Raw genomic sequence first — 52193 nt, 5'->3', positions numbered from 1 at the left:
TTCTTTTACCAGGGAAATTTCTCAAGGTTGGTTTTTGTATTTGGTAACCTTAAGAGATGAGGCATGTTTTCTCCTCCTTGCATACCCACACTAGCTCCAGGACAAAAAAAGCAAGCTTACTGCTTGCTATAAAATTGGTGGGTTACCCAAGTTCAGTGTTCCTCAGCTATGAAGCAAATTCACTACATGTACAGGCATCCTCTGGGACCACCTGTGCTTCTATGGTACCTGAGGGCAAGGGAGAGCAATACATATATGCTGATGGTTGTGCTGCTTAATACATGATTGGTAAAAATAAGTCCTATGTGTCTCCTCTAAATGTCTCATGTATTCTGCCTATCTCCATAAAATAATGACAGGCTAATTTATTAGGTTGTAGGCAGGATCAAATAAAACCCCAGATAAAACTTATATCATTTTATCTGTTCATATTTCAGTATATGAAATATACTTAAAAAATAAGAAGTCTACTTTAAAACATTACAGTAGTATTATCACATATTTAAAAATAACAATAATTCTTTACTATCATTGGATATTCCTAATGTGCTAAAATTTTTTCCAAATTTTTTATTATTTTCTTATAATAAATAAATTTTTATAGTCATATTAAGTGACTTGATTTAAAGCTTTTTTACAGTAGTAAAATACATATTACACAAAATTTATAATTACAGCCATTTATAAGTATGTAACAGTGGTATAAATTGTATTTACAATGTTTGCAACCAACACCACTGTTTTCCAAATTTTTACATCTGAATGTTTTGAATCTTAAAAATTTTTTGTTTCTGTTTGTTTGGTTTTGAAATGGGACTCTAGGTTGATGGCTTCAAATCCCTGAACTCAAGTGACTCTCCTGCCTCAAGCTCTTGAATGGCTGAGACAACAGGCATGTGCCACTGTGCCTGACTAAGAATCATAAAAAATATGTTTTCTCTGTTTTTCCTTGCAATTTATTCATTGCAGGAGATAGGATCATTTTTACTACGTGGTTCCCCTCAATTTTTTTTTTTTTGTGTGTGTGTGTGGTACTGGGGATTTAACCCAGATATGCCCTACAAATAAGTTACATTTCTAGCCCTTTTTATTTTTCATTTGTGACAGAGTCTCACTAAGTTGCCCAGTCTGTCCTTGAACTTGAAATTTCCTTCTGCCTCAGCCTCTTGAGTTGCTGTAATTACAGGTGTGTGCCACTGTTGCCCAGCTCCCACAATCTTGATTTTGTTATTTTTACAACTGTGGTAATGTTTAATAATAATTAATACTTTCTTCTCTATTCTGTATTTCCTATAAATTGTTTTTGGGGTCAAATTAGATTGGGCTCAAAAAAATTTTTTTTTAAAGACTACTTCACATTGGAGTTTTGTGGACTTCCATCAGGAGCGACATAATATCCAGTTGTTTATCTTTGAAGTATTTATGATCATTGTCTAAGTCTTTTATGTTTTAGGGACACAATAGGAGAATATTTAAATTCTATTACTTCCTTTTAGTAGTTTTAACACTTCCATTAGGGAAAGAGTTGCATAGCACTCTATTGTGTGAATGTTCTATCAGTCTAGATAGAGTTATTTCCTGTCACAATAGTTTATTTTTCAAATGACTTTATTGTAACTAGTTTTTAACCAAAAGAAAGGGTTTTTGAAAAATGTATCTTCCACTTTATTTTCATAGAGTAATGTTTAAGACTGAAGTAACATTTGAGGAAAAGTTAAAAATTATTTCAATATGATAACGTAAGGATAAATTTTACTCTCCAAAATCATCTGTATTGCCAAAGTGTCCCTTTTGTTAAAAGGTACCTAGTAGAATTTTTTTTTTTTTGTATTGGGGATTGAACTTAGGGGCACTCAACCACTGAGCCACCTCCCAAGTCCTATTTTGTATTTTATTTAGAGACAGGGTCTCCCTGAGTTGCGTAGTGCCTTGCTTTTTGCAAGACTAGCTTTGAACTTAATGATACTCTTGTTTCAGTCTCCCAAGCTGCTTGGATTATGGGCATGTGCCTGGCACCTGGGAGTCTTTAACATGGAAAGAAAGCAGTACTGATATTGCTAGGGGACAGACAGATGTGAATGGTGGGGACATGAGGTTAAGAGAATAATTCTATAAAATGGGCCCTCTGTGATGACTCCCACATGCTTTCTTTTCCAAGAGCAATTTACCTGCAGCACTGCCTGGTTTAAGTAGCAAGCTATGTTATATTCCTCAGCAAACTACTTCTTATCTGCAGGAGAAATGCAGGCCTGAAGTAATGTATGTAAGAGGAACCTAAGTTATCTTGAAGGGGAGACTTTTGTGACCCTCTTCATAGATCAGATTCCCAAACTCAGGGAGATAAGGATAATTTCTCCTAACCATACAATCTGTGAGAATCTATGGTTAAGAATCTAATTAGAACCCATCAGCATGAGCCAAGGTGACACAGAGTTCTCAAGGCAGTGGGAACTTGAAAGTCTGATGTCATTCTGCTGTACCCCAAAATCAAGAGGTAGACCTGGTGGGATTCTCTGAAAACTTCTTTGGTATTCCTAATAAAACTGGAGTGTAGAAGAGGCACTCTGTCCCTCTCTTCTCCAAGAGAACCTTCTATTTCTTGAGAGTGTTCCTTTTCTCTTTTCTATCTCTTCAATAAACTCATGCTTGTTACTCTGAGTGACATGTCTAAAATCTTTCTGACTTGATTGCGAGAATTGGGGTTTGAAAGGGGACACAGTCTTCATGCTGCCTCAACTTCCCAAGAGGCCCCTGCTCTGTAACAGTATGGACAAGTAATTTAAGTTTCTTCTTACAGTGAAATGTCCTGAGAGCTTGGGAGAGCCTTCTTAATATATCTTTTCTAGTCCTTTTTTATGCATTGATCTAAAATTAAGCACAGTGCTTTTTTTGGTGATAGTGCATGCCAGGATGACATATCAGAACAGTTCATCAGTGCAAAATTGAGACACATCTGTTCAAATCAATCAGTTACCAACTTGATTGACTAATTTAGCAGGAATGAAAATTTAAAAATCATCATATGGATTGAACCATACAATTCCTTTATCACTACAATATTAAACTTTTCTTTTTATCTCTCACCATAGCATCTGCTAACTTACACCAGGCATTTTGTGAAACTTGTCAATGCTGGAGATTATAACAAGTAAAAGGTCATATGACAAAACAGTTGTTCAGCACACTAAATACTGAATGACTACAAAGAGGGAATGAGAGAGTCAGGTATTTTTCAAGTTTTTTTAAAATTTATTTTTTAGTAAACTTCTTAAAAATTTTATTTGTTCTTTTTAGATATATATAACAGCAGAGTATATTTTGACATACATACATGGAGTATAACTTATTCTAATTAGGATCCCATTTTTGATGTGGAGTTTCATTGGTGATATATTCATATATGAACATAGGAAACTAATGTCTGATTCATTCAACTGTATTTTCTATTCCCATCCCCTTCCCTTCCCTTCCCTTCATTCCCCTTTGTCTAATCCAGTGAACTTTTATTCTTTCCTGCACAACCCCCTTATCATCTGCAGAGAACATTCAGCCTTTGGTTTTTGGGATTGGCTTAATTCATATTTAGCATGATACTCTCCAGTTCCATCCATTTATTGGCAAATGTCATATTTAATTTTCCTTTATAGTTGAGTAATACTCCATTGTGTGTCTGTGTGTATCTCACATTTTCGTCATCCATTGATCCATTGGATGGCACCTAGTTTGCTTCCATAGCTTAACTATTGTGAATTGTGCTGCTATAAACATTGATGGGGCTGAGTCACTATAGTTTGCTGATTTTAAATCTTTTGGATATATATGGAGTAATGGGATAACTGAGTCAAATGGTGGTTCCATCCCAAGTTTTCTGAGGAATCTCCATATTGCTTTTCAGAGTGGTTGCACCAATTGCAGTATGTATGAGTGTACCTTTCCCCCTCATCCTTGCCAACATTTATTGTTGCTTGTATTCTTGATAATTGCCATTCTGACTATAGTGAGACAGCATCTCAATGTAGTTTTAATTTGCATTTCTCTAATTGCTAGAGAAGTTGAACATTTTTTTTATATATTTGTTGACAATTCATGTATCTTCTTTTGTGAAGTGTCTGTTCAGTTCCTTTGCCCATTTATCGATCATATTATTTGGGTGTTTTTTTTTTTTTTGATGTTAAGTTTTTTGAGTTCTTTATATATCCTGGAGATTAAAACTCTATCTGAGTTACAGGTAGCAAAGTTTTTCCCTCATTCTGTAGGCTCTCTCTTCACGTTCTTGTTTGTTTCCTTTGCTGTGAAGATGCTTTTTAGTTTTACACCATACCATTTATTGATTCTTGATTTTACTTCTTGTGCTTTAGGAGTTTTGTTGAGGAATTTGGTTCCTAAGCTGACATGTTGGGCCTACATTGTATTCTAGTAGCGGCAGGATCTCTGGTCTAATGTCCAGGTCCTTGATCCACTTTGAGTTGAATTTTGCACAGGATGAGAGATAGGGATTCAATTTCATTCTGCTACATATGGATTTCCAATTTCCCCAGCACCATTTGTTGAAGAAGCTATCTTTTATTTTTAGTAAAATTCCTGACCCTTGTTATTCATCTATGCTTATTTAATCATAAGTATCTAACACAAAATAAAATTTTGAAATTTTAGGGGATGACTTTTTTCCTGTCCCTCAGCAAAGGAACCAAGAGAGTAAACAAGCAATTCACAAGTATCTTTGATGGTATAATATAGTTGTATATCAGAAAACAAAACAGAACAAAACAAAACAATTACCTTCATTGTAAAAGTGAAGGCAAGCACAATTCAACTAAATCAGCATGGTTGTTGGGGAAAAAGAAAGCCCGCCTTCCAAGTCAAAGAGTGAGGTATGCTTTTTGTGTTATGAAATGTAACGTGTTTGTTTTGGTCCTCCATTGCCATGCGACAGATTACAATTAGTGGCTGAAGATGACACACATTCTTCATCTCAGTCTCAGTAGCTCAGGAATCTGGGTGTGGCTTAGCTGGGAGCCTCTGGCTCTGGGCCTCTCAGGAGCTGCTGTCAAGCTGTAGGCTGGAGCTAGAGCACCTCACTACCTGAACAGTATGTGGCCATTGGCAAGTTTCAGAAGATCCTTTGCCAAGTTTGACCACATAGGGCTTTCCACTGGGGGCTGTCTGGAGACATGGAAGTTGGTTACCCCAAGAGTGTGATTCAAAGAGAGTTCCAGAGAGTACTGAGGCCACAGAAGTGACCTGCATCACACTTTCTGTATTCTGTTGATGAGAAAAAATCAGTCAGTCCAGCCCACCCGCAAGAGGAGTAAATCACCAGGAAGAGAGATTGCTGGGGCCTAATTTGGAGGCTGCCTGCAACAGTCTGTTATTTTAAATGTAATTTTTTGTTGTTTTTTGCTATAATGGGGACCAAACCCAGGAACTCTCTCATGCTAGGCAAGAGTTCTACACACTGAGCTATATTCCCAGCCTTTAAATGTAAGTTTTTAAAATAGAAAATACATTCTCATGGTTAATATTTAAAAATGTTCAAGAGGATACAGAGGAAGAAGTTTTCCTCACGCCCCTATCTTCCAGTCCCCTCCTTGAGCAAATTGTTATCATTTTCCTATGTAACCTTTCTGAGACCTTCTGCCAAACCCGATGTTGGGAGAGAGAAACTCCACAGATAGGAGCAGAAAGCCGCTTTAATCTTCCCCTCTCTCTTGCCAGTTTAAACCTGCTTTGTAGAGATAACTCTTTCCTCCTTCTTGGATAAAATCTGAAGTGAATACTATGACTTTTCATCTTCTTGTCAGATAATGAGTTCTCCAATCATTTTCAGAATTAAAATATCTAGTCCTGAGCAATACCAAGTCAGGCTTGGAACTTTTGTGTAGAATGCCTCCCCTTGCAGCCAGGCCTGAAAGAAGAAGGAGGGGGTCTTGTGGTCAGCTCCTCCACTACCATGAGCCTTTCCCTTCCTCTTCTACCTCCTTTCTCAGTCTGTCTTTATCAGGGCTCAAGGATGGGAAATGGGGAGCTCTCTTTTTCATTTCTGCTCTTTTGGATTATTCAGGGATTTTCTCACAGAAACAACCAACTGTGGCTTTCTTCATGTTTGCGAATTCTCTCCTTCATTAGGAGACAATTAGAATTGTTCTTTTCTTCCAAGGATAATTCTCCAACCCCTTAAAGGTAGTATCACTTCAGTCCTGGCAAAACCTCCTGAGACAGCTCGGTGAGAAGCTCCCTCTCTCTCATCCTCTGTCTGGTCCTGGGAAGCTCTCACACACCCTTGGTGAATCTTAGATTCTTTGGAAAACTGGTTCAGACTGCCCTTTGCTCTTTGAGGGTTTTTAATTTCTTGAACTGTCTTGCTCAATTCTTTTAGGAATCCTTATATCCTGGGGACAAGGAATGTTCATCAAATCACTCCAGGAATTAAAATCCAAAAGAGCAGATGTATCTGCTGGTTGATCAAATGCTTGTCTTGTATGGGTAGGAAGTGAAAGAGTTTTCTTGTAGAACATTTTTCCCACATGTTGAGATACCTTTGAAGACAAAATAATTATAGTAATTAAGTCTGTGAATTCATTCAATAACCCAACACTAACCACGGAGGGAGGCTGAGGTAATTTAAGTCATGTAACCTATATGTAGTTTGCAGGGTCACAGTGCTAGGTTATGGTGAGCTTTTTCTTTCTCTTAGAAGCATACAGTGTTTTCAGCCATAAAGCTTTGTGTCAGCCTGGCTCTAATTTCCCAGTTCCCCTTCCTGGTTCTAATATGGTTCAAGGGCACTGACCATGACTTTACTTCAAGTGTACCCCACCTTGACGTTCCCCAGTGGTCCCATGTCCACTACCACCACCACCTACACCAGCTCTAGCCAGTCCTTCTCCTGGCTGGTTACTGGTGAGACAAATGAAGCTGCTCAGAGACTTAGTGCCCTGTTGCTAACTGGGACCCTACATGAGGCTTCAGCTGATCTTGCTATAAGCTTGACCCTGGATGGAACCCAGGTCACACTGTCTCAGCTTAGATCCAAAACTGCCTTCATTATAATAATACATCTGTTGCAAGTTTCTGTAACTTTTTTCTTCCATCCATCCTTTTCCTTGTATGGCCAGTTCAGATCCGCCTTCTTGGTTTTGTGCTGATGGTGGTGGTGGTGGGGACGTTTCTTCTTGGTGGTGGTGCTGGCTATCATGGGGCTTTCCTTCAGTCTCCAGTTTGGGATGTTGAGACCTGATTATCTTATCCAGTGATGAACTCTTGGCTGTTCACCTTCTGGATCTTCCACATGTTACTTAGAGTCTTCCAGTTCTGCCACTTCAGTTCCCAATCTCAACTGTCAATCAACTTGGCCTTCCCCCCAGGTTCTGAGGGAACCTTGTTTGTTATGCTGGCAGATGGTGCCTGGGATGTAGTAGCTCAGTTGTGTTTCATGGAAGTATGTATACTAACAAAAATTAATGATAAGTTGAAGCCAAAGACTATTTGATTCGAGGAAAAAAAATCATGAAGTCATTGTAAGTATGCTGAGGGATATAAGATCCTTACTAAAGAAAAGTAAATAATCTAAAAACAAATGTCATATTGCATCAATGTTAATTTCTTAGTTTTGACAGATGTACCTTGTGGTATAAGATGTTAAAATTGGGGAAAACTAGATAAGCTGTACAATCTTTACAACTTTACTGTCTCTAAAATTATTCCGAAATGTTGGAAAAAATAATATCAAGGAAATATTGAAGTATTTATATTAAGAAAAAAATAATTTCCTTACCTTAAAAACTTTAGACAAATAAAAATGGTTTTCAAAGGACAATCTGAAATTTTAGTTTCTGGCATAAACGTTTATGCTGACTAGGAATGCTCCTGAACGAATCCTGGAACAAATTCTGGAACAAATTAGTTATTGCTTTTTGGCATACCTTTTAGGAAGCTTAATCTTTTGAAAGTTAGCTGTTGACCTATTTATGAATGTTGCATATTCTAAAGTTACATGAGTCCACAAAGCAGACAAGTCCTTTCAAATGGTGGCAAAGGAAGTCAACAATAAGCAATGAATATAACAAATAAATAGATCACATTTATGGTTGAAGGTGATAAGTGTTATGAGTGGAAAGGACAGCAGGAAGATGATATCAGGAGCATGCATGGGACCTGAGCAGTGTGACATTTTAAATAGGGTAATCAGAGCAAGTCTCAATGAGAAGGTATGCTTGAATAAAGATGAATGTAGGGGTTAAAGAATGAAGGCATCAGGGGCAGAGCATCTTGGGCAGAGGGAACAGCTGTTGGGAAAGCCCTGGCATGGAATATGCCTATAGCAGTTAAGGAACAACTGCTGGCAGGTAAGCAAGAGCAACAGCACTGAAGAGGGGATGTGGAGGGTGAGATCTGCAAGGTTGTGGTGGGTGGGACAGTGCAACTGATATGGGACCTTGGCTTTGACTCTGAAGGAAGTAGGGAGCTCTTGCACAGTTTTGAATAGAAGAGAGACATGATCTGTCTTATGTATAAAAAGGACCACTTTTTACTGTTTGGTGAGTGGACTTGAGTAGGTAAAGGCAGAATCAGGGAGAACAGAAGAAGGCTAAGGCAGTAATTGGTACTTTAGAAAAAGACAATGGTGCTTTAGATACGAATGGAGCAGGGAGGTGGCAAAAAGTGGTGGCTGCAGCCAGTTTGTTCCTACTCACCACAGCCACTTACTAAACTTGTAGGAAGTTTGTGAGCCAGTTGTTAAACATTCCATTATTAAAACTTATATTAAAAACTTAAAATCAAGCTAGGTAAGCTGGGCATGTTATTATTTATCATTGTCTGTGTACTTAGGGTTATTTATATCTATTATATCTGAGATATAATATGTCAATTGTATCTGATGAAAATAAAGTGTGGTGCTGCCTCGGTCTCTTTGCAATTCTATATTCAGTGTCATTATGATATTGTTGACTATGGTGAGAGTGATTTATGTGCTAGAGATTGGCAAATGCTACAAATCAATAGATTTGTTTTGTTTTTAAGAAGTTCTAATTGTCAAACATTTACCACACACCACTTCTTATTGCCTTCTCAGTTATACCTAGGAGTGTGTTACCACTCCTCCAACCTAATGTTTTCAGGTTCCTTCACATCTAACATGTCCCCACTACAGACAGGAAAGCTCAATAAAGAGGTTAAATATTCTGTATATTACAACAGAATAAAGGTAAAAAAAAATTCTCCCAAGCATCACCCCATTAATAAATATTTAATTATATGAAATCATCATACCTGTGATTGAATTTTTAGTGCTGGCCCTAGCTTCAATCCCAGGGTACCTCGAAGATGCTCCTCTGTGAGTAATGGCAAAGTTTCTCCATCAATTGCATGATCTTTAAATACCTTATTAAACAAAAAGGCATCAGCTTTATTCAAATGTCTTTAAAAAATAATGTTCTTGCTCTGTATACAGATATTTTAGTTTTGGTAGAAACATTGAGACTATTTGGGACTGACACAAAATTTTATAAAATAACTTTCTCTCTTCTTTCCTTTTTTTTTTTTTCTTTCTTTGCTGGGGATTGGACCCAGGGCACATGCTGGGCAAGTGCTATACTACTGTCCTACACTCCCAGCTCCCAACTTATTTCTAGTTGCTCTCTTTCCTATGTCCCAGTAGCACATTAATAACCCTTGGAATAGATTATAATTCTCTGTTTATAGAACTTATTTCCAACCTAAAACACTTATTATTTGAGGACAAGGCCGATGTTCTATGTATCAATGTACCCCTAATGCAGGGTGGTTTATGGTAGAAGATGTGCAATAAACACTGTAGGATGAATCAACAAATGGGCAAGTACCCTGAGTAAAGGGATGCGGGTAGAGCTCAAACTGCCCCGGTTTGCAGATGCAGTGTCCTTTGCCCACTATTTAATGTTTGAAAATGCAGGTGAGAGCAGTTACCCTGGGCCTTTCTATTTTTTTTCTTTTTTTTTATTGGTTGTTCACAACATTACAAAGCTCTTGACATATCATATTTCATACATTAGATTCAAGTGGGTTATGAACTCCCAATTTTTACCCCAAATGCAGATTGCAGAATCACGTTGGTTACACATCCACAATTTTACATAATGCCCTATTAGTAACTGTTGTATTCTGATACCTTTCCTATCCTCTACTATCCCCCCTCCCCTTCTCTCCCATCTTCTCTCTTTACCCCATCTACTGTAATTCATTTCTCTCCTTGTTTATTTTCCCATTCCCCTCACAACCTCTTATATGTAATTTTGTATAGCAATGAGGGTCTCCCTTCATTTCCATGCAATTTCCCTTTACTTTCCCTTTTCCTCCCATTGCATGTCTCTGTTTAATGTTAATCTTTTCTTCCTGCTCTTCCTCCCTGCTCTGTTCATAGTTGCTCTCATTATATGAAAGAAGACATTTGGTATTTGTTTTTTAGGGATTGGCTAGCTTCACTAAGCATAATCTGCTCTAGTGCCATCCATTTCCCTGCAAATTCCATGATTTTGTCATTTTTTAGTGCTGCGTAATACTCCATGGTGTATACATGCCACATTTTTTTAATCCATTCATCTATTGAAGGGCATCTGGGTTGGTTCCACAGTCTAGCTATTGTGAATTGTGCTGCTATGAACATCGATGTGGCAGTATCCCTGTAGTACGCTCTTTTAAGGTCTTCAGGGAATAGTCCGAGAAGGGCAATAGCTGGGTCAAATGGTGGTTCCATTCCCAGCTTTCACCCTGGGCCTTTCTAGCAAGGCCTGTTCATTTTAACTCTTTAGTGGATGTTTCCATGCCTTTCTTTCTTCCAGAAGCTAGGAAAGCTACTGGTGGACAAAGTTTCCAGGCAAATAAAGACATGGGTCTGGATCAGTTATTGGGACCATAATTTCATGATTTCCAACTTCAACCTGCCTGGCAATCCTTGTGTTCATTCATGAGCTTTCTCTCTTCTCTTTGAAGGCTTCTCCATCCTCCTTAAACTTTAGACCCTACAGAGTCCTCCATTGTTTTCAGCAGATCATATACCTTCCTAATTTAAAAAGAAAGAAAGAAAGAAGAAAAGAAAGAAAGGCCGGGCATCATCGCTCTGGAGGCTGAGGGGGTGGGATTGTGAGTTCAAAGCCAGCCTCAGTAACTTAGTAAGACCCATGCCTAAACAGAATATATAAAGGGCTGAGGATGTGGCTCAGTGATTAACCATCCCTGGGTTCAATCCCCAGTACCAAAAATGAAAGAAAAAACAATAAAAAAAATAAATAAGAATTTCCACTAAATCTGTATAATGAAACTAACAACTGATGTTTCTCCCACTATCCTACTTAATGGAAAACAAGTCTGTTTTAGTGAGTTTGTGGTTGGTGTGACAAAAATGCCTGACAAGAACAACTTAGAGGAGGAAAAGTTTATTTTGGCTCCTGGTTTTAGAGGTTCAGACTACGGCTGGCTGACTCCGTAGCACTGGGCCCAGGCATGGCAGAGGAAAATGTACAGGACATGGCAACCAGGAAACAGAGAGAGCTCCCTTCCCCAGGGAAAAAATGTGAACCCTAAAGGCACACCCTCCAGTGACCTACTTCCTCTAGCCACACCTTACCTGCCTACAGGTACCACCCATTTAATCCATTCAAGTGGATTAATCCACAGATTTGTTTACAGCTGTCATAATCTAATTTTCTCTTCTGAACGTTTTTCTGCATTGTCTCACACAGGAGCTTTTTTTGAGCACCACATATCCTAACCACAATAAGGTCGCTCTACTACTTAAAGACTATTTCTCCACATTTGCTGTGGATCTTCACCTCTTCCACTTTGGGGCCTCACATGAATAGAAAATTCCCTCTTTTGTCTTCAACTTTTCCTCTTCTGCTAGCTCTTTCCCATTAGCTAAGCAAGTTTCCACCATTGATAAGTGAACAATAATGACAACACACACACTCCATTTCTAGGTCTGCCCCACATCTCTCTTTCCCTTCATAGCTGCATTTCTCAAAAGGGGTTCAGTGATCTTCCCTGCATTCCTGTCATTCTTTAGTCTCATAGGTTCTGAGTTCTTTCCCTTCCATACCATTAATCCTTCTCTTTTCAGGCTCCCTAGTGCATCTAAGGTACCAAACACTTGGACATTTTCTAGTTTCATTTCTTGTATTTGCTAAATTCCTGGATGCTTTTGACATTGATGACTACTCCTTTGTGAACATGACCATCTCTATATGCCAAAGGCTCTCTAACATCTGTGTTTAACTTAGATGCTCAATCCTGCCAATTCTGCCTCTTAGATAGTGTTTTTATCTGCCCACCCACATTGCTCCTACCCTGGCTTAACCTCCTTATAGCTCATGTGAGGCATCTTGCCCTGTGGTCTTGCTCCCTTCAATCTATTTTCACAAAAATCAACTTGAGTGACATTTCTGAGGAATAAAGTGAATCATGTCTCTCCTGCTTAAAACCTCCACTGCTTCTAGGATAAACTCAAAGTCCTTCCCGGGGTCTTCAAGGCTCCTTGTGACCTGGCCCCTTCTTTCTCTTTAGGATCCTGTCTTGCTGTTCTCATTTCTTCCACGTTGGCCTTGGCCCTTTATGCTACTGTGAACTATTCTCAAAATCCAAGTATGTTAAGTTCTCTCTGGCTCTGGCCCTCACTGGGAAGCTCCTTATTCCCTCCCTTCTGCCTCCCCTCCCTTCTGACCTTCTCATCTCACTTCAGAGGCCACTTCCTTTAGGGGGCCATGATTTCCTCCTGTGTGCTCCTACTCCACTTCATATCCCCTCTTGTAGCACATTTCTGTTGATGTGGGATCCCTGACTGGTGTCCTCTTCTGGACTTTGAGCTCCATCAGAAGAGGAATCACATGTGCATGTTTCCTTATGTGGTCCCAGGCCTTGAAAGGCATGCCTTGGGACCAGCTGGAAAATAGAAATTTCTTGGAAAGCTAAGTCCAGGATCTTGTGTTTCAGTTGAGTCATTTACAAAGTGTATTAAGTAATTAGTTCTTTTCCTATTTCAATTAAGCAAATAACAAATAGGCTAATATGAATTAATTTAATTTGAGCCAAATTAAAAATGTTGGCAGTCTAGATTAGTCTGTGTAGCCTTATATTGGAGGAATTATAATTTTCTTAGAAATATCTCTTTGAAATATCAAAAGCAATATGCCTCTTTTGCCACCCTGGAGACTTTCTAGGAGACCAGAGATCCTTGGTTGGAAGCTCAATAACCTTATTGTAAGTAGTAAAGTAAGGTTATTATAACCTTACTCAATAACCTTACTGTAATGCAGGTTATAATAGAAAGGGACAGATTTGTAGTCACATATGTATTTTCCAATTTAGTCAACTTGATGCTTAGTTTTACTCAGCTGCAAAATAAAGGTAATATCTTTGGGGGGGGCAGAATTATGATATAAAATTTTATTTAAAAGAGGATGTAAGTTATGTGTCTATCACAGTGAATATCACACTAGGCATTATTATCATTGTTAGTTTTTTTTTTTTATAAACAAAGAATCCATGTAGAAATGGTTAAGTTATTCAACATACACAGTAAGAAAACTTGTTTAGTTACATATTGTTCATGATTCTTTTTTTTTTAATATTTATTATTTAGTAATCGGCGGGTACAGCATCTTTGTTTGTATGTGGTGCTGAGGATCGAACCCGGGCCGCACGCATGCCAGGTGAGCGCGCTACCGCTTGAGCCACATCCACAGCCCCTATTGTTCATGATTCTGATCCAGGGTTTCCCCTGCTGGATCTCACTGCCATGCAGAAGATGGAGTGCAGATGAAAATACTTGATTCTATTTATGGTGAAAATTTCATCTCATTTCTACTTCCTTTGTAGTGATTCCATGAGTGTTGAAGTGGGTGTTTGTGAACATCCAAAGAAGGAGAAAACACATGAATACCCTTTCAAAGGGAGGGAGGTTGGCAGCCAGGGACTGGCAGGTGAGGATGGACCTAACCCTCAGCCATGGTGGGTTTACATGGGGCCTGGGCAAGATATAGATCACATCTCTGTCACTTGGATATGTACCCTTTGTCCTTACCAGAGCATTTTGGGCCATGTGTATGATGTAAATGTGCCTCAATTTTCAGTAATTTCAGTTAGTTTTGGGGATAAAATCTTTTATCTGTTGAATTCTTTGAATTAGACATTTATTTAGAATAACAAAATGGGTTACAGGTTCTCCTGTGTGTCCCTAAATAGCTGAGCCACCAACCCTCTAGAGACATCTCTTTAAAATAGCTCATTTGCACAAGGGTTTGGGTTTTATTTGTGATCTTTTTTTCCCCCTCAATTTCTTGCTTTAGTAGAAGGAAGTGGGTGTTTGGAAGTTGCTTAATGGACACCTAAGGCAGAGGTGAGGACAGAGGGGAGTACAGTGGGTACAGCTCTGATTAGCCTAGGGGCATGGTCCAACTCATATAAAGAGATGGGCTGGCACCTATAATCCCAGCAACTCGGGAGACAAGGAGGGAGGATTGTGAGTTCAAAGTTAGCCTCAGCAAAAATGAAGCACTAAGCAACTAAGTGAGACGCTGTCTCTAAATAAAATACAAAATAGGCCTGAGGATGTGGCTCAGTGTTCGAGTGCCTCTGAGTTCTATTCCTGGTACCCCACCCACTAAAAAAGGAGATGGGCTGGAGTAAAAGTTGACAGGACATTTTTGACAAGGAAGCTATGTACAAGCGGTGCTGCATCAAGGCTGTTGCATCCAAAATGCACTAAGCTGAATCAGGGAGGTTTCCCCATTTCTGTGCAGAGGAATTTCCCTGAGCATAACAAGAAAAGCACACCACAGAGCAGCCAAGTCTTTTGGTTGATGTCATCTACAGTAGCTTGGAGGGGAAGACATTAAAATGTGTTTTCACCCCTAAGACATTTGAGAAGCATTTAGAAATAATTGATATCATTTCTTCTTGAAGGCACTGACATCCTATTTCTGAAAGATAGTGAGTCAGCAATGTTTGGGGTACTCATGTTTTGGTGACTTCTGTGTATTACCCACAAAGGGACACTTGGGATTATTATTGCAAGAGTAGTTTATTATACTCTTTATAATAAACTTTAATAACTATGGATAGCTGACTGATTAAGAATAATCAAAGTTCTACAAATTTTTAATCCACCAAAATCAGCAATCACATGCTTATTATATACAAAGGATTGTTTATTTCTGGCTGCTATCAGAATTTAATAAGTTCATTGTGCCTGTGGTTGTTGTGGCACTTGATAAATGGTAGATATAAATCTTAAAAGTGATTTACCTGTGATTAGTGACTAATAATAAAATAAAGTTATACCCAATGAGCAGGAGGATATAGGGAAAAAAATTTAATGTGTTATGCAACTGATGAAATTAGCATTTATCAAGTACTCAAAAGGTACAAGGTGCTCTTTAATGTTCATAGCAATCCTTTGGAAATGTCGTTTTACTATTATCCTCATTTTGTAGGTGCAAGGCACAGAGAAAAGAGGAAACTTGTTTTAAGTCACACATTCAAAAAATAGAAAAGCCAGAATTTGAATTTGTACTTTCTGGCTTCAGGAGCCTTACTCTTAATTACTATGGCTTTTCTATAAGTCCTATGAACAGAATTTTTTTTTAGGCATTATATTTACCTATTTAAAAAAATTTTTAATATTCATTTATTTATTTTTTTATTCTCGGCGGACACAACATCTTTGTTTGTATGTGGTGCTGAGGATCGAACCCAGGCCGCTCGCATGCCAGACGAGCACGCTACCACTTGAGCCACATCCCTAGCCCAAACAGAATTTTTAAAAAAAGGAAAAGAAAAAGAATTAACAGCATTACACTGTGGAAAACATTTCACAAAACAGAGTTTTAAAAAATTTTTTCTAGCATCAGTTGATTATGAAATTGTTAACCTTTAATCTTCTTTTCTTGCCTTCTTTAAATTTTTTTTAATTTGTTCTAGTTACACATGTTAGTAGCATGCACTTTGATATGTCATATATAATGAAGTAAAATTTCTCGTTATATACATGAGGTAGAATCCCTCTGGTAGAATAGTTACATATGTACATAGGGTAATAGTCTGATTCATTCTACTATCCTTCCTACCCCCAAATCCCCTTCTTGCCTTATTTTTAAAATATGTAAACCAAAGATAATGATATCAGATTTAGTAGATACTTTGTTGCTTATAATTGTTATTAAATCACTCAAAAAATAAACTATATGCATAAAAAGTAGCAGTGATATAAATTTCAAAACTGACAACCCATGATTTTTGTCACCAATTTTCCCACAAAAATGAGGCTAATTTTCTTTCCATTTGTCTTGACAGTTCATTATAATTTTAAAAATAGCATTTATCTACCAGATGGAATTATGCGTGTGCATTTTTACATATTATGCCAGTATAAATGTAGAATTTAAAAATAGTTAAGGATCTGGGTATGTCACTCAAAGATAGAGTGCTTGTCTAGTATGTAGGAGGCCCTGGGTTTAATCCCACTAAATAAATAGATAGATAGATCCAGTTTCTACTTTTCAGATCTATTGCTTCCTTGTCCTTTTCAGAATGAAGTATAGCTTTCTTTTATTTAGGATCAGTAGCCTAAAACTTATTTATTTATTTACTTATTTTTTAGTTGTTGATTGGGGCCTTTATTTATTTATCCATATGTGGTGCTGAGAAATGAACCCAGTGCCTCACACATGCTAAGCAAGTGCTCTACCACTGAGCTAAAGCCCCAGCCCCACCCTAAAACTTTTGATATAGAAGCATGTACTCCAAAAATATTTGCTATATGCATGAGCAAGGAATTTAGCATACATTTCCCATTGCTTTTGAATGTTTAGTCTCTGAATCTCCTTCTAGTTTTGGGAGTATTTCCATTTCTCAGGAGTCTTTCTGGGACCTATGCTGAAGCCTCCCTTGGCGTTGGGTGTGGCATGTGAACCACATACACCCATCAGAAACACCTGTCCCAGAAAAGACAACCACATAAAAAAGTCAAGTGCCCTTGAGTTCAATCCCTAGTACTCTACCTCCTGCCAAAAAAAAAGTGGGGGAGGGTTTATAGGAATCCTTTCTGGGGGCAAGAGGCAAATTTGACAAAACTATTATGCTGGAAATAAATTTCAAATTGTTGTAATTTTATGAAAATATTTAAATATTGAGTCACCTGAGCACAGTCTGAACAACCTGGAAGGCTTCTAATGAAGTTGTGTACATCATCCACGGTCCATTTCTGAATATCTTCATCCAAAGAAAGATTTTCCCCAACTGTAACCAGTGCATGTGTTCCTTTAAGATGGAAAGGCAATTATTTTGTGGCATGGAATTTCTAGGAAAAAGAGGAAGCTTGGAACATGGGTTTCTGTAGAGTTACAAGAATTTCTCTCAGAGTGACAGAACACGCTCTGTTTACATGAGCCAATTTCGTAATCTCTTTAAAAGATATTCAGAGTCACTGGGAAATGTTCTGTCTCTTCCTTTCTTTTCCTCCTCTGAAAGGATGCTTAGTGACAACAGTATTGTAAGCAAACAAAGATTTATTCCATCTGCTCCCAGATTCCAACAGAAAGCTCTCTCCAGATTAATGCCACCATGTTCTGTGATATTCTGATTATCATGCTCTCTGCTAAGAATTTAGCTACATCTTCATCAAAATGGCAAGCTAACACTTTGGAGAGAAGCAGTTAGTACGGTGGCTAGATTTCATACACCCCAGAATCCCTGTGTTTAAAAAAAATTTTTTTTTCTAAAAAAGTTCCAGAAACTATTCACTGCATGGTTTTGGCAATGGTGTTTATACATTCAGATTAGAAGGTATCGCAACAGTGATAGACCCTGGAAGGTTGTTTCTTTTTAACTCCCTTTTTTTTTCTACACTTAATATAGATGAGATAGAATTCATACTCTAAAGCAAAAAGCCTGTCTGCTTTGTGTTGAAGAAATTAATAGTAAGTTAAATTAAATTTTTAATTTAAAATTCTGGTAAGTTCCCTCATACTTCCTCAGACTTTGTCGAAAGTTCTCTATTTTTCAACATATAAATAAAGACTAGTGTCATTGATATGGCTTATTAGAACCAATATAATAAAGTGACTTCAAAAAGAGGTCATTCTAGCTGGGAGGGAAATGGGGAGAGAAAAGGGAGACTCATGAACTGAAATCGAATTTCATACATGTATGAGTTTGTTGGGATGAAACCAACTATTACGTATAATTATAAAGATGTAAAAAATAAAAGAAATCATACACTGGAAAAAAAAAGAAAAAGAAAAAGAAGAATATTGTATGTATATGGTATTCTAAGCAGGGTATGGGCCGTATTCCCAGACCCAGGAGATTGAGGCAAAAGGATCACAAGTTCAAGGCCAGCCTCAGCAACTTGTCGAGACTTTGTCTCAAAATAAAAAAAAGGACTGGACATGTGGCTCAATGGTAAAGAGTCCCGGAGTTTAATTCCTAGTAACCCTCCAAAAGAGGTTGTTCTAAACAGGATTAAGAAAAAGAAGGATAAAGAGAGGCATAATTGTTGCAGTTCCCTGTGTAATAAGGTCAGGACTTGACAACCTGCTTTTAGTGAGGATCTGCCCTTGGCCCCTGGACACCCACCTGGCAGAGACAGTGGAGGAACTGGAGGGCAAATTCTGTTTGTTTCACCATCACAGGCTTCAACACCTGGCTCTGAAGCCCTCTGCTTCCCACCATGCCAGATCTTCACCTCCAGGGGAGCAGCATGAGCTCCTTGGGGTTTTCTATTAGTGGGCTGGAGTGCTCCACAGGGGTCGGTGACAGCTGTAGCTGGTTTGTCACTGGTTTTGCTTGACTTCTGATTGTTGCATATTTCAGTTTCTGGGTCTGTTTCATGCTCATCCTCTTCGTGTGGAATTGCATGTGTCTGGTTTAGGACTTTTTCTTCTGCTTGACTTTTGGAACTCTCAGAATCTCTGTTAAGAGGTTTCTGATTCCCTGAACCTCTCCTGAGTTGATAATATTTCTGCCCCCAGCTTTCTATAAAGTGTGGTCCAGTTGCTACCAGAATAGGGTTTCCCCGAAGGTTTCTGAGGTTACTTCTGTGAAAATGCAGGTCACTGGCTGGGAGCATGCTCTGGCCTTGGTAGATGGCTGGGCAAGGTGGGACACTGGAACCATAGAGGAATGGCATCTCTAAACCACCTAGTCCCTTTGGGTTAAATTTTTCCAATTTCCTTTGCTGGTAATTAGAATACATTTCCATTTCTGCCCTAAAAACAAAACAATATATTTTACACAATCGAAAAAACCCATTAGAAATATAATTTTGATGGCCCCTTGCCTTCCCTAAGGTAGCACCTCTGTTCTTTCTGTGCCCTTTAGCACAATCTTAGTGGGACTCAATGAGTTAATGCAAGTCTCAATAGTTATCAATCAAGGCAAGTGGATAGGGCAAGTGGGAAAGGAGGACTTGCTGTTTGGCTTACTTCACTTTCTTATTGGTGGTCACCTGGACTCCTCAGAGTTCAGTGATGAGGAAATTGACTCAACGCCTTCTCTCACCCTGTGGTCATACCCTAGATATATTGCTCTGCCTTTTTTTCTGCCTGTCACTACAGTTGAAGGCCACTATTGAGCTGATGTCAGGTTGTCTGGGCTCTGACAATGTCTGAAGTGGGGTTAGCAAACTTGGCTCCTACCCTCCAGCAAAAGTCACTTAAAGTCATTTAAGACAGAAATGCCAATATGAACTTCAGAGACATCATGGCTATGCATTAATTATGGAACATTGATAGACTATCACAATGTATAGAACTGTCAGCTTCACTATTGGTTTTTAATCTTGCATTTATTGTTAACAAAGCTGTATACGTGTTCGTATATTTTCTTTTCGTAATCTTTTCCGTAAGTCATCAGGGTGTGTGTATGTTTGTGTGAGTGTGTGTCCATTTGTCATATATATTCACTTATAAATGGATGAGTGAATGAATAGAAAATAAATACAACAACATTGTTAAGTTACCTGGCAGCATGAGGCCTTCGGATCATTTCATTTCTTCTGCTCACTGCCCTTATGGACTCAGGTGGCAAAAAGCTCCAACCTTAAAAACGAAAACCACCATTCCATTCCACAAAGGAAAAGCACACATTTGAAAGTAATAAAGTATAATGATTGAAAACAATGTCTGCAAAAAACAACCCACCAGTTGAACACAATTTAGAAATCGTATTGGATCACTGATGTTTACTATCTAAGATCATCTTTGGTGACAGCATGATAAATACAAAATAAATTTTGGTTTTTTTCTTTAATTGTTATTATAGATGACATTTTCCTGCCATATTACAAATGAAAAGAGGGTGAACTGTGAATCTTTGATCTATCTTTTCTTATTTAACTGAATATATTTAGGGGTACAATGTAATATTTTGATATTTGTATTCCTTGTAGAAATGAATTAACATAAAATCACTGTATTTGTTTATTGTATTATTATTTTGGTGAGAAGAACATTTGAAATCTTTTAGCAATTTTCAAATATATAGTACTTGTTATTAACTATACCTATCATGCTGTATAATAGATCTCCAAACTTATTTCTCCTGTCTAACTGAAACTTTGTACAATTTAACCAGAATCTCCCCCATTTACCTCACCTTGATCTCTTATTTTGAAGGAAAAATTGATAGCTTTCTTTGGTTGGCCTTTTATAAAAGAATGTTTCTTGATGTACCAAAATCCCAGGAAATAAATGCAATGAGGAGTTAAGTGGAGTTGAGCAGTAAATACATCCTATATTCAAATCAATCTTCCAAAGTACCTCAACAGCAACATCACCAGGTTTCAGGCTCCATTCCTGCCTGGCAACCTGGTTGATTTCCCCTTTCTCTGGACTAGAATGCACTTAGGAGTTTATCCTGGGGCTTTTCTGAGCCATCTATGGAAAAGAACCAGTTTTTAAATTTATTTTCTTTCTATATTTCCAACCCATCATGAACCAATACTTTATAAAAAATGCAAGAAGTTTTCTAAGAGATTGAAATGAAAACAATATGTACAAGCACCATCAAAAAAGACAAAAAGAAAGATCACTGATGACATCCACATAGTGCTAATCTAATGAGTCCTCATCTTTCTTGGGCTATGAGTGGCGTATTTGACACAGTGCTCACTCTCCACTTACAAAACTTTCTTCCCCAGTATATGCTCCTGGGTTTCCTCCTACTTTACTGTTTGCTCCTTCTGTTTCTGCCATGCTCAATCTTCCTCATCTTTGGGCTCTGTTGATGTGTCTTAGGGATCATCCTTTGAACTCCTCTATCTATGGTCCATCCATAGATGGTCTTACCTGGTCTCATATTTTCTGATGAGTTCCAAGGTTATGGCTCCTGATCTCCTCCACAAGTCCTCCCTGACTTCAGCTGCCTTTTTGACAACTCCACTTGGTGGCTATTAGGCATCCCAAATGTAATCTGAGAAAGCTGAGTCTCCGGTATCTCTTCCTCCCACAAAACTCTTTTCCTTTATTTTCCTCAAGTTCAACTCAACAAACAGCAACTTCACCTTTTGGATTATTCCCAGAACAAAATTTTTGATGTCATTTGTAAAACTTCTTTCACCTCCCACATCCAAACTGAGAAAATCCTGTTTTTACCACCCAAATAATTATAGAATCTAACCATTTCTTACTATTTCTATTCCTCCAACCCAAGACCTCACCATTAGAATCTTTTAACTGTTCTAACTGCTCCTTAATTCCTATCAGTTTATTCCCTGAACTTCCTAAGTTTGTTCCCATCTCAGCAGCCAGAATGCTCCTGGTGACCTTTAAGTCAGACCATGTCACATCGTTGCTCAAACTCCTGGAAGACTTCTCCTTTTACTCAGAATAAAAGCCATGTTGTCACTAAGATATACAAGCTCACAAGGCTTTTTGTTTGCATAGCTGGGAATCAAACCTGGGCCTGTCATGTGCTAGGCAAGCGCCCTGCTGCTGAGTTACATTCCCAACCCAGGCCACTGTTAGCTGCCCAGGCCCCATTAACTCTCAGATTCTTCTCTTCATTACGTTATCAGTTCCTCATGTGTAAGATAAAAAAGACACCACTATTGCAATTCTTCATTTTGATGCTCAGAGAATGTTAGCAACTTCATACCTGAGTAGATGCGATTAGACAACATATTTGGCATATTTGCATTGGGTAGAATAGAGGATCCAAAATGGGAAGGAACACAAAACTGCCTTGGGTCAGTTGGACCTACAGTGGGAGGCAACACATCTCTAAGGGGAAAAAAACAAAAGATATAAAATAGGTAAAATGAGAATGAAGTTGGACAAATTTCCATTGCTTAGGCAGGGAGATTTTTTTTTTTTAATTGCCACATGGAATTGTATCACCTCTTTCTAAACTGAAGTACAAAAGTCATGTGGTTTTTATTGGTTTGTGGAGAAATGCAGTAAGGATTAGAAGAAAGGACTTGACCCAGGTCAAGGAAATTCATTTCTGTAGTTCCGGAGGATTGACCCAGGGTGACAAAAAGACAGAGAAAACAAGAAGGGAAAGTTTTAGGGACATCTAGAAAAAAAATATTTTATCAAATCAATGCCACTTGTGGATTTTTTATGACCAACATTTTATGTCCATTAAATAAGAACACAAACTCTGTTCTTTTTTATTATTATTATTTTAGTTGTATGTAGACACAATACCTTTATTTTATTTATTTTTATGTGGTGCTGAGGATCAAACCCAGGGCCTCTCATGTATTAGGCAAGCGATGTACCACTGAGACACAACTCCAGCCCACAAACTCTGTTCTTATTTAATGAACATATTTTGCTTGGGATTGCCATCTGGAGTCAATGTTGAAAAATCTAGGTGAACAATTTTTTTTTCCTAAACTTCAGTTGTCTCTGGGAGTCCAACTTTATTGTTCACATTCCTTAGACAAGAATAAATAATGTGTCTTATTTTCTTTTCAGAATATCAAAAGACATTCCTGAGAAAAGAAGATAGAATATTGACAGCATGTACAACCAAAATATTTATAATTTCACTTTTGTTGAAAAGAAAGAATTGTCTTTCATAGGCATCCTATTGTTATGAATTTAATTGTTTCTCCCTAAATTCACATTTTGAAGTATTAACCTCCAGTATTACTACATTTGGAGATAAAGCCTTTAAGGAGGCAATTGAGGTTAAAGAAGCATAAGTGTGGGGCCTAATCTGATAGGACCAGTGAAGAGGAAGAGAATCCAGAATTCTCTCTGCATTTACACAGAAAATAAAGGTCATTAGATGACACAGTGTTTCTTCCTGAGTCTAAACATTAGGAAGAGGCCTCACTAGAAATCCACTGGGTAGCACCTTGATCTTGGACTTTTGGCCTCTGGAACTAGAGAAATGAATTTTCATTATTTAAGCATCCAGCCTGATATTTCATTATGACAGCCCTGGAAGACTAACACACCAATGTTTGCATCTGAATGAGGCTTGTAATTGCTGGCTAGTTATTTTGCCTGCTGAGCAATTAGGTCAAGCAGGCCTAGAAGGGCAAGTGGTGGCAGATATCCTGAGGGGAGACAAGCATCTTCACTTGAGTTATCACAGCACAGCTCACTGAGATAATAGAATGTCGCTGGCATTAACATTCTAAAGGTTAATGATGAACTCGACTATCATTTTACTGGACTATTATATTGGAGAGAAATACCTATCCACAATTGGAGGTCCAAATGGTGAGGGAACAAGTGGAATCCTCTGCTGCCCCGATGCTGTCAGTAGGGGGTTCACAGCCATCATAGGATTTGACATCAGTAGCTCTTGCCTCTGATGGAGTTCTAAAAAGAACCAAATAAGTATGTTAACAAAGAACTCTACTTTTTGTGAATTCTTCTTGAACACAGTGAAAATAATTTTTTTTTTCACAATATTTGGGAAGACTGGCTACATCAAGCTTTTGGTTACCCTTTACAGAAAGCCCTGGGAGATAACTGAAGAACCGTTTTGTAAAAATGCCTTTGGAATTTCTTGCCATCCAGGTAATGGCATAACATACTAGAAGCAATAATCAAATTAAACCAGTCTTGCAAGATTCCAGGAATACCAACTTCCTTTCTTATAACTTGTTTTGATTCTTACATTTGTAGGGGTCCAAATGAATACATTCTTCTGTATGTTCAATCTTTGGAAAAATATTCTGATAGTTGACAAAATTAAAACAGAAAATTAGTTGGAAGAATCTTCTTAATGACTAAGAATATATCTAAATAGGACAGATATTGGTTGAATATGTAAGACTAATTAGAAAAAGTGACCAAATTATAACATGCTTGTATAAACACAAATATTCTTATAATTTATCATCAGTACCTAGTGATCAGAAAAAGTATTCTTTGAATAATTTAAAGTATTAAGCAAGTACTAGTCAAACTAGTTACCTTTATTTTATTTGTCTTTATGTAGTGCTGAGGATTGAACCCAGTGCCCCACATGTGCTAGGCAAGCACTCTATCACTGAGCTACAATGCCAGCCCAGCTTCTCCATTTTTTGAGGGGGTGGGTAGTAGAGATTGAACTGAGGGGAACTCAGACATTGAGCCACATACCCAGCCCTATTTTGTATTTTATTTAGAGACAGGATCTCACTGAGTTGCTTAGCAACTTGCTTTTGCTGAGGCTGGCTTTGAACTCACATTCCTCCTGTCTCAGCCTCCAGAGCCGCTGGGATTACAGGCATGCACCACTGCACCCGGCCACCTCCTCCATTCTTAATCATCACTTAAAAACAATATGAAATATCTACAACTATATGTAAGGAAAGGAAGTCAGGAAGAAAATGTTTTCCATTGTAGTGATCTTTCTTCTCTATTTTCTTTTCTTGTGTGTCTATTTGATTTAATTTTTAATATAGCTCATTTATTCACATGGTTCCAAATCTAAAAATAACAGCATTTAAATATGCATTCCCTTCTTTAACTTCTTTTTCAGATCTAACTCTACTGTTAAAATTGAAAATTCAAGTCAATATGTCACTTAACATTGGCTCTGGCCATTATCATCATCATCATCATCATCATCATCATCATCATCATCATCATCATCATTATAGGGATTGAATCCAGGGGTGCTTTTTCACTGAGCTCTATCCCCAGACCTTTTTATTTTTATTTTGAGACAGAGTTCTCTAAATTGCTGAGGGTGGCCTTGAACTTGTGATCCTCCTGCCTCAGACTCCCAAGTCTGGGATTGCAGGCATCGGTCACTGCACATGGCTCTTTTTTAAAAAAAAATTATTTTTATCACTGAACCTCTGGGATATCAGTATGATTTTTTTCTCTGATTGTGGCCTTAGGGAGTTTAGGCATGGTATAGTCGAGATTAGAATAAAAATATCTGAGGACTGGGGTTATAGCTCTGTGGTAGAAGGTTCACCTAGCATGACGTGTGAGGCACTGGGTTTGATCCTCAGCACCAAATTAAAAATAGATAAATAGATAGATAGATAGATTAGTGAAGGTATTGCATTGATGGTCTCTGGCAGAAGTTTAAACTTATCCTTAAGTGAGATAGACTTTTTGAAGTTATAAAATGTGATTCATGAGAGCCTGGGATTGTGGCTCAGTGGTAGAGTGCTTGCCTAGCATGTGCAAGGCCCTAGGTTCAATTCTAAGCACCAAATAAAAATGAATAAAATAAAGGTATTGTGTCCAACTACAACTAAAAATTAAATATTAAAAAAATACAGTGCTCATCTTTTATTTGATGTGATGTCTGAGACAAATTGGGGGAAGAAGGAAGGAAAAGGAGAGGAGCAAGAACGGCTTAAAGGCCGACCACCCCTCTTCCTCAGCATGTCACCCTTGGGAAAATATAGGGAGTTGAATCACTAAAAGCAGAGGAGGTTGTTTTACTTTGAAATCCCCAAAGCAGGCCCCGAGACAAGGAGTTTAGTGCAGATAGTATATTTAGGAGGCAATTGGAGGAAGTTCAGGAGAGTAAGGAAGTGAGACCAGGAAGTGAAAAGTCAATAAAGGATGAGTCAGTGTGTGGGTTACCTCTGTGGGAACTGGGGTTCAACCCTACTGGGATTCTCTAAGAAAACTTTGTGGTATATACCTCAGAATTGTCCCCCAAAAGACAGAAAGGTGGCTACATATCCAGTGATTTCAGTTGGCCATTGGTTGAGGGAATATTTTTCCAACGGGACTGGATTGTGCTTAAATTAGACCCAACAAGCTCCTATGATGTGAGAAAAAACCTTCAGACTGAGAAGCAGAGAGATGCAGGGGAAATGACCTCCATGGTGGCAGATGAATTCAGAAGAGGTCCAGGGAGATGTAAGGAAGGGCAGCAAGAGTGTCTAGTATTATCGAGGGAACAGGATTACCTTGTAATGTCGTCCCACCAGGTAACCACAAATGCCTTTCTTCCACAGTGCCAAATCCATCAGGCATAGGAATATTTCTACAAGGATCTGTAGGGTCCATTGGCTGCAAGAGCACACAGGGGTTTCTTTCTTTCTTTCTTTCTTTTTTACTATAAATCACAAAGTTGGTGAAGTAAGTGGAGAACTTAACACTATCAGATCAATGGGAAAGGAAGCATCAGAGACAATTCTTAACATTTACCACTATAACTGTCCTTGGTACCACACCTGTTCTCTTTTTGTGGGAAGGCTCTGAGAAAAGCACTCTACCACTGAGCTACCTTCCCAGCCCCTTATCTATTCTTGATCCCATGGTCCTCTGGTCCAGCTTTCCTTCTTCTTCTTCTTTTTTTTTTTTTTTGCAATGCCAGAAGTGTTGAATGTAAACTATAAAAATTTTTTATGCTTCTAATGTGTTGGCTTATTGTTACTTCACTTGCCCACCTATTTTTTTTAACCTACAATGCAAACAATTCCCAATGTCTATGGAAAAGTCATTGCATCATGGAAGTCTCTGGGAAGGACAACAAGTCACTGGTTTCTGTAATACCTGCATGTTACAGTTCTGAGCTCCACTCGGCTTCCCAGTTTCTATTCATCCTTGTACTAGTGAAAAAGTAGGTATTTGCTTATCACTAGAATATCTATTGGTTTCCATATTTCTCTGAAAAAAGAAAGCATTGCCTTTCTTAATGTTATTCCTGTTATGTCCCCAATACTATATATATTATATATTTCATTTCAAGAGCAATTTTAGGTTCACAGCAAAACTGAGCAGATAGCACAGTTCTCCCCTCCTCCACACATGTACAGACTCCCCCACTATCAACACCCTTTACCAGAGCATATATTTTGTTACCACCAATGAACCTACAGGCACACATCTTTATTATCAAAAGGACAGTTTCCATTAGCTCTTACTCTTGGTGTGCATTTGAGAAAAGTATAGTGGCATATATCCACCATCATAACATTATGCAGAATAGTTACACGGCTCTAAACCAAATTATGTTTTAAAATAAATATGGCCAAAACACTTTCAAGGAAATGTTCTGAAAGTGACCAGAGTAAAAAGTACCTTCATCAGCCAGGTACATAGTTGAAATTCCAAATCTATATGATGCTCCTAAACCATCATTTTAGAGGTGTTAAATCACATGATCAACAAGTGAGTCTTTAAATATTCACTTTCACGTTCTCAGGGTATTCTCTGTTATTTTGACATGCATAGACAAATTTTATTTTACCATAGCAGATGAAATGCTCTTGAGTAAAAGTGCAGACTGGGATATAAGTTTTAAGGCAGAGCGTGTCTAGTAATCCCAAAGTAGGGGAGCACAATGGTGCTTAGGTCTGCATTCAGGTGGATTTCTCTGACCCAGAGCTCTAATCCTGGATGCTCAGCACTTTAGGAGGATAAGGACTCTTTAATCTCTGTCTTCAGACTCTTACCCTCAACAAACCCCTACAGGCAGCACACAGACGTCTTAGCTAGTGCTAATTCTGTCTCAACTAGTTAGGGCAGTAGTAGTAAGACATGAACTTCCTGAACTAAAGCCCTTGCTAAATCAGCAGATACAAATACTTGCCCATTGCATAGTAGCCAGGTACAATTTGATTCTGTTTCCCATTGGTTGAACTGTGGTCATTCATTAAAATCAGTGCAATTTGAGTTGACAAATATATGTATAGAATATTTATTGCATATATGATGCATGTATTCTGTACATTAAGATAAATTAATTTTTTAAATAACTGCTATACCTTGTCAGTTTTTATATTTGAGAAATAGACTAGTGTAATTAAATATTTCCAAAATTTTGAGAAAATTAAATATTAATTTTTAAATTGAAATTAAAGATAGATATATTTGAAGGTTTTTAAAATTAAAGCATAAAAAGTCATTATTGGCTTCACATATTTATTATTCTAGATGTCCTGTGGATTCTGAAAAGCATACTAATGCTCAAAGTAATCTTGTGTTTTCAAACTTTTAAAATAATAAATGGGAAATCTTTTAAAAGATAGAAAAGCCAATGAAGCTGCCTAAATGCATTTCATTATCACCTTTTGGGAGAAAAATTAAGCCAAGCAAATAGAAATTAGGCTAATTTCTCATAACTGTACTTAAAAGTATGAAAATATATTTTTATATCCAGTAAGAAAAAAATTTTAAAAAGTGTACAAAATAAAAACTATTGTATTAATATTCAAAATAAATTTGTTAATTGAAATAGAGTTTAAAGTAAGCCTATATAAATAAATTGGCATAGGATATTTGACTATTTATAATTGTAGAGGCACATATTTCCTGAGAAGGTTACAAGGGAATCCTAAAATTAGTCTAAGAACTTATGTTAAGCAGATGAAATTATACATTTATGGTATCTTCAACCCAAATGTGTGTCATGGTTACTTACTAAAAGGAAAATTACACTGCTTCTTAAAATACGGGTGAGGAGGTTACCTTGAGCCTCCATCTGACATCTTTTGCAGGCTTTGACCCATTCCTTAGGGCTTCATCATCATGAGCACTCTGGCTCTGTGGGGTTCTGCCCTTGTGAGGTTCCCACTCTATCTCATAGCTCACTTCTCTTAATTATGAACTTCTCTCTCCTCAACATGAATTCAGGATGCAGTCCATTTCCCTCAAAAGTCACATAAAACTACTCACACATGGCAATATGTCTGCATGGCTCACTTTGTTAAGGTCTTGGCTGATGGGGAAGGAGGCATGTCAAATAGCAGTTGAGTGTTAGACTTCTCCATTGTGAAACATTCCATTGAGCCATTTCAACAACCCAGGCTCCATCTTCTTTTAATTTTTTTTAACTTCTCTTAAGTGGGACCCCAATAACTCCAACATAATTCCTTCCACTTTTGTTTTGCAGAGGCCTCTCTAATTCCTCTCCTTAGAGCAGAGACTCTGAATACCACCTAATTGGGTTTTCTGCTCTGGGTCTCTCCATATCTTCCTCCTCTCCCCATTTCTGCCAAGGATAAAGGACAAGTGTTTTTGAAAGTTCTTTTCTACTGGTGTGAACTACACTACTATCATCCCACTTTAGAAGGCAACTAGACTTAATTTGGTTTAAGTAGCAAGAATTTTTTCTGTTATACTAGCAGAGTGTAAATTAAAATGAATTATCACTCTACTGTTAAGTAGTACTATCCACAAAAACAGTTAATACTGAAGCTCTTGGCAATGGCCCTAAAATAGATTTCACTTTTACTAAAAGCATATGCTTTAGCACTTTCTGAATCCATCTCACCTTAGCAATGGAAAGCGTTAGAGACAGATGGCTATGTGCATGCTATCCTCACTTCCCAACTACTTTTCACTCTGTAAATCTCATTGGAATTGGACAAATCCATTCCTTTTTGAAATGTCAAGTTCTAGGCACATTAGCAATTATTGTAATGAAAAAAGGTAAACTTTTAGCATAATTGAGCAAGTAGAAATTATGTAATTTACTTTCTACTTGGATTCAACATCATTTATGTGCTACTATGGTTTGTAAAAATTACCTTTTTTTTCTTCAAAAGATTGTATAGCAATATCCATTTTACATAAATTTATACATAGATTAATGCAAAATTCTAGAAGTACTTAGTAATTGAACTGAATATTAGGTATTTTAGTTAGATCATTTTAAATAATGAGTTAAGAAATATCAACCTAATTTTTTTTCATGATTATCATCAATTGTTCCTCAATGTTTTTGCTGAAATTTTCTTTTTTGATATTTCATGACAATTTTTGCTATATAGTTATCTACAATAATGGAAGTCTGTTAAGATTATAATGTATGATAAATGTGTAATAGCATACAGAGGTAGGTATTTAATTTATTTGAAGATAATAAGACACTTAACAAATTTATATACAATTTTGAATTGGCTTTATCTTAAATAAACTTCCTTTTATTTTCACATAAAACAAACAAACAAACAAACACTAAGACCAGGCAGTATTTCTTTGGCTAGAGTGGTACATCATCTTTACTGTAGTAAATTTAGTCACCCAATTAATAATGGAACAGATAAAATTTATAGATAAACCTAAGCAATTTTTTAAAGATTAAAAAAATGCTCTTTCATTGTATACATGCAACATTTTCTAAGAGTAACTAGCCTCAGTTTTGGACTAATCACTGTGTAGACTTGTAGATTGGCATACTTACATCTGCTATAAAGATTGTTTTGGGCATTGCTGATGGGAGCACCACCGGAAGACTTTCTGTCCTTCAACTGCAGAAGCTTCTCAGATGGCAGACTGAAAAACACAGCTGACACAGGTTTCTGAAACTATCTTAGTGAAGGTTAAGCTTGCTTTAAATATAAATTCAACTAAGTTGATCAGTTCTATTTCATGACAGAAACTTTGTCCTCTGATATCCTCTACAGATAGGCTAAAAGATGTTAAGCCCAAGGAAAGTGCACTGCAGTGGACGTAAACCTGTCTCAGAGTTTAGCCTTTAGCCTAATCCCTCCTTAGCCTTTAAGATGCTTTGTTGGCATTCGCTTAATACCACTGTCCAATATGACACAAAGAAAAACACTATATGAATAAGTTATATGCTTTTCTTTGATGGAACTGTAACCTATTGCATGTTGCCAACAGGTTTAGAGTGGAAAAGTTTCTCTTGCAAGTAGGAAAAAAAATCAAAGCTATTTTTCACAGAGCTGAAGATGTAACAAAAATAGCAATCTATTTAAGGAAGAAGTGTCTGGAATTGGCAACTATTTTAATTCTCATAGATGGTGGAAACTCTTCATAGTATAAAGAAGAGAAAATACGGAGTTTTGAAAATGTGACCTGTTTTATTAGTAGAGACACATTTGTAGCCATGAAAAAAAATCCATATGCATATCCAATATATATATTGACTCCTAGGAATGTCCTAGTTAAATGTACATTAGAGTAGTCATGATGGTCAATCTTATTGTCAACTTGGTTGAATTGGATATTCCTGGGAAATCAGTAAAGCACACCTTTGAGTGTGTCTATAAGGGTGCTTCTACAGACAATTCACATGTGGGACAACAAATGGACTGGGGTGGTGAGGGCCCAGATGGAACAAAAATGGAAGAAGGAAGAAGCCTGCATGTGTGTGCAAGCAAGTTGCATTCTTCTAGAGCGGGAGTGCCTGTTGCGCTGCCATCACCCCTGAACATCGGACATCAGCATCTGCAGCCTTTCAACATAGATTCATACCAGGGATCTTCCAGGCCTCTAGCTTCATACAGGGGCTGTATCATGGGTCCTCTGGTTCTGAGGCCCCAATTTCTTGGACTGGTTTATCCAGCTCCCTAGCATTCAGACATCCATTGTGGGGCTATCTAGCCTCTGATCATACAAGCCAATCTAACAAATCTCCTTTTATAATTATATCTATATTCTATTGGTTCTGTACCTCTACAGAACCCTCTACAGAACAAGTAATGCTTTAGGCTTCCAGTTAAAGGTAACACACATTTTTTATCATCAATTTTTGAGCTCCTTGTAAGAAATACCCTTTGGAACTTACTGTATCCACACTTGGGTCATTGTTCAGGAAGTAGTGTTTAATAGCCAGGACTGGCATGGCTAACAGATGCATCCAAGTCTCAGCCCCACAATTTGCCAGCTGTAGGACCTGGCCATGTTATCAAACTTCAGTGAGCCTCAGTGTCCTTATCTCAACCAAGCCTCATAGAGTTGTTTTGTTTGTTTGTTTAAGAAATGAAGGCAACATTGTGACTAAGAACTTGGATAGTTCCTTCTAAACACTAGCTATTATGTTATATAATTGATTGTTTTTGACATTGCTGATGGAAGAACCATCTGAAGACTTTCTGTTGTTTAACTGTCTCCCATGAATCTGCTAAATATTTTTTTCCCATTCTGTGTGATTAGAGATAATTGGATTTTTCTCCCCAAGAAATAAGGCCCAAACACTGTAGTCCTGGGCCATAGGGCTACTTTTGCTTTGATATTGGCAAGCTTCCTAAATAGAGTCTTTGCTACTTTTCTATTACCCAAAGGGATACAGTCACTCCTACATCCCTGCCGCAGCCCTCAGTGTCACTCAGGAATGCTAACCCAGGCTGGCTCTTTGCCTGGCCTTGGCAACCCTAGGCTCTTTGAGGATACATTGCTGGGAGGTGTTCTTCCAGGAAACCACATGAGATGTGGGGCAAGAGTCATTCTGGGCTGTTTCCCACTCTGCTTGTCTAACACGGCTCCCCTGACCTGGACTCCAGCATCTTGGATTCAGGGGTTGACCACCTTCTTCCTGACTTGCTGAGACTTCTTTATATGCAATTGTGATGAATTCTTTAGTCTCGGCTCGAGATATTTTAACTAATATCCAGAGTTAAGAGACTCTTCACAAAGTCTATTTTTAAGGACAAATGTCTCAGTTAAGTAGGTGAAAAAAGGAAATGTGAGACTCATAGTCTACAGACCCCCTGGTCTTTTTGATGACTGGTGTTCTCACCCTGTCCCTTCCTGGGGCAATAACTTCATGGCTCTAACCCCAAGCCATCTGAAGGAGTAGCTGGCTGCTTCTAGAATTTAATATCTTAATATCATCTTCAGCCATTGGAAAAAACATAAAGTTAGCTTTCATATTTTGGTGATTACTAAAATTCTTACTGGTTTGCTATTAGTGATTTTTCTAAATGTGGTCAGGATGCACTGAAAAATAAAGATGGCTTTAGATCTGTTTTAAATTATTTGTTTTGATACTGACACATGTGCACTCGAAATTATTATTTTTTCCTGTACTGAGTGCTCTCTTTTTCTAGAAAATAAGCATGTAAATATAGAAATAGGATGTAATAGAATTTATTTCAAGGACATTCCTTTCCTATACAAACAAGACTTCCAAAGAAAGAATAAGAAACATTCCTATTCTGCATCTATATTTCTCTTTCTTTGTTTATATGTAGATAGTGATTATTTCATGATCTAAGGAAACTAGAGAAAATAGAAATCTATTTATATTGTGAAAAATTGAAATCTGTAGTTCAATGATATTGGGATTTATTTTTTTAAAAACATGGTAGTATTAAATAAATTCTTCTGAAATTGTTATATGCTATTTTATTAAACTTCCAATAATCAACATAAGATCATTTTTGGTATATGTCTTGTATGTAAGAGAGTGTTTGATCATAGGAATAATTGACCTAGAAACAATAAAAAGTTTTTATTAACTTGTGCATAGTCATATCAATGAAGTACATCATAGTTCTAACAGCAGTTCCATTAAATCAGCTAACTCTGGTTCATCCCTTGCTCATGTAGATTATACAAGTGAATAACTATCTGGAAATGATACGAAAGACAATCAACATAAAAAGTTTTATTGTTATTTTCCTTATCCTCCTTAATTTTAACTTGTCTTACTTTCCTTAATATCCCTATTTTAAAAATAATAATCATTGAGATTTAGAAAGCCATGGACTTAGAGTAATAAAAATATACTCAAAAATTACTTCTAGGGCTGGGGTTGTGGCTCAAGCGGTAGCACACTCGCCTGGCATGCGTGCGGCCCGGGTTCGATCCTCAGCACTACATACCAACAAAGATGTTGTGTCCGCCGAGAACTAAAAAATAAATATTAAAAAAAAATAGTATCGTATTTAATATTTTAAAAAAATTACTTCTAGTGAGCAAAGTGCTTTTGAAATATCATTTAATTTTAAATAAAACTTTTTTTTAGAGAGAGAGAGAAAATTTTTTAATATTTATTTTTTAGTGTTCGGTGGACACAACATCTTTATTTTTATTTTTATGTGGTGCTGAGGATCGAACCCAGCGCCCTGCACATGCCAGGCAAGCACACTACCATTTGAGCCACATCCCCAGCCCCAAATAAAACTTTTTATGGCCACAAAACTCAGCACACAAGAGAGGTATATGCGAAGACATGGTTCTTGCTTCCAGTTTATAATTTATTACTTTTTTTTGAAAGGACTGTTGTTTCTGCTACTTGATTCCCCTGTTCTTTCCTCTTTACTACTGATTTAACATAAGGACTAGGCATGCAAAAAATTGACAAGGCATAGAGAAACTTGACAACAGGGAGAATTGACATTTCATCTTCAAACAAATTAACTTAAAAGCATCTTTAAAACAATTGCACAGGCTGGGGCTGTAGCTCAGTGGAAGAGCGCTTGCTTAGTGTGTGTGAGGCACTGGGTTCATTCCTTAGCACCACATATAAACAAACAAAATAAAGGCATGCTGTTCATCTACAACTCCAAAAAATTTTTTTTTTCAAATTAAAAACAAGCAAACAAACAAAAACAATTGCACATGTAATCTGTCTGTTGGTGATATTTTCTTTGGTGTCAAAATCACAACAAATAAAAAACCCTCCAGGGAATATTAATCTAAGCTTCTGGAATTGAACTTTTGTAATTTTTTGTGACATGGATATTAAACATAATGGAACTTGTTTCCAAAAAATAATTTACATTTATCTCAGTAATAAAAATATTTCCAACAAAGGGTGATTACGGAAAATGAGAATAGCAGTCACCATGCTCTCCTGGCTCTCCAAAATGTTGGGCTCTTTTTCTGAGTGTCATTATGATTTATGGGCTACATACTTTTACTGCCATTAGAACACTTGCAAAATTAGGGTAGAATTACCTCAGTTGACTGCTATTAGCCAAAGCTCCAGGATCTGGTGCCAAAAATAAATCCTTGTAATGATAGACTTCAACAGTTGTACAAAGCAGGCTTTTAAAGATTGGTTTCTGGAAACTAAATATTTCTTACTGTGACAAAGGGCCTATCATTAATAGATAACTAGCTCAAACTTAGATTTGCTTTTAACAATGTGACAATGTTTATAGAAATAGTGTAATGATACTAATGGTAAGTATTTTTTTTCTTTACTTAAAATCTTTTTGGTAAAAGGGCCTTTAGAATTTTATAAATATTACTCCATTAGTACTCAAAATACCCAGTTGTTTTCTGAAATGGTCCCTGGGATCTCTCACTCTTTCAGCTTAATGTGCTGTCTCTTGGCATGAGGTGTATCCTGTTTCAAAGCAGTCTCAGATGCCAATGTTTTATAACCAAATAATGAATTGCTTTTATGAGGGCCAATAGAATGAAAGATTTTTTAATTATGATAAAATAACATAAAATTTACTATCTTAACCACTTTTGAATGTATAGTTCAGTAGTAAGTACATCATGTTGTTGTGTAATAGATAATCTGGAACTTTTTTATCTTGTAAAACTGAAACTCTATACATTTTAAACTACTCCCCATTTCCAACTCTCCACCTACCACTGGAGTCACCATTCCACTTTTTATGTCTGTGAATTTGACTACTACATATATAACCAGAATTGTGCTCTATTTTCCCTTTTGTGATGGATTCATTTCTCTTAGTAGAATATCCTCAAGGTTCATCCATGTTGAAACGTGTTCCAGAATTTTCTTCCTTTTTAAGGCTGAATTCCATTATGTGTATAAACCACATTTGCTTATCCATTCACTCATTCATAGATGGGCACTGAGTTGCTTCTATCTTTTCATTTTTGTGAATAATGCTGCTATGATCATGGGTGTGCAAACATCTCTTTGAAACACTACTTTCAATTCCTTTGGGTATATACTCAGGAATGGGATTTTTAGATCCTGTGGAATTCTATTTTTAATTTTTTAAGGAGCTGCCATACTGTTTTCCACAGCAGTTATACCCTTTTACCTTCCTACCAGCAATGCATGGGGTTCTAATTTCTCTACAACATTGCTAACTCTTACTATCTTCTATGTATTTTAATATTTTCAGTAATAACAATTCTATTGTGTGTGAGGTGGTATCCACTGTGGTTTTTTTTTTTTTTTTGGTGTGGGGGTTCGGTACTGGGGATTGAACTCAGGGATACTTGACCACTGAGCCACATCCCCAGCCCTATTTGTATTTTATTTAGAGACGGGGTCTCACTGAGTCGCTTAGCACCTCGCTTTTGCTGAAGCTGGCTTTGAACTCAATATCCTCCTGCCTCAGCCTCCTGAGCTGCTGGGATTACAGGTGTGTGCAACCCATTCAGGCTCCCACTGTGGTTTTAATTTACATTTCCCTAATGTTTAGTGATCTGGAAAATCTTTTCATGTGTTTATGAACCATTTGCATTTCCTCTCTGCAAAAATGTCTTTCAAGTCCTTTGTACATTTAAAATATCAGGTTACTTATTTTTTGTTGTTGAATTGTAGGCATTTTTAATATGTTCTAAATATTAATCTCTTGTCAGATGTATGATTTTGCAAATATTTTTCCCATCCCATAGAATGCCTTTTCACTCTGTTGGTTATGTCCTTTGATACACAGAAATTTTAAATTTTTCTGTAATACAATTTGTCTATTTGTCCTTTTTTTGGCTATGCTTTTGGAGTCATATATAAGAAAGTATTGCTAAATCTAATGTCATAAGCATTTCCTCTATTTTCTTCTCATAATTTTACAGTTTTAGCTCTTATATTTGTTTTTTATTTATTTTTTATTTTTTTTTATTGTTGGTCGTTCAAAACATTACATAGTTCTTAATATATCATATTTCACAGTTTGATTCAAGTGGGTTATGAACTCCCAATTTTACCCCGTATACAGATTGCTGTACCACATCAGTTACCCTTCCATTGATTTACATATTGCCGTTCTAGTGACTGATGTATTCTGCTGTCAGTCCTATTCTCTACTATCCCCCCCTCCCCTCCCCTCCCCTCCCCTCCCCTCCCCTCCCCTCCCCTTTTCTCTCTCTACCCCCTCTACTGTAAATCATTTCTTCCACTTGTATTATCTTGTTTTACCCCTCCTTTCCTCTTATATGTAATTTTGTATAACCCTGAGGATCACCTTCCATTTCCATGTGATTAGCTCTTATATTTGTACCTACTTTTTGTGTATGGTGAAAAGGAAAGAGTCCAACTACATTTGGTTTTCACATGGATATTCATTTTTTCCAGTACAACTTGCTGAAAAAACTTGAAATATCTTTTAAAAAATTTCATGGTGCTTTTAAATCAGGAGAAATAGATGTAGATATACAAAAGTTTCGAATCAAAGACATCTGTCTACCAACCATTTGAGAAGAAGCATGGTTAACTATCACTTGGCTACCAGAGGTAGAACTAACTGCCCAATATCTAACTGGATGGCAGAATTCTGGTTGTTAAGTATTTGTCCAGAGTATGGTTGACTGTATGTCCTGACACATTAGGAGAATTTCTGTTCAAAATGATACAGTCTGAAAGGAGTCTGGAGAAGTTAACCATTAATGGTTAGGATGGGAGTGTGCCCAATTGGAGTTGATGGAAATGCTTGTAAGTACAAAAAAATTGACTTCAAGGGATATGAAGCAGGGGATATGAGCCTGACCTATAAGAGAATGGATAATGACACCCTACCACTGCTCACTGCCTGATTTCTTGTGTTTTATTAATATTCACAAATATATGTGCACTAACTACTAAGCACCAGAGTGAATCTGGAGATACAACCAATATTTCTTGTTCTATCGGATGTTACTGTATATTTAAATTGTTCCGATGATATGTATTTTGCTGACCCCATACAGATAGGCTTTGGATGGATATAAGTAGGGACTTTGTTTGAATTTGGTGCAAAATCACTTTGAATAATGATATTAGTAAAGATGTTTGTACTAATAGATGGACTTTATCAGGCCATGCTACTGGACTGGAGCTGAAGTTCCCAAATAAAGAGTTTCCATTTATGAGCCAGAAACCCCTACTCACACTTTTTGGAACTGTCTACTCACTGTAATTTAATGTGATTTGAGATAAATATATATTATCAGTTGTCATCATAGAAAGTTCATTACCAAATAGACCAACTAACTGTGTACTGTTTTGAACTTGGTCCCCAAAGGTTCAAATATTGGAATATGAATTCCTCAGTGTGGCTGAGTGGGGACATGGGGCCCAATGGCAGGTGTTTGGGTCATGGGATTGAGACCGTCTCCTGTGAGTGAATACTTGGTCTCATGGGACTGGATTACTTATTATGATAGTGGATTGTTATAAAGCAGTCCTGCCTCTGTGTTTCATTTTTTCTGCTTGAACCTGTTTGCGCTTCTTTTTTTCTGCCATGGTTTGAGGCAGCATAAGGCCCTTACTAGAAACTAAGCAGATGCCAGCACCAGCATCTTAGACTTCCCAGATTCCAGAAACATGAGCCACAACAAAATTCTTCTCTTTATAAATTGGCCAATCTTGGATATTCTGTTACAGCAACAAAAAACAAAGACACGGTATTTACCAGGAATACTACTCTGCCAACTATTAAACAGATGCTGGCTGGGAGTGCTGATTTCCAAGCATTTCCGTGTTTCATATTCATGGTATTACCTGCAAATGATGCTCCCAGGAGTACATGAGCCACTGCTTGTATTAACCAACTTTCTGTCACTATAGTGAAAAACTGGATGCAGGCTATTTATGAAGTAAAAGGAGGTTTATTTTGGCTTACAGTTCTGGAGGTTCAAGTCCAAGATCAGGCGGCTGCATTGTTTTGGACCTCTGGTGAGGGTGGCACATCATGACAGAAGTGAGTTTTAGAGTCAATGGTCACATCTCAAGCCAGGAAGCAGAGAGCAAGGGCATAGGAAGGGACCTACAGTACCTTTTGTGGACTTACTCCCAATAGCTTAAGGTCTTCCCAATCGGCCCCACCTCTTAAAGTTTCCACCACCTCTAATACCACCACTCTGGGGACCAAGCCTTTATATAGGGATGCTTGGGGGACATTCATACAAACCATACAGCACTATGGGATGCAATGTCAGACCTGAGTCATTAGAACATTCAAAGCCTAAGCAAAAGATGCTGGTAAAGAAGGATAAAGCAGAGCCTATGAAAATGGTTGAATTCTATACTGGTTTTAAAATATGCCTCTTATATTAACGCTTGTTCAGTGCAACTTACTTACCTTCCTTCAAAAAAGTCTGAAGTTTGGTCTTCAGTGAGATCATCAAGAAAGAGAATATTCAAGTTCATTTTCAAGAAGCTGAAAGAGCCCCTCTTGTGGGGCTCTTCCCAGTTGCTTGCTTATACCTTTGAGGGATGACTTAAGATCAGCATTACTAAAGTTGGCAAACTGCATTGAGTTAGTTGCAAAATATCCTGCTTAATCATCATTGCTGGGTTTATTACTATTTCCATGTAGAAATGGTTCAACACTTGAGGATTTCCAATAAGACACAGTCATTATCTTCGTCCTTGGAGACCTTTTTAGTGCTCTTTATTCCTTTGATAGATACAATCTGGTATCTTCTTCTTCTGATTCAGGGAATTCCTTAAATATTTCTTGCAAAATAGGCATGTGGATAATTAACTTTTTTAGTTTTTGTTTGTCTGAAAAAATTTTTCTACTTTGCCTTCATTTTTGAAAATTAATTTCACTGAGTATAGAAACACACACACATAAAAAAAGCTTGTCTATATATATTATACACACACACATATACATATACATACATACCATTTTACTCTTTCTTGCTTGCATTATTTTCAGTGAGAAGTTGAGAAGTTTGTTATCATTCTTATCCTTGTTCTGTACACAATTGTTTTTATTTCCCTGGCTGCATTTAAGATTTTTTTTTCTATTTACTACTGGTGTGGGGGTGACTTGATTATAATGTGCCTTGGTTTAGTTTTCTTTGTGCTTCCTGTGTTTGGGGTTCATTGAGCTTCTTGGATTTATAAGTTAGTGGCTTTCCTTAGTTTGGGAAAAATTTTAATCATACTTTTTCAAATACCTTTTCATCCTTCCCCTTTTCCTTAGGTACATGAATTATATGGATGTTAGATCCATTGAAATTGTTTCACAGCCAGCTGATGTTTTGTTAAACATTTTTCTCACTTTTATTTTCTCTCTTATTGTTCTATATATGCATTTTAAAAAGGATTTCTATCTTAAATATTGTACAAAATGTGAAAAACAGAACATCACCTTTATCTGCTTTGGTGATGTGAACAAATCATTCAAGCCACAGCATAAGGTAAACAAGGTGGAGAGGAAAGTGTAATTGTTGAAAGCAGGTACCCTGGAGCCAGATTACTTGGCTCACATCCTGGTTCCTTTAGGACCTGAGTACCTCCTCTGAATTATGGCAGGGATTCAGGTTTGAACAAGAATTTAAAATCATTCTTGGTCATAGTCAATACTCAGTAAACATTAGCTATTATTAATTCACCAGAGTTTATAATATCCTTAGCAAAAAGCCCAGATTATGGGGCTGGGGATGTGGCTCAAGCGGTAGCGCACTCGCCTGGCATGCGTGTGGCCCGGGTTCGATCCTCAACACCACATACCAACAAAGATGTTGTGTCCGCTGAGAACTAAAAAATAAATATTAAAAAAAAAGCCCAGATTAATTTAACAAGACTCTCCAGAGAAAGGAGATCTGTATTTTGGGGGGATCTGTATTGTTAGCAACTGTTCTAGCTAATTCTTATATTCATGCAACTTTAGGATACACTGAGCCAATTCTAAAGATTGGATCAAAATGAATTAAAGGGCTCTCCCCTTTGCAGAAGACTTCTACCTGCACTGCATGAAAAGAAAAATCATCCTAATTTCCATAATATGCTATAGTTGTGTCACAGCCTTGGAATTTATAAGAAATAATTCTTGCAAATATTTCCTTTATTTGAAAGCAACAAAAGAAGTAACAATTTTACAACAAACACCTAAGTTCAATGGGTGAGACAAAAATTGTGACTTCACAAAGAACTTTTTAAAATCATCACTCCTAAAAAATAGCAGATCTATGAATTCCAAATGTTAAGAAGATTAAAGGACATTACTCCCAGGGGCCTCCTTCCCACCCTGACCTCCCAGTGAGGCGTGGTTATATAGACAGCTCACATTCCTAATGATCAAATGGCAATTACATGGCCAGAATTTCAAGTGCTTCGTCTCATGCAATCCTCAGAAGAGCCCTGTTCTCAGGTTTAACCACTGTTATTTCTCCACTTAACAGCTGGGAACTTGAATTCAAAGGGTCAGAATTCTAGTGGAGGCAGAGCCAGGCTTTGAACCCAGGACTATTTGACATGAAATTTGAGATGAGGGGCCTACACTGGGGTTGATGTTGTTTCCTCCAGTGATAAAAATAAATAAATAAATAAATAAATAAATAAATACTATCAAAATTTCAGTTGGTTGGTTATTTGGGGAATGTTATAGACTTTAAGGGTTGTTTTCTGGGATGAGGGGAGACATCCTGCAATGTGGACCGTGCCCACTCAACAAGATTGTATAGTCTCACACGAAAATTTAAGACATTTCTCCGGGAATTTATGAAGAAGAATTACAATTAGCAGAGTTCAGAACAGAATTCCACTTTACATGAAACACAAAGCTTTCTTTTGTGTGTTTTTTGTATACATTAAATTTTCTATGTATTCAACTTGATAAAGTTGAAGGAAAATTGCTTTCTTCTGTTCCAAACCTATTAAGAGTTGTTCATCATATTTTTTTTAAAAAAAAATTGTCATCAACCCACTTGAATCAAAGTGTTAAATATGATATGTCAAGAACTATGTAATGTTTTGAACAACCAACAATAAAAATTAAAAAAAAAATTGTCATCAAGAACAATGCCTTTCATGCCAGATGAGTCACCAGATCAATCCATTGTACTATTCTATGTTCTTAGTACTTACATAACTTGCTCACTCTCTTTAGTATCTATCTTTTCTTCTTTCTAAAATCTCTCAATATAGTGCTATGTACAATATACTAATTTGGTCCTGTTTTCAAAATGGCAAGTATTTAAAAAATAAAAATTCCATTGTATATAAATAACAATGTGTTATTATATTAAATACAAATTGAATATACCAAAAATATAATGAATTAAAACATGAAACAAGGTAATAAAATAAATATGATTAAATTTAAAATATTCAATATAAGTAGGTATGAGCTTCTGACTTTTCACATCTTTCAGTATAGTCATGCTAAATATTTGTATATTAAAATATTTTAATTTTTTTTTTTTAAACATTTCTTTTCTTACCTTTGGGTTATTTTGTTGATTTTTTTAAAAGATTTTTTTTTCTATGAGAAGGTTTTGGTTCACAGCAAAATTGAGGAGAAAGTATAGAGATCTCCCACATACCACCTCCCTGACACAGGCATAGCTGCCCCCCATTACCAACACCCCCTGCTGAATGGTACATTTGTTACTGATGAGCCTCTATCAACTCATCATTATACCCAAAGTCCATGATTTACATTAGGGTTCACTCTTGATGGACATTCTGTGGGTGTGGGACAAATGTATAATGACAGGTATCTACCCTTACAGAATCATAGAGCATTCTCACTGCCCTTAAAGTCCTCTGAGTTTTTGGAACTGTGTAGGCAGGTTATATATTTTAACGAATTACACTTCAGGATGTGAAGAGGGTGATGCAAGATGTTTTGTATGAGAATCAAGCATTGGGTCTCACAGGGGAGAACCACCACTGTAGGACCAATTCCCACTTGAAGTCACCAGGGATTATAATTAATTAATTAATTAAGTTATTTATTTTTGGTACTGAGGATTGAACCCAGGAGTACTTAACCACTGAGCATTTTTGTTATAATTCATTTAGAGACAATGATACTGATCTATTGGAGATCGGGAACTGGTTTTTGTTCCCTGATGTTGAAGATTAAACACCTGAAAGATGCCAAAGCAAGTGTTGAGAGCAAGTTCTATTTAAGAAAGGGACAGAGACAGACTTCTCCGAAAAGAAGTAGGCCTTGGAGCTGAGAGCCCATGGGAGGGGTTTCGACTTGCTTTTTATAGGCCCCAGTACTCCTCTTTAATTATTGTCTTCTCTTTCTTCCCTGTACATGTGACCAAGAGCAGGGACAGGAGGTTAATTGTTAGCAATCCAGAGCACCCAAGAGCATGATCGTAGAGGTTAACCATTAGCAAATCATTGTTCTTTCGGATAACCAGTGGTCATCCTCCTGACCCTCATCATTCATTACCTACCAGACCTTTGTCCCTGCCTCAGTTTGCTGAGGAATGTGGCATAGCCTGTCCACTTAGGCCAGGCAGGGCTGCAGGTAGATTGCTTTGGGGCAAAGAAAGCATGGGATGGGAGGGTCAGCACAGTGGGCCCATTTTATAGAATTGTTCCTTTAACCTCATGTTCTCACCATTCTCATCTATCTGTCCTCTAACAATAGGGTCTCCCTTAAGCTGCTGGGGCTAGCTTTGAACTTGTGATCCTCCTAAGGCTAGGATTACAGGTGTGTGTCACAGTAGCCTGCACCAGAATGTTTTTATGTCTGCCACCACTTTTGTTTCATTGCAGTGGGTTTTTGTTTTTGTTTTTGTTTTTTTTTTGTTACCTTCCTGCCTTTCTTAAGAGTGTTTGTGCCTAGAAGGTAGGGTCCATGTTCTCTTGGGGTCCCAGGAGCACTGATGTCTCTTGGCACCAGGAGCAATGATATGGATTCTGATAATGGTGACTGCAAAGTGCAATAGAGCTATCTGGCAAAGAAAAGAAGAGCTTTGCTCAAGTGTCACTTACAAGGTATCTGTAAACATTCTCAGAAGGATCGTATCTGGCAAGGATAATAATGACCAAAAAAAAAAAAAAAAGAAAGTCAAGTCTTGGGGTTTGTCATGGGAACTGGAGTTGAAACTTCAGGGGACTCAAGCTAAATTGTAGGGCTTCCAGTCCTTTCTCTTCGTGTCAGAGTTATGTTCAGAATGAAGGTTTTAAAACATCCCCTAAAGGAAGTTTCAAACACTCTGTGGGTTTGAGTCAAGGTTTGGGAAGCTGCGGATGTCAGAATGCTTGAAAATGTGGGAAGCACTGAAGGAAAAACAGCCTGACACACACAGTCCAGCCACTGTCTCTCCACTTCCTGTCCCCAGCAAGACGACGAGCACTCAAGCATTTTAGTCACCTTGTTGCACAAATATTGTTCTGTTTTCGTTTCTTTGTAGTTCCCCATCTTAGGTCTCTGATAAAAAAGAAAAAGAAAAAAAGGCAGCCAAGATTCATGAAAAAATAATGTGTCCCCTGCTTACAACCAAACAACCTGATATAACAGGAACTAACTCTGATCAAAGTTATGTGCTTCGTGTCATACCCTGTAGCCATAAATCCAGGCTCTCTCAGATGGAAAAAGAAACGTGCTTCAGACGGAAAAACAAGTTGCAGCTAGCAACCGTAGCGGTGATTAACCAAGCAGAGACTTCCTTCAGTTCACCCCCGGACGGAGACTCCCTGGCAGCCGTGGGCAACCAGGCCCCAGCCAGAACCAGTCTGTCAAGAAGCTGGGAACACAATCCAAAAGACAAGCAACCACCAGTATGTCCATTGATTTTCTGGGATGAATTATGACTTTTTTAGGTATAATAGAAAAATAAGTAATCTTACCCTTTTGTCCCTAGGATGAATGCATCAATATTTCATCACTAGCTTTTCCTACCATCCACCTGATGTTGACAAAGGTGAGAGCTTATGTATTTGTGCTTCTATTCCTGCTTCGAAATCCACGGCTGCAGTCTTCCTGACAAGTGACTGCTGCTGGAGTTTCCCCCTGTCTTTCACTGAGGATGAGGCTGCCCCAGTCAGGGCCTTCTATCACAGAAAGTGCCTTCTGATCCAAGTCCTTCCAGCCATGCCTTCAGAGACATGATTCTAATGTTGTGGGTGTTTTGTTAGATTTTGTGAAATTGGTAAGTGTACCTAGTGAACTGTTGAAAGTCGAAAAGTGGGTGATTATGAAATGTAATGATAGGAAAATGTTCCTCCATCTTATAAAATGCCAAGGAAATTTAGCAGATATGCTCCAACTTTTGAGGGAAATGTTAATATGTTTCTCATAGAATAACCTTGACCTGAGCTGGGGCTATAGCCCATTGGCAAAGTGCTTGCCTAGCATGTGTGAGGCTTTGGGTTCAATTCTCAGCACCATATAAAAATAAACAAATACAATAAAGGCATTCTGTCCATTTACAACTATAAAAAAATTAATAATAATAATAATTTAAAAAATAATCTTGACCTGAAGATGCCAATCTGGGTTGATAGAGAGGAATTTCTTTGCCTATACATACAAATGGCTAAGGCCAAAGGAATTATTTTTGTTCTTTCAACAGAACAGAAAAGGGCACTTTGGATTTAGTATTAATAATAGTGATAATAAAGCTATTTTTTTATCTATAGCCCCATTTCTTTTTATTTTTGGTACTGGAGATTGAACCCAGGAGCACTCAACCCACTCAGAGTCAACTGCATACCCAGCTTTTTTTATTTTTTACTTTAAGACAGGGTCTTGCTAAGCTGCTGAGGGCTTCACTAAATTGCTGAGTCTGGCTTTGAACTTGTGAACCTCCTGCCCCAGCCTCCCGAGCTTCTGGGATTACAATCCATCCTGCCCTTTATATTTTTTGAGACAGGGTCTTGCTAAGTTGCTGAGGGTCTCTCAGAATTCCCCAGTCTGCTGCGTGACTAGCACGCTAGCTTCATACTAGAGGTTCTAAACATAGAAGTTAATTAGTGAGATCAAAATAAAGACACATAAACTCAATTTACCTTTTTCTTGCCCAGCTAAGAGACAGCCCTTCCTGGCTCCTGCCTCAAGCCACCTGATGTGGTAGCGAGGTTTACACAAGAGACCAGAAGGAGAGTGGAAGAGCACGCCAGAGAGTGGGCTTTTATTGGGGAACAAGAAATTCAGGGGAAAATTCCATCCAATGAAGGTTGAGGGGGTCAGCATTCCAAGGTCAGGGTCAGTGATTGGTCTCAGGGTCAGTGGTCAGTCACACCCTACACTGACGGGCTCTCGCACCTAAAAAGGGTAGGGATAAGCTCTGGCACAGCTGGCCGGAGCACCTCACACCCTGTCAGGGAGGTACCCAATCACGTTTGAGAATGGCTTCCCATACCACAGGCTGGCCTTGACATTGTGATCCTCCTATCTCGGCCTCCCAAGTCACTAGTTTTATAGGCTGTGCCACTGGGTCCAGTGCTGTGTACTTTTTTTTTGGTGTTATCTCATGCGTTCATCTCAACAGATGTATTACTTTCATTTGATAGGTGAGGATTCTGAGGCAAAGATAGAGTCAAGCTTGAAGAGCTAGTAGATACAGGGCTGTGTTTGAACCCATCTCTCTCTGGCTTCACAAACTTCTCAGCACCCACATATCACCTTAGGTTGGTGTTGAGTGGATTGGAACAGAACTCATTCCATTTTATTCCCACTCCCTCCTTCCCCCAACCATTCCCCAGGTGTTCTTTGAACTTTCTGGACCTTTTCTTTTTTTCTTTTCTCCCTAGTTCTATCTCCCATGTTATTGACTATTGTTTTTTTGTTTTTCTTTTGCAATTGAGGTCTTAGCATGTAAGTACTATGTAACTATTAGTATTGTCTGGTGACCTGGAGTACAACTGTCCGCTTTGTGTTAGAAAAAACAAAATGCACCTATGTTTATCAAGTTCTCTGCTGACAATGCTTGGCTCTCTTTAGCTAAGGGATGTGAACCTATGGCTGTTATCTCTCTGCTTGAATATTGGAAGCACTGTGGCTAATAATGTAGCCAAGCTAGCTGGATGTCTCCTTTTCCTGGAAGGGTAAGGCTATTTCTTTGTTTGCTTGCTTGGACCACAGGTTCCAAAGAGTAGGGACACTGGCTAGGTGAAGATGGTTTTCACGTGCTGAGGTTTGGTAGACACCTGATTTGCACATCAGCCCTGGGAAACCTTGAGTGTCATGGAAGGACAAGAGCCACCAAGTTCTTGGAAAAGCAGAGAAATTAATTTCAGAAGGTACAAATTCTTAGAGCATCAAGATAAAAAGTCTCAGGGAGAAAAAAAAATGTGACGAAGACTATCCCCCAATTTCAGGGTACTGAAATACCTTGAAAAGCAGAGTTAACATATTTTAAAAGAGAGAAGAAAAATTCTTCCCATCTTTTGAGAAGAGTTCAAGGGCAATAGGGGAGAAGTACCGTATTACCTTCCCATATCTTTAATAGATCTGGGAAACAATCCTGAGTTCCTGAAAGGAGCAGTCTACCTTTGGAAGGGGGCTCAAGGAATACAATAGGCACATAAAACTCAGCCACCAGAAAGCTGGCCAAGGACACTGTGTTTGCTGACAGGGGAGAAACCCTTTTTAAGATTTGTGGACTGTACAGTGAAAAGAAAAGAGAGATGAGAACCAAATTAGTGATAGACAGTAACAGCTACAAGCAAGGCCACCCAGAGCCTTGTTGACGTTAATCAGTTGACATTAACCAGAACAGTGTTGAGAAAGCTCCAAGAGCAAGAAGAGGAGGGTGATTTAGGAACCCACAGCAAAGGAAACAGAGCTTGGGAATTTGTAGCCCAGTGACTTAATTGGAAATCTGAGAATCCAAAACTAGTGCAATTTGTCCCCAACAATAGGAAGACCAGTGTCAATGGTTGAATTGTGCCCTTTCGCCCACTCATATTTTGAAGTCCTCACCCCCAGCACCCCAGGATGTGACCTTACTTGAAGGCAGAGTGTTTATAGAAGTAATCAAGCTGAATTTATTGAGTGGGCTCCAACCTAATGATGTCCTTATCAAGAGGGGGAGTTTGGGGACAGACGTGCATACAGGGAGAACACTATATGAATGCATCTAAAAACCAGGCAACACTGGAGACCGCCATCAAACACTACAAGCCAGAGTAGCGTAGAGCAGATTCTTCCTCACAGTCCTCAGAAGGAACCAACCTGTTACAACCTTGATCTTGAACTTTCAGCCTCCAAAATAGACTAGCAATAAATATACATTGTTTCCACCATTCAATTTCTGGTTCTCTGTTTCCGCAACCAAGAAACTCTCAGAGCATGAGGCATTGGAACATTTTGTTATATTAGGAAACCAAAGGGATGGTGACTCCCAGGATCACAATGAGGTTATTCCTTGTAAACATATTTGCTGTCCCAACTGTATTCTGGCGAAGGACGAGGATGTTCTCCCACTGAATCATAAATTGATGTTAGCATATTCCACAGGCCTCCATATTTCTCAAATCCTAATTAATAGGTTCAGATGCTTGATCTCAATTGGGTTTGAATTTTGGGGGAACTGCTACACAGGTTGAGGTGGATTCTCTATCAGGAAACCATCACCTTCTGGTCTCTCTCTTCTTGTACTGTTAGTAGTTATTGATAGTCATAGTCTAAATCTTATTTCATTTGAGGTTGGCCAAATAATGATAGTCTAATCCTGGTATTCCTTGAGTATGCCTGGGTGTGTGTATGTGTACAAAGACATTTTCCCTCATCAAATATTGGCACCTGTCTTCTCTTGGCATCTGTTTTCTGTTGCTACAGTTACCTCCCAGTAGTTCATTCAAATTATTAACCCATCAAATTATTTCCAGTCTCTAAAACTATGAGTAACTATGAGTCCATTCAAATTATTTCCAGTCTCTAAAACTATGAGTAACAAATTAATTTTCTTTATAAACTAACAACATATAAGGAGCTGGCATCTGGTCTGGGTCTTCTTGCTGTATCATTCCATGGCAGAGGACATCACATGGTGAAAGCAATGGGCGTGTGTGCTCAGGTCTTATTATTAAAGCTGCTAATTCCGTTATGGGGATAAGTGGCTCACAATTTCATCTTTGAGTTATTTCTCAAAGGTTCCATCTCCAAATACCTTCAGTGTATGAATTTGGAGATTATGTTTCTAACCCATGAACTTTGGGAGACACATTCAAACTATAGCATTACTGTAGGGTATGACTCACAGAGAAAGTCAAGTTCAATACTCAGTTCTTTTCAGAATAACTAGTTGGTCCACTGACATCCTTTATAGATGACTGTTGCTTTTGTTTTTAAACTTACATTATGACTATGGATTTTTAATTTATTTAATATGTTTTAACCCATTGTTTATATTAATGCTCACATTGTCCCATCTTTGGCCATTGGAGTTGTTTCTGGTTGGTTCTTTAGTCTTGGACATAAGCTTTTTAAGTGGTTTTGGGGAAAGGGCATAGAAACCCTTTTCTAGAATGTTAGCTCATAAATCAGTAGTATGCAAACTTTTTTGGCTGGGAAATCCCATCAAAAATATTTTCAAACCAGGGTGTGATGACACACACCTGTAATCCTAGTGGCTTGGAAGGCTGAGGCAAGAGGATTGAGAGTTCCAAGCCAGCCTCAGCCACTTGAGAAGACCCTTAGCAACTAAGCGAGAACCTGTCTCAAAATAAAAATTTTTAAAAGGTCTGGGAATGTGGTCAGTCATTAAGCACCCCTGAGTTCAATCCCCAGTACAAAAAAAAAAAAATCAAGTATATATTTCCTCTATGTCCTATGACTTAATAAGCTATGCACATAATATAACACCACCAAATAGAAATTTTAAACCATGAGACCAAGATGAAATAAATGATGTTTTAAAAATGGCAGCCTCTTAGGAGATCACTGGGTATAGTTCTCTAAGCCAACAAAACAGAGCAGAGGGAAGATTCTCGGCCATGGCAGAGGGCCCCACCTCCACCTGGTGAGAAGCCAGGCATGGAAGAGACCAGGCTGCTGGCATCCAGCATGGGGACCTGGACTGCACAGCTAGGTTTCCTGCCAAGAGTTTGGCACGAGCACAGCCAAGCTCTTAAAGTATCCTGGCCTCCACCCACGTCCTAAGACATCCAGCAATCTGGTCCAGCAGGGCTGAGCCGGGTAAGTGTGTAGGAGGGGAGACGCACGAGGCTGGCTTTGTAGATGTGAAAACAGAACTGTAGGTGTCTTCTCTCTGAGATCTTCTCTGAGAAGGAAACAGTTGAAATTAGAAAAATTTAACTTTCTTTTAGAAGGGAATCATCCTTTAATTGAAAAGAAAAGATACGGCAAATGACCAAGAGAAAATACTTTACCTTTCCTTGTTGATAAATGAAACTGAAGGATAAATGCATGTTTATGACTTAGGCTACTAAACGAAGAATTTGTTTAAGTAATCTGGTTGAGACACACTCTTAAAGACCCAAAGATTTTGCTCCATTGCAAGTAGCAGATTTTCTCTGTTATATCTTTAGGATATTTAGAAAAATCTCCCAACAGCTCGTGTTTTGAAAGCATGATGCACAAAACAACAATGTTCACAGGCGGGGAATTTTAGGTCATGATTAGATCATGGGGGTTATAACTTCATCAGTGGATTAATCTATTTGATGGGTTAATAATTTGGACTACTGGGAGGTAGGTTGGGATGTGACCTTGGACTGTATCTGTCCTTGGCTCCTTCCCCTCCCTCCCTCCTTTCCTCCCCCTCTCTCTCCCTCTCTGCTTCCTGGCTGTCGTGAGCTGAACAATTTTCCTTTACCACACCCTTCAGCCAAGATATTCTATGTTGGAGCCAGCCGAATATGGACTGAACCTCTGAAATCATAAACCCAAAATAAACTTTTTCTCCTCTAAGTTGTTCCTGTCAGGTATTTTGGTCACAATGATGAATAGCTGACTAACCCAGTTAGTTTAAAACATGAGGAAAATTGTCAAATTATTCTGATATCCATCTAAATTGCAAATTTTTATAATTGTCAATAACTCTGAAGCAGGTTTACAAAATTATGAAACATCAGAGAGTAAGGCCCGTGTGGGAAGTCATGATGGTTTATGCCCAGAACCTGTTGTTATCTCTTCAGTGTATCTGGATATAAAATCAACTCTGATGTTTCTAAGCAAATAACAGTCTTTTGTTCTCCAAAACAATCAAAACTCAGAAGAGCATTTGGCTTTTGAAATTGTGGCCACAATCCCCTGCCTGTCTTTTGTAAAAGATTAAAAGCAAATTTGAATAAAAATTTCTCTTCCTACAATATCTAAACTTAAACATGTAAACTCTGGTCATTTCGATTTGCAATTACAGTAAAGTTAAGAGCTAGAGGAACTCTAGAGAGTGAGAATCTTTAAGAGGAACCAGAAAATTCTAAATGGTTCATCGCCTAAAAATTTGCCATGAGGTAGTCATTCCTATGAGTGAAATATTGTGGACCTTAATCAGTAGTATTTTCCCACCAATTGGAGAGACCAGGCAGGGATTCTTCATTGATTTTGGATGACAGCTTTTTCAAATAAAGAGAAATCATTTTGCATGCTATTTTTTTTTCTTTTTAGCATTTAAGCCATGTTTTTGTAGTGCCAACAACCTTTTACTGAAAACCAAACTTGACCAAGTTTAGGATCTAGTCCAAAAGTCAGATTCTCAAAATTGGAGACAAAAGGCCCAAGCTGAAACCTAAGAAGCTTTTATTTAGGGGCTGGAGGTGCAGCTCAGTGGTAGAGCACTCACCTAGCATGCAAAGGCCCTGGTTTTAATCACTAGCACTGCAAAAATAAAAAACAAAACAAAAAAAAAGCCTTTATTTGATCACCGTTGCCTTTTCTGGAAAGGGGACATGGGCAGATCTTTATGTGACATTGAAACAGTAGCTTTACTGCTTTGTTTATGAAATGCCTTGGGATTCTGAATGATATTTTCTACAAAGACTCAGCATCACAGATTTATAAACAAAACAAAAACAAACAAACAACAACCAAAAACAACCCAAACTGGAGACCAATAGATAACATCATTGCCATAAAACTCCCCTGTTATTTGATTTCCCAACTAGATAAGTTCTTAGAGGCCCCAGGGTAGAAAGGAGGACCAGTGTTCCCTCTATTATGTGAACAAGTAAAAACAATTCCACGCTAGAAAATACTTGTAGGGAATCCAGCCAAAGATTTATATTTTCCATAATGACTATTT

General features: G+C 37.8%; 1 protein-coding gene across 4 annotated transcripts; it reads right to left on the bottom strand.

Annotated features, from left to right (window-relative positions):
- Positions 1-3228: 3228 nt before the first annotated feature.
- Samd7 (sterile alpha motif domain containing 7) lies at positions 3229-30841 on the bottom strand. Of its 4 annotated transcripts, none has more exons than XM_021731164.3 (9): positions 30583-30839; positions 26360-26508; positions 23684-23810; positions 22126-22250; positions 19991-20069; positions 18607-19238; positions 17168-17289; positions 9271-9381; positions 3229-6536 (listed from the first exon to the last, which is right to left on the bottom strand). In XM_021731164.3, the coding sequence occupies exons 2-9, from the start codon at positions 26457-26459 to the stop codon at positions 6342-6344; spliced, it is 1491 nt and encodes a 496-aa protein (XP_021586839.2). In that variant the 5' UTR covers positions 26460-26508; positions 30583-30839; the 3' UTR covers positions 3229-6341. The 4 variants fall into 4 exon arrangements, 3 of the variants coding, with proteins under 3 accessions (XP_021586839.2, XP_021586838.2, XP_005332551.2); XM_021731163.3 differs by having other exon boundaries at positions 26360-26462; XR_013436632.1 differs by lacking the exon at positions 3229-6536 and adding an exon at positions 10921-11038 and having other exon boundaries at positions 9293-9381; positions 26360-26462; positions 30583-30841.
- Positions 30842-52193: the final 21352 nt, after the last annotated feature.

Source organism: Ictidomys tridecemlineatus, chromosome 3 (genome assembly GCF_052094955.1).
Source record: "Ictidomys tridecemlineatus isolate mIctTri1 chromosome 3, mIctTri1.hap1, whole genome shotgun sequence".
In the NCBI taxonomy this organism is placed as follows: Eukaryota; Metazoa; Chordata; class Mammalia; order Rodentia; family Sciuridae; genus Ictidomys; species Ictidomys tridecemlineatus.
The sequence above is the reverse complement of the archived record's forward strand: the minus strand, read 5'-3'. Positions and strand labels throughout refer to the sequence as shown.

Bases quoted from the DNA above. Each gene is read 5' to 3' on its own strand.
- Samd7 (XM_021731163.3), bottom strand. From the start codon at position 30,609: ATGCCCAAAACAATCTTTATAGCAGAT. The intron at 23,811-26,359 runs GTAATCCTGTTC...GGTTCTTTTTAG, and splicing joins TGGTGGGACGACATTACAAG to AACTCCATCAGAGGCAAGAG. The intron at 6,537-9,270 runs GTATGATGATTT...TTGTCTTCAAAG, and splicing joins CACTAAAAATTCAATCACAG to GTATCTCAACATGTGGGAAA.